Consider the following 72,089-nt stretch of genomic DNA (forward strand, 5'->3'; position numbering starts at 1 on the left):
TAATATGTTGATTATTTTTACACTGCCTTGAAATCACACAAACATGCAGTTTTAATGATTTAAACAAATGTTTCCAGAGTGAACTTTAAAAACATTCATAGCAAAAGTCAATGGAATTGCACAGGCAATTTTGGGCAAAATATGGTAACAGTGTAATCAGTGTTCATTCTAGGACGTAAAAACAAGGGGCCACTTTGGGCCCCTACTCCTGTCCCAAGGAGGCCATTTTAGAAAATCGGGGGCCGTCATGATCACACATGTAAAACCCTTGAATTTTCATCTGAAAATACCATAGTCTATCAAGTCAAGAAAAGGAGAATACTAGAGATCGGGCCACCTGTAACCAACGAAGCCTACAGCAAAGTTGTGCTCCGTATACGCAACAGGCCCAACAATGGCAGGAGCAAACTAACCGTTTGGTTTGATTCAATTGTTTACGTAACTTATGTGATGAATTATTGATGTCGGACTTTAACAACTGCACAAATTACTACGGACTGTGATTTTGACTGGAAACGATCATGATCAAAGCTTAGCGCACCGGTAGGATTTCTCCGAGTGGCCCCCGATTTGCACTGGTCGACAATTATCACACTGATACAACACGAGAGTGTAACCCGTACGACCTACATAAAGTGATCGATACATCAACTTTTAAAGATAACTTGTATGTATTAGCAAATTTACGATCATTGGTTCTGATCTGGCTACTCTGGATAACGAGATATGTCCGACCTAAACTGTGTTGCTCTTCAAAACGATCATATGGCCGGCCAAGAATGAATGCTTTCCTTGCAGTGTTCAACGTTTCGCTGGTATGCACGATAGACGTTGCAAACGCTTCAATTTAAGGGACTGCCCGATCATCCTGGGTCATCAACTATTATATAGTACTGGCGTTAAAAATCTGAGCGGCGACTAGCTTTTCACGATAACGCCGCGGCCGCGGCCGGAGCCGTTGTTTACATTCATCGATCGTACCACATGCGCACGGCTCCAATACACCATTGCCCCTACATCAGTCCTTTTTACCCAGCTTCCTATGCACCACCATATATGCCGTAGTGGGCAAAGGTCGAAGGGTAACTGAATCGTTTAACATGGCACACTATGACTGAGGTAATGACCTTCGGCGAGCTACGTAAATGTACTATGAACTAAGTGAACTCTGCGTGATCGACCGACCCATTCATAAAATGTTGCGCCCTTGGTGGCGCATCAAAGGTAGAAATGAGGGCCATTCGAGATTTTTTTGCGCAAATTGCGCAATGGCGCGTCCTAGAATTAACTCTGTGTAATGTCATTGGGAAGAAACTGCCAAAAAATAGAAATGTGCAAATTTAGCCATCTCTTACTTGATTTGACTTACTTCACCCACGGAGATGTTTACAGCAGTCAAACGGGCTGTTATCGTGGGAAGACGAATTTTTGACCAAAACTGGCAAAGAATGCCCCAAAAAATATGAATTTGCAAATGTCAACAAAATGTGAACAAATCTCACTGAGAGCTAGAAGACTTTCTTTATATTGCCCCATAAATACAAATATGCAAATTTCAACACAATTTGAACAAATTTGATGAAAGTCATTGCTAGGGATCTGCATATTATATTTGAAAGCCATCAGATCAAGCGAAGATGGCTTTTTGATCAAAAACAGCCAAAATTGCCCCAAAAATATTGATATGCAAAATGCAATACAATTTTAATAAATCTGACTGTGGGTATCCCAATAAACTGGCATATCAATTTTCAAAGCAATTGGACCAGCTGGTGCAGAGTGGAAGACCTTTTGATTAAACATAGCGAAAATTGCTCCAAAATTACAAATATGCACATTTCGTGACAATTTCAACAAATGTGACTGTGGTCGCCCCTATGGTCTTTCATATCAAATGTGGAAGCAATGGGATCAGCAGTTTCAGAGAAGAAGGTGGCAATTGTTGACGGACTACGTATGGACAGACACTGACATTAAAAATTCGCGACAGAAAATCTGTGTGAGCATGAACTGAATTCATTCTTATTCTGTTTTGCTCTCTATGTATAAAAAATGGTATTTTCTGTTCTGGTCTGTCTCTGTGACAAGTTTTTTTTTCCAAATTTGAACAAAATCAGTTCCCAGATGTTTGATTTATGGTTCAAAGACATAAAAAAATTGCAAAAAAAATGACCGCCTTGCGGCCATATTCAAACTTCGCAAAATAACTTTACATGCATATGTAGGTCATAGTGCTTTGCCTTTGTGCCCAGTTTGAACAAAATCAGTACATGGATGTTTGAGTTATGGTTTAAAGACATGGAAAATCGCAAAAAAAATGGCCGCCTCGCGGCCATATTGGATCGTATCACTAAATAAATTGACATGCACATGTAGATCATAGTGCTTTCCTTTTGTCATAAGTTTGAACAAAATCAATTCACAGATGTTTGAGTTAATATTCAAAGACATGAAAAATCGTAAAAATATGGCCACCTTGCAGCGCTATTGAATCGTAGCTTGTTTGACATTTTCATGTAAAATTCTGTGTTCATTTACATGCATATAAAATCTGTCTAACCAAAATCTTTGATGTTTTCACTACAGACTGAAGTCCCGGATGATAAATAATCATCTGCTTTTAAAGTTGTTCTCCGGACATTTGAACTGTGCTGACAGGAAGGAAAACGGCCTGTAACAAGGACTTGCCGAGTTACATGAGGCAACTCATTGAGCAATGCGATAAGCAACATGGCAGTAACTTATCAAGCAACACAATATATGGGCACAGTTATACAAGGCAACTCCAGCTGATTATTTTTTTGTGGTCAAAGGTCACCAAACTTTCTGATTGGCTGCAATGTAATTACACAACCAAAATTTGTTTGGCACTTTTTAAATTTTTCTACAGTATATTGTATTTTCTTTTACTCTAACTTTTTGTAAGTGGTTACTCAGGTAAAGATACAATACTAATGTAATTATGATCAATTAGACTGGGTGTGGTTGGCTATGCTACGCCAACTTTGCTATGCCCACCTATGACCAACTTGTGCTGACTGGTCAATGGGGTGGGCTGATATGTGAGCGCCATCGTTGACTATAAATTATAGCCATTCACCCGCATATCCGAATGCCAGATTCCAACCTTGGGCGTCAGACTGCAAGGTGAGTACTTTTATCTCAAAATTACACATCATTTTCAATCGATCGACTTTGTTAAACAATCCACAGTTTTGTAAAGTAATGTTTTTTTTAATGTACAACATTTATTTATCGGCACGATCTTTGTATTTTCAGTTATACAGTACACCTGAAGAACCTACAGTTTTGGAACGAAACATTGTGTCACAAGTTCATTAAAATACGTTCGGACCAAACAACTGGGTGTGGTAGTGTGTATCAATCAAGTTTTATATATATATATATATATATATATATATATATATATATATATATATATATATATATATATATATATATATATATATATATATATATATATATATATATATATATATATATATGTATATATATATATGTATGTATTCGTTTGTAGGATATTTCACATGTACAATCTGCTGGTTCAAATAGTTTATTATATCTGTAATATCCTACAAACAAATATATCATAACCACGCCACCGACAACACTGGGGACAACCTGAAAAACCACAGTCAAACATATATACATATACATATATATATATATATATATATATCATGTGTGTCATTACACAAGATATTCAATAAAAGCAATAGGAAAGTCAGCAACAGCTTTACAAGAAATCAGTATCATCAGAGCCCATAACAACCACCTCCTACACAACGACAACAAACCAATCAAGTCATGTAACTGCCGCAAAAAAGAAGATTGCCCATTGTCTGGAAACTGTCTCACGCCCTCAGTAGTATTGTCAAAGCCACCGTAAATACAAGCAATGATACAAAGCACTATATCGGACTCAACGACTCAGCTTTCAAAACAGGATATACATATCACAAATATACTTTCAAAACATCAAAACACAGGAACAGCACGGAACGCTCAAAATACATATGGACCCTCAAGGACAGCAACACAAAATACAACGTCACATGGTCTATCATTGACAGAGCCCAGCCTTACTCAACCAAGACAAAACGCTGTAACCTCTGCATCACGGAGAAATTTCACATTATCATTCGGACAATTATTAAGTCAACACTGCTAAACAAATGTACAGAATTTCTGTCGAAATGTAGACACAGAAGCAAATTCCTTCTCCTTAACACTTGAATGCGCCAGAACAACCGCCTCGTTTGCATATACACCTGACCCTATATATAGGTAGCAACGAGCCCGCCAACATCACTCCTGACGATTGCCAAGCGCATGAAACAGTCTGTAGAGTAATCACGACAAGTTCCATGTCTAGCAATATATATATATATATATATATATATATATATATATATATATATATATATATATATATATATATATATATATATATATATATATATATATATATATATATATATATATATATATATAATATATATATATATACATAATGCATGTGTGTGTTTGCATCTGTCAGGATATCCATTATTTGAGTTTCATACTTGCAATTTGCTGATGGATCTCTAATCCAATATGGATTCATCAGTTGATCACAAGAGTGCAAAACTCAAGTAATGGATGTCCTAATTTGATGTGCATTCATTTCTTTTGAGGCGTAATATTATGATGTACCCATAGCCACTTTACTGTTGATTAAGCCCACTTGATGCATGCAGTCATAAAGACAAAACAGACCCTGCCAAGGGTTGTAAATGAGGGCTAATGATTGGCACTCTTTGTTAAAAATTGAGACACAAGATACCAATTCTATTCATTAAAGCCTCTACGCAATAAGTTTATTGAAGTGACCCACTTTTATGAGATCACTGCTAGAGCATCATGCAAACTTGTGTGTCCCATGCAGACAGTGTGTCTGGGGAAATTGATATCAACTGCACTGATTGAATTCCATACTAAGTTGTCTGAACAAGACTTGTACACGGACCAGTGCATGCTTTCTCAATCTTGAACACAGGGTGCCAATTGTAAACTCTCATTTACAACCCCAGATAGAGCTGATTATGCCTTTGTACAAACAGAATTTTTGAGGGCATCAAGTGGGCTTAAAGGGGCACTGCACCAAACATGCAGCATTTTTTCTCAAAGTCACTTTTTGCAAATATTAATTCAATTTTAATGAATTTGTTAACCTTTTGGTTCACCTTTTAGCTTGTCAAGCAGTCAAAAGTGACGTGATAAAGTATGCAACTCACCAGATTTCCTGTATTGGCAACGTGCAGCCACTTTAATCAACAGTAAAGTGCCTTGCCTTGGGGTATTATATATATATATATATATATATATATATATATATATATATATATATATATATATATATATATATATATATAGACTGTCACTCTGTTTGTGTTCTTTCTTTACATGTAACTAAGGCCAACCATACCGATATATACCAATATGTTTTCAGAATATCATTTTTGACAATCAGGCAAAATAATTTTCTGAAACATATGAACTAATTTACCAGGCTTTAAAAGAGGATTACCTAAAGGTGGGTTTTTTTATTTACTTGAAATAACATTATAAATAATAAGCCAAAGATATTATTTGGAACATGACATGGATTGCATGACATGTCTTTGAAATACAATTAAATGCAGAATTTCAAAAAACACTAACTCATATAGACTTCTGCGGTAAGTTTGCATAAAAAATAGCAACTGTTTCATATGTGACATAGGTGACTATAATAAAGATGGTAATTTTTCAAAGACCAATTTTTGTGTATGAATGTTTTGATATCAAAATATTACCAACAGTTATAATTTTCCAAAGCTAATAATGAAAGGGAATGAATGTCTGTGATTTGAATCAAACTCCACGCTAAATTTAAGTTTTAATAATCTGCTTACATTCAAGCAACACTTGTGAGACGGGTGTTGGTGAATAACTATACACAGCCATGTAACATAACAGGCAGGTAACACTTATGCTGCATCAGTGTTTCATGTCTGTTATGACATTCGTGCTCCACCTTGGTTGCAGCTTTGTTGTAGCAATGTAACATACTAGAAACACTGCTGTGCCAGTATTGTTGCATTGTTGTTGTGACATGGATGTTACCTGACTTTTCAATCAGTCATGTAACACTGCTTCTGGAACAGTGCTGTTACAGCACTGTTCCAACAGTCATGTTACACTACTGGTGGAACAGTCCTGTTACAGCGCTGCTAGCAGTCATGTTACACTACTGGTGGAACATTGCTGTTACAAAACTGTTCTGACAGTCATGTGACACTGATGCTTGGAAATTGCTGTTACAGCACTGTTCTAACAGTCTTGTCTCACTACTGGAACAGTGCTGCTACAGCACTGTCCCACGAGTCATGTTACACTGTTGGAATAGTGTTGTTGTATGACTGTTCTGCTAGTCATGTTACACTGTTTTTGATACATGACTATTACAGAACTGTTTCACATGCCAAACTGTGCTGCTATTCAATATATTTTACATTTTTTCTCAGGAATATCTACTTACCTGTTGTTTTAGATATAATTGATGATAATTGAATTTTGAAATTCACTTATTTGGTGAATGTGCAATGATCATATCTGTAGACCTCATAAGATGAAATTAATTTTATTTATTCATTTATTATTATTTACAATCAATCTATAAAAATCAGCATAGTTGTTAATGCTTGCTATTTCTGAATTAAACAAAAACTTTCAAAACCAACAATCGGAACACAACAAAATTTGCAATTAAGTTATTCTAAGTTTTCATAATATTCCTCGTCTTCCGCAATGACATCATCAATGTTTAGTTTTTTCCCAGTGTTGTGATACCACTGGACATACATTGTCCAGAAGCCACTTCTCTCTGGTGCCTCATCTCTGTTGTATTTTCTCTACATAAAAGAAAAAAAAATTAAATACCCAATAATACACTAGTTAGCATGTGAATGGTTCAGTTGAAGTAATGTGGTACATTACAAATATGAATAAAGTAATATTATATATTATAGCCCAAACATGGTACTATGTGCCCGAGGGTAGGTGACCATTTGCCCGACGTAAGGAGGGCAAATGGTCTCCTGCCCCGAGGGTACATAGTCCCTTGTTTGGGCTATAATGTTTTTATTACATGCCTCTCTTACTCAATTTGCACCAAAAATATTTACGTTTATTGGCAAATTATAGTCAAATGCTTTATTTTTATTTTAGACGAAAAACGGTTAAAAATAGAACGATTTTCATCATCGAATGGCGCATTGATATATTTAAACTACTGTTATGCGGTTTATCAATATTTTATGCGAAATTTTCCAAAAAACGGATTTTCTGTGCAAAACATGAAATTTCAAGACTTTTACGTCGAAAAGTTTTCAAGTTGAAAATAGTTCCGGTTCACTTTCAGTCCAGTTATGACTATGCGGCCCGCGACGTAATCGGCGAGTTACCATTGAATCCTATGGAGCGCGCGACGTTCGATATACGAGGCATGTAATAAATCTCTGTATAATACAATGGCTTTGTCAAAGATCCTATTGTGTAAATATCACAAAGTCGCCATTTCAATGTATACAAGGGTATATGAATGTTCGTCTGCTTTTACATTAATAATAAACTCCACTTCAAGTCTAAAAAATGTTGCTTTAAGGATGCCATTTTTACATACTATTCAAGACTATGGTACAGTTTTTAATTTTTTTTTCAAGTTCATTTGTTACATTTTTGCTTAATGTTGACTCATGATAATGGCTGTATATGGATATAGTATACTTACAACCAGTGCCAAACAAGACAGAATCTTCTGGGTCACATTTATCATCTTTGATCGACATATTGTTTCTGCCAATGATAGTGTATCCATGAATGCATACTTTTTTTTTTCATCTTCTGTTGATGTGATCTGATAAAATATAAGTTTGAACAATTTCTTTGTCATTATAATATACTCTGAGTAAACATGAATATACCATAAAAATGAAATATGGATGTGAACGTATATAAACCATGGCCCTGTTAAACAATTCATTAATAATTTTGGTATCTTTGATTTTAGTAAAAGTACAATAATAATGATGAAAATTGTTTAGTTTGTAAAATAATTTAATGCATTGAATTATATTGTGGAAAGAATTTGACAGAGTCATATTGTGATAGATATACACATAACATGATATGGTTCTGCAAGTGTATGGTACCGGTATGTGTACAAACATGTATTCATTTGAGTTTCTGTGTGTATCTTTTTACCTTTCGAGCTTCTTCCTGCCTCCATTCACTAAGTTTTCGCTGGCAGAAAGTCATCATTTTCCTTATTGAGTTGGCGTTAAAGTCCGAAAATTCTTCTTTTATTGTGTCCTACAAATAAAATATTGCTTCTAGATTTGTATTAATGATGTTTTTGATTAATGTTTCATTAATTCTCATATTAACAGTTTTTATTTTCTATGAATATGACCACATATATAATATTTCCTTTCAGTTAGTAGTGTGCTATTTTTACTCTATTATTGCATTGCATATTCATTTTTAAAATTTAACAAACAATTCTGGCATATATTTGCCCATGTAATGTAGTTCAACAAATACAATTTATTATTACGACACACAAACACACACACACACACACACACACACACACACATATATATATATATATATATATATATATATATATATATACATGTATATATATATAGTCAGAAGTAGTTAAACAGCTTAAATTCACTCGGATGGAAATAAGTACAGAACGTCATGCAAGTGCAAGCAATAGATCATTATGGGTTCTCTATTATTGTGTCATATGAATGATGAAGCTATGACATCATGAGGATTGGTTTGTAACAATTAATATACAGCAGAGAAATAACATCATCACAATCTCCTATGTGTTCATCAGTTATTTACCAAGGTGACTGTTTCAGGGATTTGAAAACAATACAGTCAACTGCCTTGACTCCCCAAGCAGTACTGATCAGGTACCACCACACCTTAAGTTATTTTGAGTCTGATGTAATATATGATGTCTTTCGGTGTTGCATTGAATTTTTCAAAAAGTTGAGGATGTCTTGACATAGCTTTATGAAACTGTCTGATAATTTTATGTTGTTGTCCTCCTTGAGACAACATCCTGTTGTACAGGCTGGCAACTCTTGGAAGAAAATCTTTAATTAGAAGTGTTGCACGGGCAATGTGGAGATATCAGACAATACAGTGCCAAAAAATGTACGAAGGGATGTTACTTATATATATATACATATATATATATATATATATATATATATATATATATATACTTTTATATATATATCACTTTATAAAGTGAACAAGAATACTTACATAGATTTCCTGCCTGGGTATTTCTCTTGTAGGCCTGTTCATATATATTTTCCCCAGCATTTCAATGAGAGTGTTCTTTCCATACATAAGTAAATAAAGGAAAAGAATTATTTTTATTGTTGCCAGTTATTATTGGGCTAATATTATAATCAAACCATACAGGCCTATTTATTTATTTATGAAAATCAACATTTCACTGTATACAAATGTTAGAGCATTTAAATTTGTAACATTACAATGAACAGTAATGTAGGTGTCAAAAATGACAATCCCCATGAATTTACATACCGGTAATTTGTAAATTTTCAATTTTCCCTTTTTGTTAACTGATAATCTGCTGATGCAGTCAATGTATTTCACATGTGTATTCAAAACTTGGGTTACATACATATTCATATGATCCTTTCCTGACTTCAAACTGCTGATTTTGAAGTTTGGTGGACTTGAAGAGCATGGATTTAATTTTTTTTTGTTCCTCCGCTATCCTTTCTACTTTGGTGTCGAGTTGCTTAACAGCATCTAAAATTCCTCTAAGTAGACTGGCGTTATTACTGGTTCCAGTGGTTGCCGTGCTGTCGCTTGTACTGCCCGTCCTGCTCTTTAAAGTGTTATTTTTGTCAGGTTTTCTTGTGTTCGTGTTGTTGTTTTGTGTCCCTCGATCTATGAAATTATCATGATTAATTTTTATTATCAACATGAAATGATGCGAGAATATTGACTGATTACTTCATCTTTTACCATTGTAGAACGCCAGTGTTATGGGGATTCCCCTTCAACAAACAGCTATTCATATTCAAAATACCTCGAGATGGGGCGGGGTTTTTATAACGAGGAATTCCCATGGTATCACTATGCAGTGTATTGTTTATACTCGAACTTGACTCCGCAGATAGTGCGTTCTTGTTTGTTGTCAAGGCCTTGATATTTTTTCAAAATAATGATTACACTTGATAATCAACATACTCACTTTCTTCGCGTTGGTGGTCTTCTTTATTTTTTTTCTTTGGTCTTTCGACATCGTGGCCTATGCTGTGTTTCTGAACTCGAGTGGCGGACGTTTTCTCGCCTGACTGCCGAAGACTGGAGACGCAGACGCCATTCTGATTGCCAATAGGCGCGCTTTCCGCGTACAGCCTCCCAGCAGCTCAGGTTAATGAGGTGTGACGGATGAACGACAAAACTGTGTAGTTCGCAAGTTTATGACAAAAATTTACGCTGTTTCCGAATATTTTTCAGTCTAAAACTTCTCATTTTTTTGACATTCACTTACGAAGCACAGTGATACTTCTTTATTTAAGTGAATTTATAAAAAAAATTTTCGTGGAATTTTTCATGGATGAGCAGGTGCAAAAGTACAAGACCAATCACCTAAAAGTGGTTGTTTATTTACAGTGCTGGCCGTGAATAAGTGTGTCGTAGTTTCCCATTCGCTGATTAGCTAGTTTGGGGGCGCACTTAACATTTTCAAACCAATGGCGTAAGGGAATACGGTGTTCAAGTTCACTGGATGAGGAGGCCAGCTTTGGAGCTGCAGTAAATTTATCGGCCAGCGATTTTCGACAGCGCATTCGCCTTGACGGATAAAATTTTCGATCTGACGGGCCTATTTTGTAAAGTTGATGTATTGGAGCATGGAGTTCCGCATCGGTGAAGGGTAAGTCTCCAAATATCAGTGTTTATAAACATGTCCTTGTCATTGAGTTGAGTACCACTGTACCAGTTCACTCGCAGCGTTTCTAACCCGTCTACTGGTCCAGAACTCACTCGTCTCAAACCAAATTTTACTTTTCATGAGTACCTTATCGTGACAAATCATCGACTCCAAATTAAGTCTGACCACATTCTCCATGAGGTTTGTCAGACAGTATATTCAGGACGCACGAAACTTGACAATAACAACTTGAATCGGCCAAAATACTCAGATAGGATACCCATCTGTTGATATACGGTACCGCATACGGATCCGAAGCCGTCTTTCACAAATTGCATACAAAATGTTGATTTTTTGACGTATAGGATCTCAATTTGTAATTTTTTACATGGCAGAACAGTGGCTTCTTCATTTCAGTTGAGGAAGAGCTGTTTATTTAGCTAATTTTGTCCACTGACAGACGCCCCGTTTACTTACGATGCTGTATGTGTGTCCCAGGTGTTACTGTTACACAGCCTCCCACTATACATGCTGTTATACTAGGACACCGCGAACACACAGCACTACACGCAGGGCTAGTCACTCCGTAAAAAATTACAACTCAATGATAAGAATATTTAACACCTGATTAAATTTTATTACTATCACAGGAGACCCACAGTTTGCTTACATGTAATGTTTTTTGTTTTTATTTTGATTAGTTATTTATGTTTATATTAGTCTTTCTGTGGTCGTTGTTGTTCGTGTAGATTAATAAGATTCAACGAATATAACAACTGTAAGTGCTGGTGTTGTTTCAAACTTGATGTAGATGTCATAAGGAAACACTACAAGGACACCATCATTATTTGACCTAATGCATTCAAAACTCTCTCCAAACATACACTCTACACAACAACAACAACAACAACAAACAACAACACAACACAACAAACAAATTTATGGGTCCCCTGTGTTACTTCATGTACATTTCAAACAAAGCTTGAGTTTGAATCTAGCGAGTTGGTTCTGGGATGGTTGGAAAAGTTGCAAGTTAACTGTCTTTCATTGAGTCCATGGAACCAAATATAGCCCCATGTTGAATCTCACCCTCTTTATACCATGATTAATCTGGGGATGAGTATTTGTGTTCATACGGTGTTCAATTCAAAGTTCCGCATCAGGCTTTTGTATATATTTTGCATTTGTGTCTGAACCAAATTCTTCTTTAGGTGTATTTTGACTGGTAAACCTTCCTATAGGCCCCTTCATACTGGGAAATTACTGTGATCATAGACTTCCTTGGAAGAAGCACACCAAATATAACCTTTGGTAGGGTTTAGAATTAAGGTCAGGCTTAGTGTAAGGTTTAGCATACTTAAAATTGTAGTTGTATATCCTACCTAATAAAAAATGGATTGTGACCTTCCAGAATTCTTTCCTTTTGTTTGGAAAGAGGTGATGTAATTTCTAGGAATTTGACATTGATATAAAGATGGTCCTTTAAACCACTTCTTTGTTCAATAGTGCATTTGAAGTTTTATTGGAAAGATAATGTATTTTTGTAGTTAGTCAGTGTTACTTTAAGATGAAATCACAGATACTTCTTTTTTGGTTTGATTTTTATGAAAACCTCAGAATCAACAAGACTCAAGTCATGTCACGACAAAGTCATAATTGTACTGTGTGTAGCTTGTCTTTTGCATCAAGAAGATATTTAGAACGACATGGTGCAACCAAAAGACACAGACATCAGGAACATCTACTCAGGGTAAATCCTGCTGATTGTTTAGAAGGAATTCAAGAACAGGTAATTATATCTAGAGCTAGTCCTCTAGCTCTTTTTTTTTTAATTGTTTTTGTGGTTGATATTGAATAGTAACAAAGTAGTAGTGCTTTGTTTCTTTGGATTTCAAACAAAATAAGTTAATCAGTTTTTTTATCACATAAAGCTGATAAGTAACTCGTAGAACAAAAGTAATGTTATCTATCAGAGAGCTACATGTGTATTATCAATGCTGACAAATCTACGCTGTTAAACAAACACTCTGAGTTGCTTTCAAAATTTTGTCACCAAAACAAGTAGTGCTTATCAAATTCTAAAACCACCGAGAAAACAAATATAATTTGACGTCCTAACCATGTGAGTTAGAGTGAGTGTACAACTAAGAATTTTTTCAGTTCTGTCTGTTTAAAAATTGCAGGGTGGATGAAACTTTGAAACCTGGTGAACAGATGTAATTACTTGTATTTTAAGTAATTTCTGTCATAATGTATAACACTCTAGTGTATATATATGGTATATTATAAACATATGATATATTATATATATATATATATATATATATATATATATATATATATATATATATATATATAAACATTTTTTTTCTGTTTTTCAGATCACAAAACGCTTTTGTACAACGACTACAAATTTAACTGTCACACAAAGTTCACCAACAACATCAACAGCTGTTACATCTTCACATGATCCAGTGATTTTTTCCTTGGTATGTCATTATTGCAATGCAGACATTTGTTTTTGAATTGACAACTTCCAATATTTGAGCTTTTCATATCATCATTTTCTCTGTTAAGGAATGTCATAGGTTTAATCTGTAGTAACCAAAGTTACATTTGTATGAAAATTTTGGGGTATCTCTAACACATATAGACTTGTTTTGCACATACAGGTCAACAATTGCTATGAAGAAGAACATGATGATTTCCATGATCATTCAGCTTTGGAAAAGATGAGTCAATGGAATGAATGTGAGTATAATTAATGTGAAAAGTATCCTATGTGTAACCGTACATAGTCAGCTGTTGTTTTGATTTTATTCTTTAATCTTTACAGTTACTGAAAACATAAAATACACAATCTCTAAAAAGCTTTGTCAGAACAAGGAGTACGTTGCATCACATTTTCTGCAAAATTTCTGTTTTTGATTCAATCCTTTCTCTCTTTTCATCAATTCTATTATTTATAGATTATGAAGAGGATGATGTGTCACTGTGTGCAGATGATGAGGATGTCAATGATGAAACATTGAGTCCCAGCAATGACTGGTACCCATTTAAAGATGAACACTATGCAGAACTGGCATGCCTTTTATGTGCTCCTCGTCCATTGGTAAATAAACCGAGTATAGTAATGTGCTCACTTTTTACAGTTTAGCTAATGTTCATTGAAATTGAAAAAATCCATGAAACTGTTCTTAATTAGCCTTTAACTTGAGTCATTTGTAGAGATAAATATTTATGTGTCGTTGTTTGTTTTTTTTCAAACAGGGAGAAACAAATTTGAAGTACATTTGGTATCTATTGCAGAAAAGAGATATGACAACACCTAGTTTGTATCAGGTGAAGCAGCATCTAGCTGATCTACCAGGAAAGCTAGAACCAACTTTGGTATGTTTGCCATTATGGTTCTAGATATGTATGTCTTAAATTGCACATCCTTGTTGGAATGTATGGTTCCCTAACTATAAATGATGTTGTATGAATTGATTACTTCATAAATAGAGTTATGTATCTACAAGAATATTTAATGAAGAAATAATGCAAACGGTCAATTGTGCTTAATGTAGGTGTAGAAGTGTATAAAGGCACGATGAAGTTTATTTTTAGGTATTGAAAAATGAGCATAATGTAGATGATGTAAGTTTTGTAAACAATGCTATTCTTTAAATAATACTGCTTTTATCAATTTTAAATTATTTTTCTTCACAGTTTGTAGACACTAAGGGACAGGAGTATTATTCTTTGTCTGTGATTGACATTATCAGAACCAAAATGGCAACACCAAGTACATCTGGTCTGCTTTCTCATTACCCAAAATTGCCAACTAATAATGTTATAAGGTATGTTGAGAGGTACATTTATTTAGTTCCTTAGAGAATTTGCCTTCATAAATTTGTCGTAATATTTAATCAACACACAGCAGAGTAAGTGATTGTATTCTCTGATAGTGCTGTTCATTAAGTCATGTACATCATTTCTAATGTGTTCTCAAACATGCTAGCTCTGCACACTGGATGCAAGAGCAGATGTTAACATTTGAATTGTTGATATTTTTGACATTCCATTTACCTTCTGTGGAATTGAGTCCAACAAAACTTTATTTTTAGCTCATATTTGGTTTTATATATAAATACCAAAAAGAGCTTATATGATGAGTCTGAGTGGCGTCTGTGTCTGTATATTTGTGGGTATGTGCGGATGTATGTCCGTCACACACAAAGGCTCCCATACCGCCAAAGCTACCGTCTCAGTATTTGGTGTACAGGTAGATGTAGGGGTTGAGATGTGAATTTGTTCAAATGAACACATCAGTGTCAAAAATGTGCAAATGAGGTAAGAAAAAGGGAAATTCTGCAAATGTTCATGAGTGGTCGCATGCCAATGGCTGAAACAGGATACTCCACTGACCTCTAGTCATTTCCTGTCATTGTTTATGAACTGTTACATATTAACAGACCTGCTCAAACTAAGGGACAGACCATTAGATCTTGGGAGGGGGTGGCCTCAATGAAATTGTGAACATTTTTTTTTACAAAACTGTAATTTCTAAAAAAAATTTTTTTCCAATGAGAAAAGCTGTGCTAATATTTTTTACTAAGTAAATTTTCAGATTTACAATTTTTTTTAGTTAGACGCTGTCTGAGATACAATGTACATCCATATCACTAGCGCAAATAAGATTGCGTGCTGTAACTACTTATGGCCCAGTGATTTATATTGCTGATAGATTTCGCGAAATGTTGCAGATCATCTTTTGACAAGCTGAGAAGCTGTTTGCAAAAAATGTGGTGAAATTTCAATATTTGTGTTTTTAGGACAATTTTTGCCCTTTTTTGATCAAAACATCAATTTCTCTGTAGCAGCATGTCAAACTTCTGTCATTCTTGTTGTTTTTCTGGTTGTACTGTGCAGAAATTATTGTCATAACATCAACGTAGAATTTTCCTGCACTGAACAAATAGAAACAACATTTATTGTTGATCTTTGTTACCCATACTGGCAGGGCTCCCGCTACCCGATCACCAATTAGCCAAATGCGAAAGAAAGTTAAAAATGGCTACAAAAATTCCAGTTTGGCGAACATAGTGGCTAATGAATTTTTCCTGCCCTGGTGCCACCTCAACAAAAAACTACAGCTATTACAATAAAAAAAAGTTGTAAGATGTTGAAACAGTTTACCCTCCTTCCTACAAAGTTGCAATGTATTGAAACAGTTTACTCTCCTTTCTACAAAGTTACAAAGTCCCTGGTACGTGAAGCAAACATTGTTGCTGTTCGATCTGCGGTACACAGAGGCTTTGTTTTGCCTCCGTGAGTCCCGTTCGTCCTTCAGTCTATCTAGAAGTTTTACCTACTTTGATAGAATCAAAATTTGGCCTGCAACTACTCAGTTTGATAGTAAAAACCGTAATTTAAAAGGGAAATTTCACAAACGGAGCAATAATACGAAGGAAGAGGAGAAAAACTGAGGTTTTCTGAAAGGTCAAGTCTAGGTCATCTCATCATGTGATGTCACGCATGAAGACCCCTTAAGTGCACAATTATGGTTCAAAAGAGCCACCTAGGGTGGTCCAATAGGTAAAAGGTAATTTTGGTGTCTTCCAATTTAAATGGCATTCAGCTTGACTGTCAGTTTTAAATTAAATTTATCAAGAGTCATTGCAAAGGGAAATTGTCAACAGTAATTGCAGTAAGCATATCCATTGTCAAATCATCACATTTGTGAATTGCAATTTTGCATGTAAACATTAAAGCAACAATTCATTAAAATTGTTAATTCGGTCTATTTCAATCTGCTATAACTTATACAAGAAATTATGTGACTCTGAATTATTTTAATATTATGCAGATACCACCAGTTTAATGATGTAGAAGTCAACATCACCAGACATTTCTTTATCATATCAAAATATCAAATGAAAATATATCTGTGTTAAAATGTTATCATAATCATTAAAACAATGTATACTCTCAAACAGTGAGTAATTTAAATGAACATATATCATTGTGTCTTGTTTTAAAAGAGTTGTATTTGGCCAAACCCTCTGGTCTCAAGAAAAATACTCACACTCAAAATGCTATTCAGCCTGCTTGATCACAACTATGACATACAAGTAACACCGGGGCCAATTGTATCTACACTGCCAGTGTGCAACTAAATGATTTCTCCTGCACCATTTTTTTTATTCTTGTGGCTAAAACATTTTGGTTATGGAAGACTGCATAAATTTGCCGCATGAGAAGCTTGTAGCTTATGACAAGCTATCATACTATGAACACTAAATGAATGCTGCAGAAATGTTCTGTACCTGTGGTAATATACACTTCACTTTGCTACCAGATTTTTAGAATTCAATTGATACCTTATTTTATTTCTGGTGGTAAAAGTTTACCATCTTAAATGAAAAAGTATTTCTATCCTGGAAATGTCATAAAAACACAGATTATTCAATACAAACTGAATAAATATGTCTTTAATGTAAAAACTATCAGGAACATCACACAAAACATCTCGATTTGTAAAATTAGGAACTCCTGAATGCGGAGAAAGCTGTAATTGCCACGCTTAATTGAGATCATAAAGTGGCTAAAAGTTGCTCAAAGTGGCTACAAGATTTTTGATTTGGCTAATCAGTTGGCTAATCATTTTGGTGACTTAGGGGGAGCCCTGACTGGTATGTACCAATTCTGATCAAATGTGAGCGACACCGTATAATTGCGGTATTTTTTAACATCAGTTTTCAACAATGAAGGCAACTTGTGAAAAAATAGTATTGCAAACCAGCCACAGCCAGAGAGAAACAATATAGGAATTAACTGGATTAGACTCACAACGGAAACATTCACAGATAATCCCTTGTGAGTCAAGTGCAGTTAATGCCTTTTTTCCTCATTTCCAAAACTATAGCCTTGATATAATTGGACTTTATATCTCTTAACAAGATGACTTTCTGTGGGTGTTTTCTTGATCTCTCATAAAACCAGGAATATGTCACTATGCTATGTCTTAATATCTATTTTCTCAATGTATATCAAATTAGGGAAATGTATGAAGCAAAGAAATGGCATCTCAGCCGTAGGTTTCATACGCCAATGGTAGAAGTAAACGATGAGGTTTTTTACTCGAAAGACTTTGTATGGATTGACCAAAATGGCACCCTACAACTTGGGTATATCTAATCAATATTTGTCGAGGTATAATGTATTTTATTTGTATTTTTTCTCAAACACTTCAAAACTAGGCCAATAGTGACTCATGTTCAAGAATCAAAAATGACATTTGTAACAGCTTGAACTACTGCTTCTTCCAGTGAAAGAAGCTTGCTTCACCAGAAATGACTTCTAGCTTAAAGTTTGTCATATTGAATAGTAGTGTATAATTTTGATTGATCCTGCTAGCTTCCACAATTCAGTATACGATACTTCATGTTTGGTTGTAACAAATGGTCAGATCATTCATTTTTCTCATAACATTAGTTTTGACCATCAACATTGACTCTAAGTCTTCCTTCTAAGTTTTGTCCTCTCTCAACAGTATATATGTTACTATCGGGATCTTTTTTTCTCTAACTCTACTGCAGATGACACCAGGGGATTGTGAAAGTGGGCAGCCTGATATTTTTGTGAAAGTAATTCTTTGCAACAGATATGACCGAAAAGTATGTCATACAGATAAGATCATAGCTATTCACAGCAATCAATTGAGGAGTCATTATGAAGGTGATGTAAACAGTGAAACAGTGGGTTGGAAGATGACAGAGAATGGATTAAAGAGACTTTCTCATGAGGTATTTACAAGTTCTTGTCAGGGTTAACGACATAGGCTGTAACTTGTGGCAAGATTTTCAGTATTCTGCTTCTGTATATCAACTACCATGTCTGATCCTTATCCGTTTGTCATACTGAAATTTTGAGTATTCTTTTTAAATTACAGATTAGGGATTCAATGCAGAAAGTGTAGGGAAACCAAAAGTCAAAAGTTCTGAAAAAATTAGCCAAAAGATACAGCTTATGGAGCATAATGATTGTGATTCAGGCATTACGGGTCTGGTGAAACACCCATGGTGAAAATTGACAGAAATATACTTGATGGTCTATAGAACAGTTATGTTCATTTCTATTATCATGATTGTTAAACATGGCAAAGCAAAAATGCAATGTGGGTGTGTCCTCTAACTATTTTCTGACAGATGTAGTGCTAGCAGGGCAATCTACTGGTGAGAAACGGAAAGCTAGCATGCGCAGGTTAATGCACTGATCACACACAGGGCTTACTTTGTTGCGTTAGCAGATACGGGCCAGAGATAAGGCGGTGTGAGACCACTATTCGATGTAAATGAACAGCATTCTTACATCAGAGTGCACCAAGCAGGACCCTGCTGAGGGCGTGGCCTAAGTGCAGCAAAATGACCCCGACAGAAACCACACATAGAAATATAAAAAAAATAACACTCGCGTATACTTTTATGTTGCAATTCTGTTCCAAGTGTAACAATATTACCCTTGAAAGCTAGTTAGTCTGTTGAACCGGGTTGATTTCAAAAGACCTTTAATATATTTGAAGGTTTGTCCAGGCTGAGTTTTTCCCTATCCATATCTTATCTAATTTAAGTGCATTTTGCTATCAGGTGTTTTCACTTTAGTAAATACAATACTTTTATTTTCTTTGCAGTTTGTCCAGTCATTGATAGATGGTCATCCAATCAAGAAAACAGCAAAAAGACTTGGTAAGAGTGTAATTACAGTACCGATAGTTCTGTTTTCCGATGATGTTGGTAGCAGTAGCACAAAGAAATGGAGCCCACTCAGTGTTTGGTGTTTGATGCTAGGAGGTCTCCCAAAAGATGAGAATAATAAACTTGAGAACATTTCATTTGTGAATGGGTCCACAGGAGTAGGTGCTATGGAACTTAGCAAGGCAATAGTCGCTGAGTTGAAAGTTTTAGAGAGTGTAGGGTGGTAATGTACAATGCCACCTTAATAAAGAAGTTATAGTGGTATCACCAATTCTACTAGTGAAAGCTGACAACGTTAGACAGTCAGAAGTTGTGAATCATACTGGTGCCACGTCAGTGCAATTTTGCCAACGTTGTACTGTAAGTAAACTTGTTCTAGCAGAGGACAGTATGTATGCTTTGGTATTTGCTAACATGATAACTGTATTAGCCAGTTATAGGAGACTTACCAACACACATATAGTATGATGCACTGTTGTGTCTGATATGAATAACAAGGCATATGAAAGTACCCAAACTACAAAATGTTACTGTGTATTTAAGAAAATGCTGATAATAATATTATTAAAATTAAAAAAATTCAGTATATTAAAAGCAAGGAATAATGGACCTCATGTCTCAGTCCTTGTAAAAGCATTTATGATGGCTATGTAGGAAGTGCTCTTGCAGTCTACGTTCATGGTTCAGTTTTGCATTGAATAACAAAAGATGATCTCCCACAAGTATTTCAATATTATTGTACAACCATTTCTAATTGATTCATCTAGAAATAATATTCATCTATTACAAGTCTCTAGAAATGAGCCATGTGAAATTGCATCCCCTCGAACCAAAGATTCCACCAAAAAAATGATTGCAGAAATAAAATCAGCAGGCAATGACAGGTTAGTTTTTAGCTCCGTCTGACATCAAGTTTATCAAATAGGCTGACTTTTCGTCGTCATTCGTCGTTGATCCGTCATCTGTTAACAATTGCCTTCTATTCTGAAACTGCAAGTCCAATTGCTTTGAAATTTTACATGCAGGTTTCTATTTATAAACTAAATGTGATATATTGAAAGTATGATGAATTTTGGTCAAAAACTGAATTTCTCAAAAAATACTCGTCTGAAAGCTTTGGTATTTGGTATACATACTGTATTCCTACAGATGACCATAATGTGATGTATATTTGCAATGCCAAGTTTACTGTTTATTTGCTGACCAGTTCCCATAGTTATGCCCATTAAAATTACAGTTGTTAAAATTTTATTCATAACCAGATTAAAACAGAAACTGAAAACCAAATACGGTATCAACGTCACTAATAACCCATTAATGGAATTAGAGTCATTTGATAATGGCAGGTAAGTTATATTAACTCATATAATACATCAAACAAGATTATTGCAAACACAAGATTGGACCGGAAATCAATCCCTAAATGTTCCTATCTTCCTAGGAAAACACTGATGAGTTTGATCATTGTCTAACATTGGAGGAAGATAAATCTCTATATGCTTCTATTCACAATGTCGTGGAAGGAAAGTATGATAATTGGCTGTAAACTAAACAGCATCTGACTGTTTTCCTAGAAAGATGGGAACATTGAAAGAGATATAGAGACTTATAAAGTTAGGCATCTGGTCTTTTCATATACCTTGATTCACGTGCCTGTTAAAAGTACGGTGGTTTCAAACGGGTTCGAACTCACAACGTATGGCACCAAGTCACCTAGCGGAGAGGCCACAGACAAAATTGCTCGGCCAAATCCCCAATCTCAAAAAGATTGGTTCAACAACTGAGCTAAGTTTTTCCATTTTTTCTGACTGCGACCCCTCCACACGCTTTATTTACAATTGAGCGCCCTCACATCCGTGCATTTTTTCTACGTATCAACCCCCTGGCCCGGAGCTCATATTTTGATGAGGGTGTTGAATCCCATACTTACTTTGGTATTCAGAAAGTATTACCACAACAACCTTTGAGAGATTCAAAAGAAGTAGTCAGGTTAACTGCATCCAAATATGGACAATCGTATGCATTTCAGAGCTAGCTTCATTCTGGTTACCACACGCATTGCTATCAGCAAACATTTCGCGGCTATTAGTAAACAAAGTCTGTGCCATCTATTGCCAGCAGTCAAGAATTCTGCATGCTTTTCGTTATTACATATATTCATGCACAAAATATACATTCTTTACATTTAATACACCTATTTGTTAAATATCTGCATGAAGTACATTTAACTATGCGGACTTTGCCGGGAGGGACAATAGGACATCCTCTTGAGTTTGGTAGCATAGCCAAGATCTTATAATGTATTTCTTGCAGACTGTTAATGAAAAAAATGTTAAGCTTGTGTCATCTTGAGATTCAAACGTCTCCTCTTTCCGAGGATACAGGCATTATCCATGCTTTACAAGTTCTACGTGTAAACAATGAGGTCATTATGTATACAATACGCAACGGGATGTGGCCATCACTATACCAAAAAATTACAAAATTTGACATAATTGTCTGGTATCGCATATATTCCCACCTCCAAATCTATAAGTGTTTTTAAATAATATCATTCCTTATGGTATATTATTATAAAAAAAAACTTTATGGCCCTGATGTGGAATTTGTGAACCTTGGGTGTAAAAGCACTCACAGGCTCCGACAATTCTGCCACAGTACATCTTTATTCAAAACTCCATACCATGGCAGTAAATTAAATATTATAGTCTTACATTCATTGTAACGGTTTTTAAAGAGTGAATATGACTGATTAAATTAGGATTGATATATTGTAAATGTTCATGATTCTTATTATACATTTCAGATCTCTTGCTTTTGAGAGACTTCATAATATTGAATTGGGAATAGTTAAAATATTCACCCACTTAACATTTGAGATGATTGGAGCTACTGACAAAGTAGAAATAGAACACAAATTAAAGGTACCGGATTTTTCTGAGAGTACGCCCAGGGCCGTTAAACAGAAAATGGCTACATTGTCTGCTTCACACCTGTAGCTAAATAACGGCCCAGGGCCGTAATTCGGTAAAAATTTACCGCCAATTATTATCTAAAAAATCAAGGAGTTATCAAGATTAAGTTCGTTCGGGGTTGTTCTGGTGTTTCGGCCGTCCCTCGGCAGTTGACAGATCTTCAAACATGGCGTCACGTGTCCAAGCGTCGCGTCGGGAAGTTCGAGTCGTTCCACTGACTTTGATGTACACGATGTTAAAGAGGTCGAGGAACAGATAATTGAGGAAGGGAGCTTTTGTATCTGCAAAGGCGCGGAGACTGAGTTGATGATAGCTTGCGATTACAAAAAAAAAATGCCATACATCGTAGAGCAGCATTGTTAACACGCCAACTTTTTCCAAATCCAGTTCTTGGTTCTTGCCGTGTTTTATCATGTTGTACTGGCATTAATGATAAGGTTAAATAAGAAAGCATAGCTTTTAACTGCTACGTCCATGACTTTAATGAATGGTCGCGATATAAAAACAACACGTACGATGCATTGAAACAAAGCGTCGCAGCGTCGCCTATGGCGTCGCTGGCGTCGCGTCGCGTCATTAAACACCCGGGAAACGCTACAAGTTTAACCCACGCTCACGGCAGTGCTGCAGTCCGCTGCACCATACTCAGTACATGATTGAAAAGTTCGTGATCAGAACTTTCATTCTAACAAGGAAGGGTTCCTGCGATCGAATGTAAAGTATATAAAAAACGACGTTAAAATTACCAAGATTTTGAGAATGAAAAACTTAAATTCCTTGTAACTTCACTTTTCGTGGACGGAACGTGTCGGTTCTCACACTAACATGACGCACTTGACCCAAGCTACGCAAATACAGTCTTTGCGCATGCGTTATGACACTGTGGAGAAACTGAGTCGCATGAGCAAACCTTTCACTCGGTTCGGTTGCGAAGGTACCGTCGGCAACGCAGATGGCGGGAAAGGGGTGTTAAACAATGGTGCACAATAGTAATAAACGTAATTATCTCAGTTGTGACTCCTTCTCTACTACCTCCATGGTTTGTCGAACGCATTCAGATTTAAGCGAAGAAAATCATCGATCAGATTTTGACGTGTGCACGTGTTCTGAGGTTGACCTAGTTTGTAAGTGTGACAAGTTAATCAAAGTAGTCGAACGTGTGAAAATAGATACAGTGTTTCACATTCGTTGCACGCGCGCAAAGAGGTCAATAATCGTAAACAATTGTGGATCATACAATTTCTACTAGGGATTACTACTACTGTTATGTTTGTGAATGCAACAAATTTACGCGAAGAAAATCATCAGATTTTTGTATCAAAGCGAAAAAAACCTGAAAAGTAATGATGTACATTAAATAAAAAAATAATGAAACAGAGTTATTTTTTATGATAGTCATTTTATTTATTTCATGATCCCCATCGTGCAGAATGGAAAATTCCTGGCTCCTGCTTCATCTGTCAATCATTGTCGGCATTGTGTGGCAAACTCTAACGTTGACTTTGCGTTCTTCTGGATCATTCCACCTGCATTTTAGTAGCGTAAATAGGGGGATACGGACATATATCGCCGAAGTAATTATCTTAGAAGTGTAACTTATTTTATTTTGTACGCTATATAAAACTTTTTGACCTTTGCGTAGGTAATTTTTTTCAAGGGGAGTCAAGTTGAAATGCCGTAGACAAAGGTTGAGATGAAATTTAAAATTCTTAATAACGGCCCAACCCCCAAATAACCGCCCATGGGCGGTTTTTCGAGTGGGCGTACTCTCAGAAAAATCCGGTAAGAAATTTTTGTATCATATTCAGTTTCAAGATTGGATATCTCTGTAGTTTTCCAAACCATAAATCTATGCTAGTCGATCAGAGACCATGTTAAACAGGAAACTTTACTATAAATGCCTAATTATTGTAAATCTATATAAGTCTAGCTACTTGCTGCTTCTTGAGTCAAAGGGAAGTGAAAATTAATTGTTGAAATTCGGAATGGTTATATACTTCTCCAGTATTCAAAGATTCAGTAAACATGAACAACTCTTTGAGTTCTGCTTTTTGTCACATAATATCTATATTATTTGCACTTCAGTATCATATACAGTTAAAGTTCACCTCGTAACGTACATGTCACCATGGATGTGACATCTGTGATGTCAACTCAATGATGTTACTCTACAGCCAAGATACTGGTCGTCATTTCTCTGGCTGGCCTTGGGTCACCTTGATTGGTGTTCGTATTGACTGCTAGGCAGATATTTTAGGGGATTTAATATGGTTCTCCTGGCCACGGAATGTAATTATGTTCAGTGGAGAATGGAGTTTTTATACTCAGAAAAAATAATTTGTAGCAGATAGTGTTTACTTTCTGATAAACTATCTTGTACATGAAAAACTCATGCCAAGTTATCATCAGTAATCCTACATGTACTCACAGTCCTGTATGATCTGTTTAAGATACTTCACCACATAAGAAAGTGATATCTCATTGGTAGATCAATAACTATAGTAGACATTTTAGAATACATACACTCAGAATATGTATTTACTAACGTTGTCTTACCATTTTTTACAATAGGCTTTTGATTGGACAGCATTCAAAAGAACATTATCTCCATCTTTTGTATACAAACACCAGTCATATGTAGGAAGAGATTTCAAGCTATGGGCTCAAGTGGCACCATTCATACTTGCTTCAAACGTACCACCTGGGCATCTACAATTGTGGCACCTCATTAGCGAGGTAGATTATAAGATTGATCCCATTAACTCATTATTGGAGAGATTAGATGGGTTGTGATGTGTAAGATGGCTATGTGTCATCTGTAAGAGATAATAATTATATTATTTGATATTTGGACACCGTGGTGCAAATCACCAAAGGTTTCCAATGTCACCACAATATCTGTGTATAATTGTGTCCGTAATTAGGCATTTCTCAAATTTACTCAAGCAAACATGATTATTTTATGCGGATGTTTAATTGGATTGAATTTTCTTTGCCACTTCACCGTCTCCCTAATACATACCAATTGGTCATGGTGTCCACTCAAGTCTCACTTTGATTCTAAGTGTTATTTATTGAACGCTAAAAAGTATGTAGGCTATATTTTTATATTCGTAGCTATAGTTCCTTTCTATTCTATATTCTATTGTGCCTTTTGACAATGCCAGGTTACATTTCTTATAAAGTTACCCATGTATTAGGTGATGGCTAGCTGTGAAAATCATCAGAAAAACTATTTACTAGATAATCCTGGACTGATCCGATGGCCAATATACTGCAAGCTGTCTTAATTCATAGCTTTTCAAAAGCTAAGAATTAAGAAAGTGTATTTGATAATTTACATCTTCAGACAAAAAGGAAGCAATAAACAAAGTTTTAAAATCATCTACATAGGTCTTCACTCTCCTTTCACTTTTCAGGTTTTTGTATTTGTGCACCAGTCAAACATAGAGTCAGATGAACTGCGTACTCTACAAATGAAAGGATTGATTAATACCTGATAAGTAATTAAGAAGATTTTTCCATCATCTCTGAAGAAGCCAAAGATACACATGCTGCTTCACTTGATAGATGACATTACAGATTATGGTCCATGTGACTGCACTGACACTGAAAGGTACATAATGTTCATCAGAAACACACATTATTCACAAAATCTTGTTGTCAGTATCCTACTAGATAAAGCAATGGTGCAATATTTTTTTCTAAATATTGCATTTGAATTGTGTTATCTTTTACATGATTAAATTGTGCAATTCAGCGTACACAATGACGCTGCTCAGTTACCTTAAAAAGGCCCAGGGATCACCTTTGTTCTACTTTGTAATAGGATTATTTAGGTGTGATATAACCTCTTGTTTTCAAGTGAAGTTGTAATATCATGTGGGTAAATTTTCTGATGAGACAATCTGGTGCCAATACAGGCCTTTAAGAGCTGTATTATCAAAGTCATTTTGTAATATCTGGTTTGCTACATGATTTGTTAGAGCAAAATACTTTTTTTAGTGCATTGCATATATATAGTGCTTATTGTGAAAATACTATAATTGAAGATTCTGAATTTATCAGTACACTGATAAAAGAGAGAAAATACATAATGAAAACTGATGAGAACAAGTGTTTCTGATATTGGTTATATAACTTTGTTCCTTCTCAGATGTGAATCATTAATGGGCCTGGTCAGGGTCCAGTATTTGTTTACCAACCACCACAATCCGTCTAGAGATCTGGCTATAAATTTTGGTAGACTCCAGCAGATTCGGTTTATACTCCAGGGTGGATTTTGGAAGACTGATGATGATTACAGGTATAAGTCACTAAGTTATAAATAATACATACAAACATTATTCATCATCATATACCTAAACTCAATACAAATTGATATTGACCTGAACAAAAAATGCAAGACTTTATGAGCACCTTGTAGATACAAAACACCCATTAAAGGTTTGTATTTAGTAAATTGGATGACTCTCCTATATATTGGAGATGGGGTTGATGGTTTGATGAAATAGCTCATGTCATGTATTTTCTGCAGTGAAAACATTTTATGTTATTTGATATCAATTCAAAATAAAGATAATATCTAACAAATTTTGACGAGGGATATTTTTGGAATAAAATTTATCTGCAGATAATCAGCTTGGTAAAATCATATAATCCTCTATTAAATTGCAAAATTTTGTCTGAGCTACAGACTGCTGCTTACTACCTATTTTAACACATGGTCATGCCATCAAACTTTCTGCTGTCATACATCAACATTATCATCTGAGGACTCAGATGCAAAGCCATTATGTGTACATGAAAATGAAAGATATATTCACTAATGTTATTATGAAAATACCAGAAAGTGTGCACTTGAACATTAGCGCAAAGCATTACTTACATGATATATTGCCCCAGTGACTCAATGCATTCATGAATTTTGGCAATGACCCCATATTCTTCATAAAGAGAAACATTGGGAACTATTTATAGATAATATTATTCAATTTTGCTATCTTTTCACATTCATAACTCAGATGCTGTGGAAATTCTGTCAGAAAAATGAATAGAAGACTAGAAGTCCAGAAATTCATGTATGGGAATCAAAGAACTAGATGTCATGTAAAAGGTGAACTAAGAAAGGGTAATTCTTATCTTTATTTTAATCACTATAGAAGACTACTTTATAGTAAACAAATAATAGACACTATCTACACAGTGATACATAGCACTTGGATGACAAACAATACAATACCAACATGGAGTCCAGTGACATGAAGTGTCTATGTTAAAGGTAGAAATGTTTCTGATCAAGGAAAGTGAGATTTCTCATTCATAAAAACAGTTTCAGCAAGAAAAATCTGTGTTGCGAGATGATTGATTAAATAATATCTAGGCAGTGCTTCAAAGCTGAAATATCTTACCCTGTAGAAGGAATGTTGACAAAGTATCTACAGTAAGACCAGCCAAGGTACAAATAGTGACGTAAAACAAGAATGCATTTCCTATCATTTGTTATACACCTTGTTTTAGTGATTACTTTTTGGTAATAGTGTTATATTTTGATAGTTTGAAGGTGTCAGACGTGATGAGTCCATGGAAGAGGAAACTATCATTGATAGGTAAAGCGTTTAAGCCTTCTTTAAACAGTACACTGCTCTAAGACTGTAAACTGAAATGTTCTCCATATCACCAATATTCAATATCTTTAAATGATGTTTGTTATGGAACACTTACTCATCAAAAAACAATGTGATTCAAGCAAGTACATGTTGTTAGGCAAAGGCTGTTTTGTTAAGTTAAAGACTGAATGCGTACTGCACCAAAAAATGGGTCTTTAAAGGCAGAGGTGTTATATAAGAGAGGAAATACATGCAGTATATTTACCCTCAAAATATATTATTAGATTAGATACCATGGCATAGAAAGACTAGTATAATGATATGTCCAGAACTTTTTCTCAATTTGCTGTATAGTAGCATACTGTTAAAGTATATGGTTTCCTGATTAAACAGTTTTGATGTTGCTTTGCTAACTGTAGATTGATAGCAGAAGTAGACGTCAGACCTAGAGAGTTTGCAGAAATAGATGTCAGTCCCAGAGAGTTTAAAGCTGTCCAAGCAGAAAATGGAATTGTGAACATAGGAGCATTTCTAAGCTATACAACACCCATTGGAGAGGTAAAATAACTTCAATGAACAATGATTAATCACATCACATCCATGTACACAGTACATGTACCAAAAGTTTCCACCATGTATGATACACAAGTTGAATATAATTTTGGAGATTAATAATCACTAGTATCACAATTGAGAAGCACCCTTTGGCTGGCTAATTGTATTTTGCTTTTATTGACTTGTTAGAAATAGCAGTAAAATTTACAGAAATCAGTTACTACAGATGAATTTCAAGTTACCTTTTGGAAAAGTTGATACAGTGAACCAACTAAAAACAGACACAAAAAGGACTGAGAAATGATCAGTAAGGCTGTGTCAAGCTTTAGTGATATTTGTGGTATCAAGATTACACAGAGTATAATTTAAGGCAGATCTCACACCTTTAAAAATTAAATCACAATATGTTGCTTGACGACAAGATTATTCCATATTACGAATGAGTAAATATGGAGTCACCATAAAGTTTTTGATTATAGAGCCAAATTATCTTAAAAGTGAAATTCCTGTGAACTTGAAAGCTTTGAAAGACTAATATTCAACTCTCTCTCTCTCTCTCTCTCTCTCTCTCTCTCTCGTATCTCTCTCTCTCTCTCTCTCTCTCGTAGTCATATGGGAAGCTTGTCAAATGCATCAAAACATTTACACAGGACATCTGTATCGTGCAGAAATTGCAGCCGTGTCAACCCAGAAGATTTGACAAGTTCAACTGTGAAGTTTTCAAGCTCACAGAGCATCTTGAATCATTTGAATCCTGCAATATCAACTGTCTTCATTCCTTTATTCATTGTTGTGAATACACTACATTAAGGATGAAGAAGATCAATGGGCAGGAGAAATACGTACATGAGGAACAATACCATTACTACAGGATAAATAGATTTTTCATTTATAGTTCAAAAATTTGAAAGATTAACATACCGGTACTTAAAATGTACTGATTGAAACTCCCATTCCAACTCTGTTGTGTTTTAGTGCACTTTTGATTAGAGCAAAAGACACACGACTACAGTGTAGCCATTAACTACAATTCTACTTTATTAACATAATCTCATAAGTAAACTACACGTCATTGGTTGCTATTGGATACTTGAGATAGTGTCTCATCCTGGTGGCTTCCATCATTCAACACTTGTTAATAGAGTGAATATACTACATTCCTCCCCGCTAATTTTATATGTCCGGTCAGAGTTCAGAGTTCATGATGTAGAGTTCATATGAGTTCAGTTAATTCCTAACTATATGCTAACTAAAATAAAATGCAATCTACTATGCCGAAATATGAGGCTTTGAGGTAGACTACTCGCTGCCTCTGTGATTGTGAGGGATTATTCTGCCCTTGTCACAGTACACTCACCTTTGTTTTGGAAACTACAAATCTAATCTATCTGGAGCTTTTCTATTCCATACAGGATATCTTCTTCCATTGTTTTAGGTGGTGGTGACACAATTGGTTGCTGGATCCTTATTCACGGTAGCACTTCCTGATGATATGTTGGCTGGTGCTGTATTCAATACTGGCACCGAAGTTATAGGTGTTTCAGATGCATCTGTTATTAGACATCCATTGAATACAGTTAACTCGCTTATAGAACGGAGTTAGATTCTGATCCTTGTGAGACCATTCATAGTAGCTTTGTATACGCTGACTAGAACAGGATCTCGGCACGTCTCTTTTCGAACACGAGCGCTTGTAACAGGGAGACTCTCAAATTGCGAGGTGTGTAGCACTTCGATCACGTCTTCCTTCTCTTCAAAATTGGTGTCTAAGGGTAATCTCGATAAACCGTCTGCGTTGCAGTGTTTCTTGGTATTCTTGTATTGAATATCATAATCAAAACCGGCAAGATATATTGCGTATCGTTGCAATCTTGCTGCAGTTGTTACTGGAATTCCTTTTTCTGGGTGGAATATCGATACCAGTGGTTGATGGTCTGTCAGTAGTGTGAATTTTCGCCATACAGGTAGGTGTGAAATTTCTCCACTCCCCATACTATTGCGAGCGCTTCTTTCTCTATCTGCGAATAATTCTTCTCTGCCTTTGTAAGCGATCTTGATGCATAGGATATTGGTCTTTCTTGCCCATCTTCCATTGTGTGGGAGACCACTGCTCCTAATCCATATGGTGAAGCATCACACGCAATTTTGATCGGCAGGTTAGGATCATAATGCGCTAGCACTTTCTCTGATGTGATGAGTTTCTTGGCTTTCTTAAAAGCTTTATCACATTCCACTTGAACCTTCTACTTTTCTCCAACAGTCAGTTCAATGGATGCAATACCATTGCTAGGTTTGGTAGAAATCGATGATGATAATTTATCAATCCAAGGAACGAGCGAACTTGACTGACTTCCTTCGGTTCGGGTGCATCGGTCATGGCTTTGACCTTCTCTTTCGTCTCGTGGAGCCCATGTTGGTCGATGACATGTGAGCAGGAAGTGGTTTCATCTTTGAAGAATTCACATTTCTCCAAATTGACTTAATAATAATAATAATAATAATAATAATAATAATAATGGGTTGTTATATAGCGCACGTATCCACAAGTACATGTGCTCAAGGTGCTTTACAATTATTATTACCCCTGGTCACTGGACCTAATATGATACCACTCAACTCCCTGGGGAGCAAACAACAGCTCACATGTGCAGCCAATAAGCGCAGCAGAGCTAAACGCACAACATTACAACCACTGTCCTATCAGGTACCAATCACTCCTGGGTGGGGAGAAGCAATGAGGAATAAAGTGCCTTGCTCAAGGACACAACACTTGAACCTGTAGGTTATGCCCTTGAAGACGTTTCAATACTTCTTCAATATTGGCTAAATGCTCGTCGTCATTTTCACCTGTTATGATCATGTCATCAATGATGCATTTCGTGCGAGTAGCTCCTTGCACCACTTGATCCATGGATCGCTGCCATATTGCAGGTGCTGAGGCGATACCAAACACTAATCTGTTGTATAGGTATAGCTCTTTGAGTGTATTGATGGTGAGATACTTCATAGAGTCTTCATCCATCTCCATCTGATGATAGGCTTGACGCAAATCGATGCATGTGAATTTCTTTCCACCTGCTAGGTCTGCAAAGATATCTTCAATACGTGGTAGTGGGTACTGATCTACCTTCAATACTGGGTTGACTGTTGTCTCAAAATCTCCACATATACGTACTGCACCTGATTTCTTGGGGACTGGTACAATCGGCGTTGCCCAATCACTGTGTCTTACTTTTGACAAAATACCTTCACTTTCAAGTCAGTCCCACTCTTTTTCCACTTTCGGACGTAGAGAGTATGGAACTTGGCTGGCTTTCTGGAATTTGGGCACTGCATCCTTCTCTATCAGTAGCTTTGCCTTGATTCCTGTCATAGCTCCGTCTTTGAAAACTTTTGGGTATTCGTCTAATATTGTTTTCAGCTTTTCACCAGTTGTTGTCTTTGTTGTCTTCTTTTCAACGTTAACTGCTTTCACTGCTTGGCGGTTGATTTCTTTAATTTTCTTCCAAATTATCTGTATTTTGCATAACCAGTTTCTTCCCATCAGAGGCTTGCTTTTTGTCTTGCAGACATACAGCTCTAATTTAGACTTCTGGTCTTCATATTCAACCGTGACATCCAAGATACCCATAATGCCTAGCTTGTGCCCTGTAATGGCTCTCATGTTTACCTCGGCATCTTTCAGCTTTGCTCCCTCGAAATACTTGTCATAGTCATCTTTTGACACGAGAGAGATTGGGGATCCGGTGTCTATTTCCATGTTAATGAGTTTTCCATTTTCTCGTGGTGTTACTCTTGCAGGTTGACTGCCTTGTTTGTTTAAATTCTTAACACTTGTGAGGCTTGAAACAAAGTCGCTGTCACTACTGTCTTCTTCTAAAGCATGCAATTCACAACTTCTTGCTTTTGCTTTTTTGGAACTTCTTTTTGCTTTCTCCCTTCCCTTGTTTAGAACGGCAAGCACTTTGAATGTGTCCAGTTTTCTTACAGTTGTGACACTCAGCATCTTTGAATCTGCAGTCAGCTGGCTTATGGCCTTTCTTATCGCACCGATAGCAAGGCTTTGTCTTCCCTTGGCGATTACTGACCTTATTGACTTTGAGGTCTTGCATGCAGCTCTTCAACTCAGGCTGCTTCTTATCAGCTGACTCCATGGAGATGGCAATTTGCATAGCCTTCTCGAAAGATGTGTCATCTTCCTGCAGTAATCTCTTCTGAATACAGAATGTACGTAGACCGCAAACCAACTTATCACGGAGGGCTTGGTCCAAAAATGTACCAAACTTGCAGGTTTTTGATAGTCTCCGCAGTTCACATGCGTATGCCTTTAATGGATTCGCTTTCTTTTTGATTTCTATACCAAAATGTGAATCTTTCATGCACCAGCAATGGCTTCTGTTCATAGTGATTTTCAAGAATCTCAACAATTTCCTCGAATTGCTTGGATGTTGGCAATGCTGGAAATATCAAATTTTCTAACGTACCATACACTGTTGGTCCCAATAAAGATAATAGGCATGTAACTTTCCTGTCTTCTGGTACCTGATTGGCATTGAAATAGTGGGTGAGCCTCCTTGCATAAGCTGACCATGTTTCTAAACTGTCATCAAATGCATCTATGCGTCCCCAGCGTTCTGAAGATGGTCTTTCCATTTGGGCTGGTGGGGGAGCAGGAGAAATACTTCGACCTGGTGTCGATGGCTGATTGATGACTACGGCGTTTTGTTCCGTATCACCCATATAGGCTACCAAGTAACTTTACTGACTTTTGTTCAACAGGGTGTGGCTCAAGTTCGACTCAAGGCAACTTTTTCCGTCTTCCAGTTGAAACTTTACAGGACTTGGTTACTCGGAGTTCAACTTCACTCAGGCTGTGCGGGGTGTCTTCTTTCACACACTTGTGGATCATAAGAGCATCCTCGTCGTGTTGTGTTTTAGTGCACTTTTGATTAGAGCAAAAGACACACGACTAACACAGTGTAGCCATTAACTACAATTTCACTTTATTAACATAATCTCATAAGTAAACTACACGTCATTGGTTGCTATTGGATACTTGAGATAGTGTCTCATCCTGGTGGCTTCCATCATTCAACACTTGTTAATGTATATAGGGTGAATATACTACAAAAACTGTTTACAAGTTGTCAATTAATATTAGTTTGTCAACCAAGTCTGCACATAATGAAATCCAATACTAGTGCCAATGCAAGAGTCATTGTGTTCACCATCTTATTTTCAAAAAAGGCAATTTTTCTCTTTATAGTTTACATACGTCAAAATGCAGGTTGTTCTTCAAGATTTCTACTGTCACATGTTGAGAAAAATTATCTTATATTTGTAGAATGTCAACATTCTAGTTAGAATCACTGTTCTAAAATCAATGCATGATATGTATGATGACTAAAAATACGCTAACTTTTTAATAAGGGTTTTGAGACAATGGTCCGAAACCCCCTGGTAATCGTTCTGTTTTTTATTATTATTCTTCTTCAGCCTTATAAATGCAACTGCCTCACAAACACCATTGTCCCTAGAAAATTTCAAATTTGGCACAAAGGTAAACCTCCACCCAAGTAATCCTTTGATCACATGACCAGAACAATGGGTCACGTGACCTGGTGCCCATTTTGAAAATTAACTTCAGTTGCATTAAAATTAATCAATCAAATTCTGTTCTACGTTTTTGTATAGCATAGGACTAGGTTTCTTCATGCCAAAGATCAAGGCAGATTTTGAGAAGATGATTTTTAAAGTAATTTTTCAATGACCTTTGACCTGCCCTATACCTATTCAGCTAAGGTATGGTAATAGCTTATTCTGGCCTATGTAAGAGTTCAAGAGGACTAGTGTCTAGTGAACAAAGACCAGTGGAGGACCAAAATGGACTCCTGAATTTGGGGATGGCCTTGACCTTTGATCTTGGCATCTTCCCGCACATTTAAATATACACATGTCTAATTCAGGACTTGTCAATCGAGCTAGAGGTCTCTTTTTCGGTATACAGACGTAGATATGGGAACAAAGTTTTGTGACAAAATATCACATGACCAGTAAATTCCTGTACCTAATTAGTTATGCACATATCTAATTATTGGTTAGCTGACGACGCAGAGGTCTGATGTTCGGTAAACAGGTATAACTATGGGTTCAAGTTTTTTTGACAAAGTGTCATGTGACCTCAATGACCTTTGACCTAAAGTACCATATATGTCAATAACTCTGTTAAAGCACAAGTACTACACCCTTCATATTTGTGTGACGGAAGACTTTATGAGGCCACTTCCTGTACCTAATTAATTATGCAAATATCTAATTCTGAACTATCCAAAAGAGTTACAGGTCTGACTTTTGATAAAGATGGATAAGTATGGGAGAAGTATTTTTGACAAAATGTCAGGAGACAAGGATGACTATTGACCTTGATTTCACAAATATATTCGTAACTCATTATCTATGTGCATGTCTATTTCTCGTATTACCCCTGTGCACCAAGATGTCTTGAAACCTCAGTCATTGCTGCTTTGCAGCTATATTTTATTTCTGTATTTAGTGCATGCCATTTATTAATGAAGACAATTTTTTCCCATACCATATGAAAATCGTCCGTCTGTTTACCTTGCCTGATTATCATTCAACAACTGGGACACCAAGAATATATTGACTTTATAGTTTGTACGTTATGCAGATTTAACATATACAGCTTAATTACTGAGGTATAGATGATTGTTATTGTTGGTAATAAAAAGATGAAAAAAGGGGAATGGTGTGTGAATGTGTTTTCTTTTATTTAGTTCGTTATCAAAACTGACACTACACACATGTACATTGACATACCGAGAATAAACATAGTTGATTAGTGATTTTCACAAATCGTAAAACACAAATCACGGTAAGTTAAGTTTAACAGTTCAAGCATCAAAATGAAAAACTGAACTGTCAGTATCAAGTGACATGCCTAATATGGTCATACACCAGCAGTTTTACAGTGTTGCAACAGGGCTGTAGCAGAACTGGTTTAGCAGTAATGTAGCACCCATGTTCTAACAGTGCTGTAGCAGCACTGTTAGAACATGGGTGCTACAATCCAGTTCCAACAGCGCTGTAACAGCACTGTTGAACATAGGTGCTGCAGACCTATTCCAACAGCGCTGTTACAGCAGTGTTGGAATAGGCATGCTACAGCCAAGCTATAACACTGGTGTTACATGTCAGAATAAACATTCATGTTACATTGATGCGGTTACTTCACTGCTACATTACTGTCCACCATCGCTGTAACAGTGATGAAATAGCAATGTAGCATACCTGTCCTACTTTAGTGGTGTAGCTATTTAATTGTGGTCCAAGGTTAGTGGATGTGAATACATACCAATATGCTGACCAGTTTGAGGATATACAGATCCAGGCTGTCCTGCTGGACATACTATATGTTGTACTCAGAACCCCACCACTCATTTGCATGAGTATCTCAGTTATTTTGACTGCTTCTATCATTGCATAAACTCAATTTCTGGGCGACATATTGTCCAAATGAATGGTCAGCCAGTGAAGTTTGAGATGTTCTGTTGGTAATCTTCTGACACCCTGTCACCATGTCTTTCAGCACCATCACACCTTCATCTTTCTTAGTACTTCTTCTTCTTTTACTGGAAACTGGCGTTACATCAACAGTATCACTACTTGTATTCTCCGCCAGCACCTCCTTGTATTCTGCTTCTGATTCTGCATCAGAATCATGTACCTGTAATGACAAAATTAAGTAACTTTATTGCATACATTACCTCTAGATAGAATATAAAACTCATGTTTCCCAGCCAAAATTCAGTCTCTTTCACTCAACAGATGATGAAACACACCACAAATTTCACTGAAAGGGATTCATAAACATAATGTTATATGAATTATGCATGGCTAAGCCATGTGATATAGTAAGGACTGTTTCAGCAAAGGTACAAGAACGAAGTGGTGACAGGTAAAAATGTCATTTTCTGGCTGTGTGACCCCACAAGAAAGAAATAAGACACAATCAGCTTTGGTATATTTTACTGTTAAAGAATCAGTTTCTTGCGTGCCTTAACTGTCATGTTTTACAGACTTCAAATTCTGATGAAGATCGGTTGAAAGTTGCCAAAGAGTTTGAACAACGATGGAACTTTCCACCCTGCGTTGGTGCCCTGGATGGAAAGCATGTAAGTACCAGACAACCATCAAACAGTGGCAGTACTGATTGTAAATATAAGCACACCTTCAGCATAGTTTTAATGGTTCTTGTCAATGCAAATTAGTTACATGTACATAGTTGTGGGATGTCAGGATTGCATTAGTGATGGAAGCTCAGATAGGGCATACACACTATCATCTGCTTTGGAGACAATTGCTTTAAATTTACCAGAGCCAGCAAATCTTTCAGGTACAAGTGTAAAGTTGCCTTACACAATTATGGCAGACGATGCCTAAATTCCAGTAAATGAGTACCTCATGAATCCATACCCTCATTGAAATATTGCCTTAGATAGATGTGTGTTTAACTACAGGCTATTCCAGGACAAGGAGAGTTGTAGAGAATGATTTTGGTATCCTTGCAAGAAGATTCAGAGTTTTTCATGCTCCAATAAACCTACCCCTAGAAACTGTGGAGGTGGTAGTGTTAGCGTGTTGTGCTTTGCACAACTATCTTATGTCCCATTCAACTGCTGACTCTGTGTACACACCGCCAGGGTCAACAGATATAGTTGATCCTGTCACTCAATATATACTTGATGGAAGTTGGCATGATGAAATCAGCGGTCTGGTGAGTCTACAAAGGCATCCACCATCAAGGGGAACAGAGATAGTAAATCATGTAAGAAATACTCTGTGTGAATATTTCAATAATGAAGGTGCTGTAGAGTAGCAAAACTATCTCTCAGTAATAAATACATGGCATTATTGCACATGTATTGGTGTATTTCATGATCCAAGTGAAAAAACAAAACCGGTATTTTTAAATATTGATATGAAAGTCAGGAAAAAACAAAAGTAATCCTGATTCCATATTTACATACAGGTAATCTATTACATTTATTTCCCCATGACACACAAATAACGTTAAAGGAACACAATTCATTGCAATATTTGCTCCCATTTGTTAAATTAAGGAACACATGTAATAATAATAGAGCCCCATGGTCTGCTGTTCTGCTGTACTTTTCACTTGCCTTGCTCATGAAAATTATTGCTGTAAGATATGCTGCATCACTGGTTAAAATAACTCCAGTATCCCTTACAATACTGCGGAAGGCCATGGGGTTCTAATATAGTACATGGCTACATTGAAAAAAAAATAGTTCTTGCCTGAACTGCATTAAATGTTGTCCATATACTTTTAGGAATGATGAATTTATACAGAAACCTAGTTTGTCAAGGATCCATTGACGTTTCTCTAACTATACAGCACTGCTCCCACTCTTTGGACATCGGCGATGTCTGGCATACACTCGGGTCAGTCACAATCAGGGTGCGCTAGAGTGTGTCACTTAGGTCAAAATTTCAAGTTCATGATAACTGTCCAGTTAAATAATATGTTGAAAGGTTATGGTATGGGGCATATCTTCCTAAAATTTGGTGAAGCAAACGTCTTTATAGTTTTACCACAGTGCACATTGTTTTATATGGTCGACGCAGTGTCACGGACGCTACAGAAATGTTGTACATGAAACACAAATGTCATAATAAAATTTTAAACAATGATTTGTTAAGGCTTTCTTATGTTATTACAATATAAAAGATGCATATTGGCATTAAAATAAGCTATACTTGGTATGATTTACTTAATTTTTCCATGAATAAACACTACCTCAAGTTTAGTGAGAAATACAACAATATTGATCATATTTCTTAATAGGACTTTCAACTTCTCTATGTCCTTCCGCTGGTATGCTGTACCTAAAAGTTTTATTGTCATGAATTAACCATGCTATAGCAACAATATTAATACCATTCAGTGTAATCAAAATGAACTTCTTTCTGAAATATTTTCTGTTTAGTATGACATGTAATTTTGTCACGGACGCTACCAAAATCAAACTTGAAAGTTAGGTCAATTTGAAATATAAAAAGCAATTAACAATCTGGTTTTTTCTTTCTCTTTTCTCCAAACCTTTCTCTATCAAACATTTAAATTGTGAAAATTGTGTCAAAATATTGACAATTTCTTTAAATTGAACAAGAAAGCTATAGCAACTACTGCAAAAATCAGTTGGAGTATATGAAAAATGTCTATACCAGTAACAAACTTTCAATGCGTCAAAAAACACAGAAGTTAACATTGCTTGTGCCTTACTTAAAGTGTAAAACCAAGATAAAACTAGACACCTAGATCAGGCTAGAGCAAGAGGTTGTTAAACTTTTACCTATGGTCCCACAATAAAATTTGCTACAATGTACCTGACACACCACCCAAGAAATCCAAATGGCGTGCAGCTGTTCTAACACCTGTCAGGATGGGACGCACACACACCTAGGTGAGGCTGGAGATCAGAGACGTAGTCTGCCAACCTTTGACCTCTGTTCTATAATATATCTGTACTCTCTGACGAGCGTAAAGTTGGCGTCATACTCATCCTCATCCTCAGCCTCAGAGGTCACGCGAAAATGAGGATAAGGATGACGCTACAGCGTCAGCTCCACCGGCGTCAGATCTGATTATTCCCGAATGCGTCTGATGGAATGATAAGTGTAAAAACGACTTTAAAAATGTGCTCCCATTTTCATATCACTGTAAATGTTAATTAACACAGTGGGATTTGCATTTCATAATATTTAGTTACCTCTCCTCTCAATATCCGTTTCTCATGTTGTAGTTATAACGCAACATTCTTAACCCTTAATTTCCTTAAAGTTCAAAGGTTTTATGTTTAATACATTGACTTTTCAGGCCTCAAGTCATAGTTATACAAGTTAATTGTTTTATATGTCCTTTGAATAATTAGGGCTTTCATATCACCTCACATGGTGGTGATTTTTACAAATTTCGGACCACGTATACCTTTTTTGCACCAATTTTTGGAAAATCTTAACAAGAGTTAAGAGGATACCAACAAACACATCCGCGGATCCATGGACTGAAAATTACGAACATTTCCAAAAAACTAGTCCATATGAAATATTCTAACGATAAAATATTACCTGCGAACCAGTTTTAGGATTCAAAAGAAATTTGAGAAAGAATGGAGTTGTTATTTTCTTAAGTTATGGGCGAATTTTATCATTTATCCATCATCGGGTAGCGTAACCTCGGCAATCTTTGGATACGACGCTGAAGCTGATGCTGAGTAGCGTCATTTTAGCGTCTGCTAGAAAGGTCACCTGAGGATGAGGATGAGGATGAGGATGACGCCAACTTTACGTTCGTATTCTCTGCCTTCATAATATGTGAAAGTGGTGGAGACAAACACAAATGTCATTTCTTACCCCCTTGATTTTTTAAAATTCAAAATGTGATAACAAAACAATAAAATGTGATGTTTATTTCACATTTAGATTGGCTTATAATCTGAAAAACAATGTTTGCATTTTATTGTAGCATCCGTGACATAATGAATTGAAATGGAATACACAATAATAAATGCATATACAGCACAGAATTCATTGTTCTTTTCACTAGAATTCTAATAACATATTCAATATGATTACTACATTCTTAAAAAACACCAATCTAAGTGTTACAGTTGAGGCTCAACATAACTTTTTGAGTGTTTTTACTTTTTAAAAAATCAATTTTGTGCAAATTTACAATTTTATGCCTTGAAAACATTTTGTAACCCAACTCCATGTATGTACACACAGTACACACTAGTATTTATATGTTTCAGTGGATTAACTGCTTTAAAATGTTTTAAATAGTTATTAATTATGACTATGTAGTAAACACCGTCACGGATGCTACACCGTCACGGATGCTACATTTCCATATTTTAGGAATATTAATAGTGAATGCAAGGGACAGTAATTATATAAGTTGTTTATTTAAGGTAGGCACCTATTGACACTTAGGCCTGTGACATCAGATCTTTTATAACTCCTATTGTCCTTAAGATATGAGTGTGTCAAGGACGCTACAAGAAATTCCGACCACAACGATCTCCATTTTCATTTATTCACAAAACAATTCAATATGCAATTTTATTTTAATTTGGGTGTATAAAATGCTTGCCATGGATGTTGAGGTTGGAATTAAATTCAATATTACAATATTTTACCCATTTTTCTACATATAAACTAAAGGTATATGTACTTATGGTCATAAAACACAAAAAACATAACGATGTTACAGTTTTGGTAAAAATACCACAGTTTCTGTTCCGATGCACATAATCACATGAAATAACTTGTGAAAGAAAGATTAGGTATTCTGCAATAACACATGTAAGCTAAAAATTCCACAATTTTAACACTGTGTTCCAAAAAACAAATTTGAAATTAAGTACATTTTGAAGTGAAACAGCATAACGCTACTTTTTACAGTTTTTAAAGGCATTTTTGTGGATGTACAACCAAACCTGCACAATATATGCAATATTTCTTTATATGACCAAGTTAGATACAACTATTTATTAGAAACAAATAAGCAATATAATATCAGTCTGAATAGCAGATATATGTCCATAACAAATGAAAATCATCTAGCGCACCCTGATTGTGACTGACCCGACTGTCTTCAGGTTTTTTATTTTATTAGTAACTTCAATGAAAAACAGTCACAAAATATTTAGACAGGCAAGGAAATTTAACTTTGGGTCTGCAAGATCTAGTTAATAGGTATACTCCTTAACCCTTTGAGTGCTGTAATTGTTCCCACCAAATTATCCCTTTTCCTGCCAAGTCCATATTTCACCACCAGGTCAAGATGATTAAAATTAATGAAATATAACATATTCCATATGGTGTGTTTTAACATAATACTGTACATTTGAAGGCTATTGAAAACATAAATACTGTAAACTTGATTTTTTTGGACCAAAGATACTATAACAGACCAAGCCAAGTGGGTGAAAATACATTATGTTTTGGCTCAATACTGCTTTTTACTGACTTGGCTGATGGGGAAGTGATACTGTCTGGCAGGAAAAGGGTTATAGTGCAATATTTTCACCAATTTTTATTAATTTTTCTGTAATTTTTGGATAATTTTGGAGCAAATGCACATTACATTTCAATGGCTACAATTTGTTGTCAACATTTTAACAAAAATCTGAAAAAATTGACTGGAGTATATTTTGTAGAGGAGACAAAAATTGCCTTCGGCACTCAGAGGGTTAAAATATGTTTTCTACGTTTTAATCAACCAAATTTGACATATTAAAAGTAGCATAGGATGTGACAAAGTCCATATCACTGATCTCTTTCATAAGAGCAAGTAAGGCTGTGACTTGCAATGACTCTTTTAGATAACACACATGAAATAAAACAACTTGGTTTCAAAGGGCCTTCCTCTTGACAATTAAGCTGTGATTGGTTTCGATGAGAGGAAATTTTCTATCCAATGCCAAGCACTCTGACAATTTTCAAATTAAACATTACTGTCCACATGATATGATGTTTCATAGTGACCTTACACCAAGTGTTTGTTGGTCAGCAGTATATTTATTACTTGTCTACTAAAGAATGTGAAGCAGGGGTCATACCTGACTTTACCAAGTATTATATTGTATTATATTATCTGTGATCACTTTGTCCTTGCACTGTTTCACTGACATATCCCATAGTTTGTTGTTCTCTGTATTCTAAAATCAACTGATCTATACTTGGTTGTCTAAAAGTTAAAAAAAAACCATGATTACTTTAATGCTTTGTAGCAGTTGAATAGCTGCCTGTTTCTTGTTATTCCAAAAGCCCCAATAACTGATTTCTCCACAAAGTAAATAAATTCTATTTCATTGCTTTCTTCACTGAAATAGAATTCAATACAATTTCCATAAAATCTGTGATGCTGTATTTTCAATCAACGTGTCAACTGTTTCCCAACTCCGATCATCAGAACGAGCTCCATCTTGATTGATGCTGCAGTCTGCTTGAAAATAAATTATTGGTGAAAGCCTAAACTATGTGATTTTGCGACGATGCACAAGTTAACAATAACACGTGTACAAGAGCGTACAAAGATTTGTGTATTTATGTGGTAGCAAACTGTTTACTCATGAAAATTTAGGGGGATTTTAGTATTTTTACAAGTTCATGTGTTCTACTTATGTCTCTTGGGGGTGTGACTGGCACCATTTCATGGGGGACTGGCCCCCCTGACAAACTACTATGGGTGCCAACTTGTCACTAGAGGGGATCCCCATCCTCCTGTCAAGATGAAACACTGGGCAGGATTGAACTTACCTTCACCTTCAAAAGTGCTCTGTCAAATACAACAATGTTGTCAGATAAAGGCTATTTTTAACTTTGGAGTGGGATTATATCAAATATGGATTGATTTGCAAAAATTTATCCCATTTTGAGCGGCAATGGACAGAATGAATGACACAAGGTCAAAGGCAGCATAAAATTTGCATAATCTTACAGTACAGGCTCAGCGTATATGTAAACATAGCTTACCTGGACATTGAGTACTGGGCTGGTGCTGTCGCAAAAGTTCCATGGCGAAGCAGCCATGGACGGTATCATCATGGTGCATGCTGACAGAATCACTGTTGTGCGCATAAGTAGAGGTCAAAGGTTTCCTCAGGCAACGCGATGCAGTGTGTAGACAATTAAGGCAACTCATCCAAGCCACTCGCGTCACATTCCCTTAAAAAGAGACATGTCAGTTTTCAAGGCCACATCCCTTGACCTCCTCGGGCAATGCGACGATATCATGTAAATAAGGCAAACGCAGCAGGCAACTCAACTTGCCTATTGTGTGGCTTGTTGCCTTGCTCAGAGAGTTGCCTAGTGTAACTCTGATATATACTGTGATATTATTATGTATGATCCAGATTTCTAACATTAAATAAGGAAAAGTTAAGACATACAGTACGCTGGTACATCAGTGTAGGGTCAAATAATTATTCTCTCATTACCAATCAAATTCTATCTGCTTGTGGAACATTTTTTCAATATGCTATAATACTGGTTTATTGATCATCAATAATGGTACAGTCCGGGGCAGCTCCTTTGCACAACAACTGCCTTACCATCATCCACTCACAAGAGTCCCGTTACTTGGCATTAACTACCTGATTTCAGGGATCATCCAGCTGCCTGGACAAGAGACCTTGGCAAGCGAAGATGCTGCCTTACCAGATCCCAACCAGTTTTAAGTAAGTTTTTCAAATAAAATGAGATAAACAAAATTCTTTAAAATCTACATATGCAAATTTATGTAAATTTAACAAAATTTGGCAGATGACATTACGCACCATATTATCACAATATTTAAACCTCAGTAAATATCGTATATTGCACATTTCATACCTGAAACCTGGACTAAAAATATCAATTTCTGTCAGTGACTTCAACATGAATACGAACAAGAATATGAAAACGATTACGAAAACGAATATGAAAATAACTTCAGCATCATGAATTCAGCATGGTGACCTTCTAAATTTTAAATCTTGCTTGCTACAGACGATCAGAAAGTTATATGAGACTCCTAGAGAAATCTACTGCAAAACACTACTCTGAAAGACAGAGATATAATATTTTCAACAAAATTTTAGGGTTGCTGATATTTTTGAGTGAGGTTCTGTTTAATATAGTATGAGCACGACTATGAGAGGGCCAAAAACCATTCTGCTGATGGAAATAACATTATTATAATTATTACATTAATTATTTTGAGGTTTTATGTCATTTTGATTTAATATCAGGGATGTAGAAAATAGCTGGCAGCCGTCAAAAACAACTGGCTTTTAGCTAAAGTTGCCGGCTGTAAAAATTTAGTTTTAGTAAAAAATTTAGACATTTTGCATAAAGTTTATGCACTCACACACCTTTTGTAACTGCCTATACTTTTATTTTTGCGATGTGTAACCAAAATTATCTACATCCCTGGATATACCATTGAAACTGCCTACTTGAACATATAAAATTGATGTAAAAGTCCTTGAAAAGGCGTAAAATATTAAATAATTAATAGTTTCTTTATGGTAATTGTTAAAAAAGGCCTTTTTTCTACATCAAAGGATAATATCATAACAAATTTACACACGTCCTTTTCTGTCATTATATCATGTCACTGTGAGAGCGAAGTGTTGAACATACTATTGTTCAATGTGTGCAAGGGGAACCATAAAACAGTTCAAAGGTTCCATTCAAAGCCAAAAAAGCCTTGGCAATTCACATTACATGTCTTATAGCTATATAGACAGACTTACTGTGGACGGTGTGACCTATGATGACCCATCCTTGCCAGCCATGATCATTCTAAGTTGTCTGTGCGTAACATGGTGAACAGTCTGTATAGGGACTGCACTCCCGGTACAGGTAGCAGTACATTATTATCCCAGGTAGCAAACCTCAGTTGATTCTGAAACCAAGAATAGTATACAATCTCTATCCAAGATTCAGACCAGGTGAATTAAGCCAGTTGATCTACACTGAAGGCTAGCTTACAATTTATAGCTACAGTCACTGGCCTCTAACAACAAGCGTTGCCGATGACAACAAGATACAGCTCTGAATGTACAAAGCCAGGGCAGGTTTTTGATACACTTCCCATTACGACGACAGGTCAATGGTGGCCGGACAAGCTGCCGAGCAAGTTATTTGCCCTGTAGTGTCTCCTGTGTCAGACCACATCATCAGCCGACCATGAACGGCCTGAGAGCAGGTTTGTGTTTTAGAATCATCAATGTATTACATGTAACTGTATCAGATAACACACAGCTAGCATAACTTTAAGACTGTATTACTGAATTGCATTGCTAGTATAGTTTTTCATTGGCAACAAATGCTGTAATGGAGAAAAAATGGTTGATTGTTCACACCCTCACTCTTATCTGTACTGTCTTGAAAAAATTTATTTCTTGGTTTTTTTGTCATTTTACTGAATAGATTTCCTAACCAAGAGCTCATGACAAGCATGTGTGTTCTTGGTATGCGTCCAGTGTCCCTGCTGACTGACCAGGATCTGGCAGACTGGGGTAATGATTCTATAGAGGTTTTGATCAACCATTTTGGAGTTGAACAGGTTCATACCTACAAGGATGACCAACAGGTTGTGCAGAAAGTCAAAGCTGGCTCTGTTATTAACCCACAGCAGACACGGAATGAATGGATGAGCCTTAAGAAGGTGGTGAAAGCACATGGCTATCCTAGGAGAAGCACAGCAGAGTTTTGGGGTATAGTCAAGCAGTATCATGAAGAGGATTATCCCAACCTATTGCATCTAGCTGCCCTGCCATGGCCTTAACTCATCCTGTACACACCAGTGATTGTGAGCGTGCCTTTTCAGCCCAGAATATGGTCACTACACCACTGAGGAACAGGTTGTCATCTGAACACTGTGACCAGCTCATGAGAATCATGATTCAAGGCTCACATTTGATTCAAGGCTCAGATTTAAAGAACTTTAATTTTCTGCTAGTGTTGAAGGACTGGAAAGAAAGTCAATGTAGGTCTTTATTTACAGGCCATAAGTAACTGTAAACCAAGGTGTAGCATGTAAAACACAGTGACACTTAGTGTGACACAGCAGTCACTGCAGAACTTTGTATTTTCACTATTTTTTGGTGTTCTATCTGTAAGAAAATACTGACTTTTTGGAAAATAAATGTTTCATGAAGTTTAATTTGTTGGTGTTTAATTTGTAACATATTACACAGAGCCATACAGTGTTCTCCCTGCCACTGTACGGTAATTAGTCTGGGTAGAACACTCTATGGCTGTGTGTGTATGTGTGTAATTTCTGGTAAACATTAAAACTCAATACCGTCAATGACGCTGTACCTTCTCTAATGTGTGGCCAGGTCAGGTAATTGGTTGTTCGCATGGAGTTGTTGGTAAATAGTTGATGATGTAGGGGCATGAGGTGGGATATGGACCCAAAGAACCCAAAAGATGATTAAATACATCAATCAAAAAAATTCTAAGCTACAGTATAAACTGCCTAAAGATAGTTCAATGTGGAAAAAAGTTAAACAATTCAGAAATAAGAATTAACAGTCCAAAATAGTAATGACGCACTTCCCTACTGACCTGAGTGCATGTGAAATACACAACCTGGCATCTGTAAATTAAATGTATACCAAGTGATCATTTCCAGTCACTTTTAACTGTTTTTAATGGATTTTCCAAAGAGTCCTGTGGAAATGATGAAAAACGCTTATCTGGTCTTGTGTTTGTATAACCTCATGGCTGATAATTGTCATAGTATTGAAAAAAATTGAAAGTGAAGAAATTACTGTTTTTAATAGGCATATTTTCCTTGAAATACATGACCGTGTAAAGAATATATGCTAAAAGTGTTTAAGAGTAAATTTCTTTTCAAAAAATAATTTAATTTGTGACCAAAGGATTTTTATTCTTTGAGTTTACAAATTCAAACATTGCAATTTGTTCAATCATCTTGTGCAGTGCAAAATTTATAAAATGACTGAAAAACAAAAAAATTGGCAGAATTACAGTCTTTGTGATGTAAAATTATGGGTTGACATCACGATAACTGTTAATCTGTTTGAAGTACTAATATACTATAATTTAAAAAGAAAATTCATGCAGAAACGGTAAAATATATTGTCAGCAATGTAGTGTTAATTTTGACTTTACATCAAAATATGCCTTTGCTGGATACCAAATATATAGGGCGAAATATCAGCCATGTTCAGCAAAATCCACACAACAGCATTGATCCTTTTCTAATTTGATTTGATTTGCTTATGTTATCCTTGTATGACAGTCAGTACAATATGGAACTTGAACACAACACAGTGAATAAGTACCGGTATGCTGTAAATGAAATGGTGTGGCTGCATCCACATGCAGCAATAGGAGTGCCTTTGTCTCTCACCCCTCATTTCCAACCTGTCCCATCCCTGAAAAAATAGTTTGGTCTTATATTTATAATGTTAATAATTTCTGTATTTGTTAAAATGTGCGCATCTCAAAAACTTTTGATCATAAACATTTTCATTGTTTTTTATAGCTGACCAATCAGTTAACCTGTTTATTTTGAATATTTGCGCATTTTTCCTCAGTAATTGACATTTTCTGAATACCTTCTTATTCAGTTTGTCATTTTCTAAAAGTTTAAATGCTCCATTGTGTGGTCAAGCTTTCCACAAGCATCAAATGTGGTACTTCATATAGGAGGGTCTACCTCTAGAGGGCGGGCATCATGAACACTCCTGTGTTTGTTGGTTAATTCCTCCACGTAAACTTCTGATTGTACTGTAAACATTGAACATGGCCGACGTCCGATTTTCCTGTCTAAAACTTTCACTCATTTTCGTTCATATGACTCTGAAACTCCAGGAAACGATTGGGAAGAAAGGGTTATCTTGAAATATTGAGGTACTCGCCGATATTTTGCAAAATTAAATGAGAAAAAATGCAAGGAAATGCCGACAGGCTTACACAATGACAGTTTTCAGACTCGGAGGCATATGATCTCTCTGCAGATTATGCAACAGGCCCAGATCACGTGAGGCCATGAGGGGATATCCAGGCAACTCAGTACCAAACACTAGCGCTCACAGAGTGAGCAAACACAAGTGAGTACCCCTAACGTAAGCTCAGTAGTCTGTAATAGATTGTAGTCAACTAAGAAACCTTGGAGAAGGCTTAACACTGTGGCTATGCCGCTAAGTCCCTTTTGATTTTTGTCACAGCTCAAAATCGTTCTCCCACACCTCAACCTGAGCCACGAACACCCCCACCAGTTTATGATATGACCCATCACAATGGCATGACGTCAACGGATCTTGACAGACGGAAGTCTTGACAGACGGAAGTTCTTGACAGCAGCATATTGGTTTTCAACTCTAATACCTTCTCTGTCTATAAATAGACACGAGAAGGTAAAAACTCATTACCATAACAATTAAACTATTGTAATGCAAATTAACCAATATGCAGAAAATCACGAAATTTAAGTTGGGTTCCCACAGACTTTGAAATTCTCCCACTGCTTTTTTTTCATGTGGGATTTTATCTCATGCAGTTCTTGAGCCAGGGTAATCCCTGAACGGGTCTCCAAGAAACTGTACTGAAAATATTGTAAGAACTTGTTATCATCATGAGAAACCCAGGCTCGCTGAATGTTCTTGTTAGACGCTTAGGGACGATTCAGAATTTACTTCCAGGGGGGGGTGGAGGATTTTCAGGGGGGGCCACCCATTTTTCCCAAGAAAATTTAGGGGGGCCAGACAAAAATACCACAATCTTTTAGGGGGGGCCAAGGAAAAAAACATCAATTCAACATTTGCCCAGAATTTCTGATCTCTACAAAAGAGCACCGTAGACGCTACCAGGGTGACAGATAAACTCAACATGTTTAGTTAAACTCCTTTAGCTGCCAAATTCGGTAATATTCACAGTGGTTTGTTTTATGCATCTACTGCAGTATCTTGTTCTCCTCCCTGAAGCGTTATAAAATGTCCAGTATTTAGCGTGTCAATACAAACCATACAGTGAACAGTCAGGGTTGTTTTTGTTGAAAAGAGATCTCGGATCAAGTCCAGACTAGAATTCATTTATCAACAATAACAATGGTCATTTATGTTCACACTGGTATGTTGCTAAATACAGCATTGGGTGTTCTATGTAGTGATAGAATACAAACAAATGCTGATACACAGAGATGAACATTGAACAAATGCTAAAAATTACAGCAAAAGGTTTGGTTTACCTTGTAGCTTGTAAAGCAGTTGAAAGTTGCATGATAAAGAAGTGTTAATTTATGCAAATGTATGCAAATCACCTGATTTCTTGGCTTCTTTTGCCTCCCAATTTCAAAATTTCCAACGAATTTAACTCCACTCCGGCTGGGTCAAATTTTCTGAAATTTCACATTATGTTTTTTAAATGCTATATAACACAACAACTATCAATTGGTTTTGTTTGGCAATAAAGCTCTTACATTTTTAATAAGAGGCATTTTGAATAAGAGGCATTTTAATTTTGCTGATCATGATTTTAATCAATTATTAGAGTGTCAGTCTTTAAACCCCTACAATTTTAAAATGAAGATGGATAATGCCAAGTAAAATAGTTGTTTTTTTCTACATGAATACTATCCTTTCAAGTGAAATATTACATTTCAGAAAATACTGTCTAGTTTTCGACTTAAATTAATTTTTATCATTAATACAAAAATTGAGGTTTTTTACCCCAAATATACACCCACTTCATCCTTTGAGTAAACTACTGCTACTGCTACTCTTCTTTTCTGCTCCTTTTTTCTATGTTTCATTCTCATCAATTTTACCCTTTCTAAATTTTTTAAATGTTCTACATAACTTTTTACAGTGCTTACATCTACTATTAACTTTTTTGAAAATAAATTTATGGCCATCTCATCTTCAAGGTGCTTTTCAACGAATAGTTTTAATGTTGAAAATAAAAATATTATGTATTACTGTCAAAATATATGGTGCAAAATTTACAAAAGGTTGATTTTCCAATAATCCTGTATGTGCATCCAGAAGATCATGTGGCACTGCACAAATGCTATGGTGTCGGATTGTTGAAATATTGTGTACACAAGAATTTGCTGTAGTCCAAGAAGTGATCTCAGTGTGTATGAGGCTAGGAGAAATGTGGATAGGCTTACACATTGTGTATTGATGCTAATACTTTTGTGTCCCATTCATTCTAATATGTATAATCAAAGATTTCACAGTGGCGGCTGGCAGAAAAGGCAAAAAAACAAATTAACATGTATTGTTTCGTGTCATCTGAAAACATGCGCATCATGACTATTTTAAAATTAAAGTTTGCTGAAAAAATTTGAAATATGAATGCTCTGTCAATTTTGAAAAATACTGCTGACAAAATGTGAATTTTGACTTACACAGGGTTATCTGCATTTTAATATGAACATTGGATTGTGAATGGAATGAGCAGAATAACATGTGAATTCATGTTTTGGATAAGGTGTTTTGTTCAAGAAATGTTCTAAAACATTCCTCAGCATTGTTGCTTTCAGTGGCAGCAACTTGGTTTTATGACAACCAAATTAGAAAAAAGAGAAAATTAAAAACAAGTTGGCTTTCACCAATTTTAATTCCTAATGTTTAAAACTTTCACCGTGAGTCTGCAAATATTCAGCATCATCAAATGAAATTGTATGCTGAACGTGTGCATGTATATGTACATCTCACTTTCCAGAAATATCTGGATATCTGCAAATGAGATGTACCATTAAACTTCAAGATATATATCACTTTGCCAATTATCTGCTCCTCTGATTTACTGTTCACCATTTCTAACTGACATCTTTGCTTGTCTTTGTGTGCATCATATGTATCAGTGAGACATAACGAAAAAAGTATTCATATTTAGTAATTAACTTTTCTTCAGAAATTTACAACCAGATATGTTTATTGCTACCCTTTCCAAAAGTGTGCCACTTGCAGTCCCTGCAAATCATTCTTTTTATAGTCATATAACCCTGAAATGATTTGTTATATCATCGATTGCAAATGCAGTAAAAGACAGTGAACTTAAAAGCTGCAGCTATTTTCATTCATGCAAACGATGATGCAAACTCGTAGGGTGTAGGAACGGTGCTTTTGATAGGTAAACCACAGTCACTTGTGATCGGTCTATTCCGCTCGGCGTCTATGCCCCATAGACGTGTGTACATATGCCTGAGAAAAACCGACGCCGAGCGGAATAGACCGATCACAAGTGACTGTGAGGTAAACGAACTGGTTGAGTTACCTTGCAGCACGTACAGTGGCCATAAAATACCGTATCTTCCCCGGGCGTAGCTTCCTCCACATTCCGTTCGTTGATGACTTTTTCTTCGATGAGACCCAGGTTCATTAATTTCCTTGTAGACGAGTTGCTGGATTGGATTTAAACGTGCGGCTCAAATGTACGATCTTTTACTATAACAGCCCCTCAAGACTTACTCATCTCAGATGACCGACTACAGCTTCCGAATCCAAGTCACGCTCCGAAGTACACAGGAATAGAATGAGTTTTGGGTGACCAAAGTTCTACATGATTCGAAAGGTCGGCAGTAACATTGTGAATTCATTAAAGAGTCCAACAACGCCTTCTAAAGTCTTGGAACGGAGTTGCTTTCTTCTCTGTAACACAGTGTGAGACACGATAAATAATGATTCGCACCTCTTTCCTGCAAACGAGTCATGTTATGAGCCGATCGTAACGTGCGCTTGCGCGTTCAGCGTACGCCCGCTTATCTCCCCTAAAATTATCATTCCCCCCCCCCCCCCCCCCCCCCTTTCCGCACATTATTAGACCTCAGACAATTAAACCAGCATACATGTAGAGCAACACAAGGCACGGCTCGCCCGGCTCGTTTGACTTTGAAAACGATTGGGTGCTCTCAGGTGCAAATGGGTACGGGTTGCTACGCGTCTTGGACGAATGAAGCATGTTTCTCGGGATGTTTATCGTTTGCGCCTCGACGACATCGAAATTAAGGGAGCCTTCAGTTATTATGACGGGATGGGCCATAAGAAATTGACGGTGGTCTATCTTGTAAAATGTGACCCTCTCCCTGATGCCCGTTTCTGAAATATGACCTTCCCTCTGATACCCTTTCAAAAGTGTGCCCCCCCCACCCCAGCAAAAATAAAAAAGCTTCAAATTTGTTTAGGCCTAGGCCTATAGGCCCTAAACCTTGATAGAAGGTTATACACACTTGATAATAGAACTTGATAGTAACTATGGTGTCAAATCCATGCCGAAAAATCAGTAGGTAACCATGGAGGTACAGTCAAGTGAGGAATTTTTTGACCAAACTTCATACACAAAGTGTTTAAAGTAAGACTCTCTCTCTCTCTCTCTCTCTCTCTCTCTCTCTCTCTCTCTCTCTCTCTCTCTCTCTCTCTCTCTCTCTCTCTCACACACACACACACACACACACACAACACAAAACACTTGCTATGGTGAAATATACATCGTCTTGTCGTCTTGTTTCTGTAAAACATGTTGCATACATGGGACGTTCTATATGAAACACGTACAATTCTGCGACCTCGCAGTCTATGTAGCCTAATATCTGTCAAGCAGGAGATTACATTAATGTCAAGATCAGATATTAAGCTATCTGTATGTTTCATATTGAAAATGTACGTTTTAAGTGGAAAGTAAAACGTCCATGGGTGACACGTTTTAAGTGGAAAGTAAAACGTCCATGGGTGTATAAGAAATTTGATTTTGGAATTTCATCGAAATGTTCATTCCCTATACATGGTCATCTATGAGAGAACTATGAACATTTTTTTCCGATATGAAACTAACAATATCTGTGCATTTATAGACGTTTGATAATTAATATACACTTCGTTACCAGTTCCATAGGTTTTTGTCTCTTGTCTTTCATCAGTTTTAACTGTTTAAGGTGATTAATGTAGGATATCACTGCATCTTCTTTGCTTGTGAAGCTTGTGAAGCTTGTGGCTAATCTAAATGTGTATGTATCGGTGTATTTCATCGGTGATTTCCTATTCAGGAAATATCACATGGCCAATCGAAGATTTGGCTGTAAACTTAGCTTCTGTTCAAAGTGACGCTCCCCAAGATAGGTTTTTAAAAAGTGACTCTCCCTCGCTTTGGACAGTTTTCTAAAGAGTTACTCTCCCCATTCCCCCAGCCCACCCCTGTAATTACTGAAGGCTCCCTTATTTCTGTCGCTGGTGTACATTCTACGGAATATACATATACCAAATAACGTGATGACTCTAGTGTAACTGAAAACCTACCAAAATAATAAAAAAATATAACAATGACTTACGGCTGTTCCAATGTACGTAGCCTAGACCGAGGCTAAAACACTCCGTGTAGAGTCTAGGCTACAACGTACGCAATATCTGTTTATCACGGTGACAAAGACGCTACACACGTCCTGATTGAACGTAATTACCTGTAATTTTAAAACCTCTCTATTTATCCACTCTAATTTACCTTTCGCTTCTATCAGAATCAAATCCGTCCAGTCATGTCTGAGAAACGACTCCGGACGGACCCACACATGCACGCACGCACGCACGCACGGGCAGACAGAACGGTGGGGACTAAACTATCTATTTACAACATGATTTAGCGATTAACGTCCATTTACTGTAGCATATTTTTGACTTCTGAAGTATTTATATTGCTCCCGTACCAGAAATGTTAGGGTCGCAATTGAGTTTTCAGTGCCATGGACAGTCAACGTCGTTTCAAGTAATTGTAAGCTTATAGCTTGTTTTAATAATTTTTTTGTTAAATTACATTACTGCAATACTAGAAATTAGTTGTATGTAAACATCGTCTCCTACGTTATTCGATTCCCTCTCAATCACAGTACATGTACTTGTATTTCAGGTACACTATTCACGATTATCAGATTTGATTTTACACTTTTTAAGGCCTTTTCACCAAGCTTTATGGGTCTTTTTGGGTAGTGCAATAAATGCATTATTATAACATCACTTCTGCTTATGGAATTTCGAGTCTCACCGGCTTTGTCACCGGCTCAGGTCTTCGAAATTCGAAAATTTTATTTCTCTCCTTAGAGTTAACACAGGGATGCCAGCCATTTTGAATTTTAAATATCGGTAAATCTTGAGTTATTTGTTTCCCTAGTACCAAAATTTGCACGGTGACCCCCGATTTTAAATCTTGATTTTGAAAGAGAATGGTTGAAGGATTCCTCAAGCAAAGTTTAAGCAAAAGTTTAAGTCTTTCACTTTCGAGGCGCGAACTACCTTAATAGACCAGCACATGTCGCTTGCCGACAAATCTTGAGCAATCTGACGAACAATGGCTTTAAGCTTCAAGCCTGTAGTATAACTGTAGGTTCCCATATCTCGTACGGTATGATGATAAACCATGTGGATTTCTGTATAAGGCCTTTGAAAGATTTCAGACGATCTGATAGAGTATCTGCGCCGATGCAGTCACGGTCCAACTCTCTCGCATTTTACATCGGTGTACATTTGCCAGTACATGGAGATACAAGGATGAAAATCCATAACATGAAGTAATCATTCTGTTGTCAAATAAAGTCATAGGCGTACATGTGTCACGGCCGGGGTTTCCTCTATGTCTAGAAAGCTGAGAAGAACTATGGGTAATCGTAATACTGTCAGTAACTGGAGCGTACACCAAGTTGTCAGTCGTACTGATTACCACTTCAGATCTTTATTACAAATGAAGAGCGGCTCCAAGTCCGTACTCATGTTACAATTACGGTTTGTACAGGATAATGGAGAAAGTTTCGTCTAGGTCCAGTTCTCTATCATTGATGGATGGATGGATTGATAGATCCATTGATTAATAATTTTTGTCGCTAAATCTTTGTCTTTTGTACATACATTTCCGTGCTAAAATTATAACACGTTCATAAACTTTCAAAGTTTACATTTTCTTTACACACATAATCTGGCTATCTAGGATGTTTTCGTTTCACGTGAGATACGTTCATTCCATGAGAGTTTTCTCGTGTACTTTCAACGTGCAAGAAGTTATGAAATGTCGGTCAAAGGTCAAAATATCTTAAATCAATCTACTAAAGCAAACAACTATTTGTGAACACACTTGATGATGTTATACGGTGTTGGGACTGCAGTCACACAATAACCATCCGATTAACAAGAGACACAAAACTACTAGTAAGTGAATTTCAATGGATAATCGTTCACAGTTTACTGATGACTTCCTTTACAAAATGACGTCACCAAGAGTATCGTAACGTTTATACAGTGTCTGTCATGACGACTAAGAGTCACTTGTTCATCTTGTCTTCGAATTGAATCATGTAATGCGATATGGCAATACATTCTCCAAGGCTTATAGAGAGGTAAACCAGTTTCACTAGCACGGAAAAGTTTGCGAGAAATTTGCGAGAAATGGACACATTCTCGCTTGTTTGCGAGAAGTACGCAAGAATACATATTATCTCGCACTTAATTTACGAGAATTTTCTTTTCTCGCAATCAGCTGGCGAGAACTGTGTTTTCTCGCTCTGCAAAAGCGAGATATTAAATTCACGCGATCAACCAGAAAGAAATCAGTTAGCCGATTGATTGTGAGAATTCAATTTCTCGCAGATGCAGAGCGAGAAAACATAGTTCTCGCTGGCTGATTGCGAGAAACAAACTTCTTGCAAATTAAGTGCGAGATAGTATGTATTCTCGCATGCTTCTCGCAAACAAGCGAGAAAGTGTCCATTTCTCGTAAATTTCTCACAAATTTCTGTACTAGTGTTTCTCAGGCCATCTATAGACCCGTAAAGAAAACACATAATACTGGGCGAGTCAGATTTCCCCATATCAGGAATTTCATCGCAGCTGTAGCGAAACAGTTTATTAATGGTGCGACTTGTAACGGACACATTTCTATGTTCTCTAACTTCAGTGAATTTATGCAAAATGTATAAAAACCCGAATTTTACATTTGTAATGTAAAAAAAAAAAATGTGGATCCCAATTTACATAATGGGGTTGATATCTGCACGTTATAGGCCCGTAAAACGCGATGGAAACGTTTCATCTGTGCAGACTGAAACACGTATTTTTAAACATTTTCCTTATCCAGACTCTCAACTATTATAAGTGATGATTGTGCTGACCAACTTTTTAATCCATCTCCTGAACTTTTTCTACATCCCAAAGATATAAATGTTGTTTTTTTTTCTTTTTGTTCAATAGAAAGTGCAAAATTTGAAATCACAAGTAATCATGGCAAAGTTCAAATCGAGAAATGTATAACGGTATCTGCAGGTACGTGTATTTATCGGCAAACAAGGACTCTTCAAACTGTCCGAAATTATTAGTAATCGGTGAGTGACAGCAACACAGTCACATTATGCGACATAATTTAAGACGATTGGCTGAAAGTTCGATGACGTACGCAGGCATGAAGCCCTAGCGTCCAATGGAATGGTAGATGGAACAATGGACTACATCACAATCACACCTTCATGCCTTCATTCTGAGGTTGTTCGTCGGATAGAGAACTGGTTTATTTAATGTCAAGCACTGAGTCAACGTTTTTACGATTTGGACATCGAGAATGACATCCGTAAGTGTTGTGTATAACCATCACCTGTTCTAAGATCATGGATACAGGTGATGCCTTCATCAAATGTGATTTGTTCACATGGATTGCCATTACTGTATTTGAAGATGTGTACTTCTATATTACTTGCTAGTCAATGGTTTATATTCCTCTGTGATGCTGAAACTCATTTGAAGGAAGATTATTTATTACAATTAGTACTACTCATTTGATGTGAGAATGATTTTAGGTAAAACGTGTACACATAACCTGTTCACATTTATTCCCTGTGAACACATCCAAATTCACAACTGACAACAACTGATTTTGGTACAACTATACATGATGAAAGGTATAGAATGCCAAAGTTGCGGTTCTTGTGACGTCATGGCCATGTGACCGAAACAGAACCGCTGATTCGTTGAAAGTTCTGCGACAGACCGATCAAATGTAGTCTGGTTCCCTGCCCCCTTTCTACCGTTGGCTGCGCTACACTCACGAAAGGGGGCAGGGAACCAGACCGATCAAATGCACAATGATATACGCATGCGCAATCAGGATTCCACAGGACAATGGACAGTGGAGAACAAGGAATATGTGTATGTGAATATCATCACGGAGAAAGACTGTTTTTCGTTCGTCAGAGAAATCGGAAATCCTTTTTATTCTATTTACGTTTCAAAATACAGGAAATACAAGTGAATATGTTGAATACTGAAGCCAGGAATAAAGAAAGCATCAGTGGAAATTGTAAAATACCAACACCAATAGATAACCAAGGAGGTGAAATTACAGTGACCGAAAATCACGCTGGTTCAAGGTAAAACTCTGACTACTCTTCATGTTTTTATTCACAGAGTAGCTTTGTAGTGAACGAAAATGAAAGGAAAGGGCAAACACTCATACGTGAGAAAGACTCAACAAACTTAGACACTAACACATTTTCCCGTGGAATGTCGCTGTACTTTTGGCAAGTTTGCACTTTCCATTTATAGTATCAGATCATTTATGAGTATCATAGTCTGATTGTCAAATTTCTTAATTCACTCATGGTGTAACAAACAAATCCGTTGAAATCATCAGGATAAGAAGATTTGGCCGGCGTGTCGGGAGATTCTTCCTCCGTCTGTTTAGAAGACGGCAAAGACCATGCAATAGAAGTGATGGCGCTGATAATGTTACAGTAAGCTACATTAATCATACTATTAAATTTCACCTTTTAATATTTATTTCCTTCCAGACGAAAATCCTAAAAAATTATCAATGTTTTCTCTGCACGTTCATTGTAAGGAGCACTTTTAGGGGGAAGACTTGACATTTAAGGGAGCATGTTGATTTTTGTTTTCCTTGGAAGCGCTTCCCCAATATCATTACGATCGTCACCCAGTTCGGTTGCGTCTTGTAGACCTACTGTCGCATGCACAGGCGAAATGGACGTGAATAGTCTAAAAATATAATATTAGGCTAAAAAAAAATAAATAGTTTGTTTCTCATCCCCGCGCGCGTCAATGTAGGCCCGCCGCGCCAACCTTTTTTTTTGCATCTCAAGAGGGAAGGAAAAAAAAATGAAAAAAAAGAACAAATTAAACCGTTCAGATCATACCAAAGCAACACAAATATTTTATGATATACAAAACTGAACTAGACAGAACATTGAACATCACACAGTGCTGTAACACTCCATTCAGAACTGTACACTATGTCATTGAAAGCTATCAAAACTGCATTCTGCACTAATAGTCAAAAGCAGCACTGTTGATATGCTAAAAATTTGCTGTGCATTTATCTCTGCATGCATTCCTATGTTCTCATGTTGTAAGCGCGTTGTTGTTGATGGTTGAATAAAAAAAAAAGTAGCAGCAAAAAAAAAACCGCGTCACCGCATCATTTTTGCAAGATGCCTAGGATGAGAAACAAACTATTTTTTTTTGGCCTTATCTTCGTAATTATTTATATTAATATCAAATCGTATTTATGAAATATTGATATCATATATCATATATATATATATATATATATACACACACACACATATATATATATATATATATATATATATATATATATATATATATATATATATATATATATATATATATATATATATATATATATATATATATATAAGTGACGAGTTGGATGGACTCATGTAATATTCTAGTCAGCCTTACTTCCAATCCCGAGGACGATCGACCAAAATCTCGTGTATACCCTCCTGCGGCGGAGGTTATTGCTTAAATAACTTCAAGTACTAAGTAATTATATCTGTTACTTAAGTTTCAAGCATCCGGCAATCATCAAAATCGTCAGATTACTTTTACCCTTAGGATGTGTGCCTTTTATATTTTTGTCAATGTAGTCTGGTGTTTGCTAGATACATGAAATTTAAGTAACAGATATAATGACTTTGAACTGGAAGAACTTTGTGTGATTATTTAAAATGTTCGAGGACATCCGTATGACTTATATTTATAGTGCGCCTAATCTCAAAAGGGAGCTCTAGGCGCAGGACAAAACTACTCTCTAAAAATGTGTCTTGAGGGTATGGCGGAATGAAATGATTGATAATACTTTTGGATAAAAATTATGTGTAGCCTTTCGAAACTAGTAACTTAAAGATGCAAATACGAAAAGTCTTCTTTTAGGTATCAGTTTACTTTGACTAACCTTTGGAAGATTAAACAATAAAACATTTTCATCGACAATTCATTTCACTTTACCAACATAAAGTGAAAAGAGCGATTCATTAGAATCACAGGGTATTGCAGGCAATATTCGTTTGGGAGTTATGATCAATAAATGTATAAAACTTTTTTGTTATACAAACCACGGTCCCTCTTTCACGTTGTAGAGGGACCGTGTATAAGCCTTACCTGTGTCGTGTGTGTGCCTATTACTTTACCCTCGCTATCTTTGTATAGTATTTCAAAGAAAACAGTATGTATCTGTTAATAACCCTCCCCAATCCCCTTCATTAATTTGTTCTACCGATCACCAACGCGCGGGGGGAGGGGGGCTTATCCCCTTGACCAAAAAGCTTGTTAGCTGCCCATGAGGTAAAAGACCGACTGCTAGCACGGTATTTGGTCAAGGGGATAAGCCCCCCCCCCCCCCCCCCCGCCTGTTAGTGATCCATAGAACAAATTAATGAAGGGGATTGGGGAGGGTAATTAACAGGTACATACTGTTTTCTTTGAAATACTATACAAAGATAGCGAGGGTAAAGTAATCGGCACGCTCACGACACAGGTAAGGCTTTTATTTTAAATAGTTTAATATACGGCATTTATTAATCACAACTCCTAGACGAAGATTACGTGCAATACCCTGTTGAAATACACAGCACCATTACTTTCCGTGATGTTGCAAAAAGACCATTGACAACGGTAGGCTATACGGAATGGTTGATAAGTTTCTTTCTTCTCTCTTCACACGATTTATCTTGTAACTAGAGAGTTCTGATTCTTTGTTCTGATAAATCAGTCAAATCACGCGAAATGTCAGCTTTAAAAATGATTGTCAGAGTTTAAAATCACACTCACATTTTAGGCGACGGAAGACGTTGAAAACACTAGTGTCAACGATAGCAAAGTCAACACTGAAGGCGCAATCAACACCGTGGCCAGCGAACAAGGCATCAGTGAACTCAGCATTGTAAGTATCGTGATTCACATGTTTACCATGGACACTAGAGTCTTTAATGATTGTATTCAATTGAAATGGGCAAACTGCACTATCTTGGTGTTTGAGTATCATAAATATATATGTCTGTAAGACACGCTATTCAAATTACATGCAATATTATTGACCTTATACTTAGGGAAATCTGAGCCCGCTATGATGAAGTTAGTGATGATGACAAATGATAATATCACACAATAGAACATGACAACACAAAATTTAAATTAAGTCGAAAACAAAAAGTGTAGGAAAGATTTCAATGAAAGACAGTTATACATCGCAATGCAGAGTAGCTATTTATCGAAACATTTTCATTTCCATTGCATTTGTCTGAAAATATTCACTATCCAACTAAACAAAACAACCTGGTTAAAAATGTTGATCGTACAAGCAGTCTTCAAGTTTCACAATGTTTTCACAGGTTCCAGAAGACACTGAGAGCAAGGATGCAAACGAAGATGCACTCAGCAATGAAGACTTTGCCCTCGCAGAGAATATCAACAAGGACAACGATGACACGAGCAAAGTAAGTGTGATATAGTAAGATAAAGAGACACTGATGTTCACAGAGTTGCCTCACATTTGTCATTTGAATTGAGAAATCTTTGTGTTACATTGCTAATTTTCAGCCGTAGGAATGCACATTGACCGAGACAACTATGGACCGAGTCCAAGGATAGCAGGCCTGTGGAATTTGTGTTGTTGAGGGTTTAGTATCGTGAGCACTATTTTTGTTTCAAAAATGATAAAAATTCTCTAAAATTCTACTCATGTCGAATTAAAGGCGGAGCCTCCCTTTAAAAGGACGCCAAGCTATGGCGGCGTTCATTTTATAAGTGGACATCAAACAGGCTACATGCGGGCACACGCTCCAGAAAATGCCACTTTTTAGTTTTCCCCGGCCGCAAAAATGCAGACAGACTGCCAAGCGGTCAGCGCGAAGTTGCTGCCGATCGAACTCCGTGGTTATATTCAAAGTCTAACGCGACTGGAAGACATTTTTTAGGAAATTCGAGCGTTTGTGGTGGGGAATCAATGACCGTTGGCGATTTGAACCGACCGTCAATCAAACGCTTGTATAAACTCTGTTTGCAGGATTAGCAAAAGGTGACAAAAGGTTGAGATCAGTTTGTGTAATTAATGTTATAGAAATCAAACATCGTACTGGCCAAGTGTTTGACTGGGAGGAGAACTCCACTAATGCGAGAACCTGGGATTGAAAAGTGCGGCTTTAATGACGTCATTGTCGTCATTATCATAATCATCAAAGTCATTGTAGAGTAACGTGCCATTATCTCTTAATATCTTGCTACAAGTCGACCAGTGGAAAATAAAACCCATGTAACAAGGGGTTGGATATAAACCTTGTGAGGTATTTTATATTTAATATCGTAAGTGTTTCAACACAGCAAAGCTTTAACACGGAGAAACAACCATGTACGAACTAATGAAAAAGATCATCTTCAAAATTTGCCGCAGATTAGAGTCTCTTCACATCCAACGATTGATAGCTGTTTGGACCACAGGCGCTCGGGGTGTCAAGTGTACAGTCACGTCGACCATATGTGACTCCAAGCGCTTGTGGTTCAGACCTCTCACTTCCGCGGAGTTGCTCCTCTCATGCATAAGGGAGCATTCAGTTATTATGGCCGGGTGAGTAGGCAAATTATTTCTGTGCAAAAGGTAAAATAAGTTCGCCCCTACCCATTGATGACCCCCTTTTCAGATGACAAAAATTCCATGACCCCCATTGCTTGGGTCAGTATTGCCATCACAAGTACATATATACAATGTAAAAATCAGCGGAAAAGAGATATTTCCAAGACCCTGCTCTTCTTCCAGAACTTGTATACACTGTATACTGTGTCTCGGAAGATTTCAAAAAGTTCTTCATCACTTGTGCTGATGCCAATTTCATGGATTACAACATCATCACCCTCTTCCTCGGCAAAAAGCTCTGAGTCTGATTTGTCACTGTCACGTCACGGTATTGGTTGAACAGTATCCAAATAATTTTTCTTTCTCTGAGTTTGAGTTTTCTTCTTTTTTTCTGTTCTCTCCTGAGTACATGCTTTGATTTTGTCTCCTTTGGTTCCTCTGGCTAAGCGATATGAAAACGTCATTGAAACTTTTCATTTATATTCCAGCGTTTGCGTTTATTTATCCAGATGAGTTGTGTACATCACTTTCACTAAAACTGGTCAGATATCAACAATAGTGTTATGCAACAGCACAGGGGAACCTTTAAATGTATGCAAGGTTTCAGTTTAACACAGAGCTTGAATCTATAGTCATTGCCTTATCTCAGCCAAAGGCTGATGGGAATTGTTCATTGCCCTCAGAGAGTGCCCCCGCCCCCTTCCTGGATTTTGCTTGCCCATCCCCGGCCGTAATAAGTGAACACTCCTTATAGTCATGAGTGGTGCTTCGCTTGCGGTATTGGCAGTGAAAGACCTTGCGGCGGGGAGAGAAGCGACAAGGAGCGAATGTCCATACCTACCGTCAGCGCTAGTGGTGCACTTTGCATCGATTGTTGTGCGTGAGCGAAGTGACGACATGTGCTTGCAAGGCAAGACTTGTTATGTCAAGCACAAAACCATAACAAATTCTTGTTCCTCTCACGAAGTAGATGTTCGTATAACACTTGCTTATTACCATTTTCTCGTTATTCCTTTCAGTCAAAAATGATTTGAAGTTTTATCGTGTCTGTTTTTTTTAATTTTATGAATAGAGCAAATGAATAAATCTCTCGCGTGTGTTTACCTCCCACTAGGCTAATGAAGACCCAGATGAGCATATTGTCCGATTCTTGCTCAGAATGAACGTTAGCAGTAACTTCAGTGGTGTAAGTGTGATCCAGTAACCATTGAAATCATTTTTGACTTGTTACAAATTTAAAGTGTATAGCTTGGAGGGATCAGTTTTTACTCTAAATCGTCATAGATTATGCATTGATGATTCAAGGATGGCGGTACAAATATTTTGAACTTTACAGGAAGGTCAAATCAATTGTTAAGTACAGAAATCTTGATTTACGTCAAACATTAACATTTGGATCTTAGCTATGAACTGAGCATAGGTACGACATCGATTTTTGTCACAATGACTGAAAGGTACAAAATATCTTTTTTGTATTTTATAGAGTTATAACTTAATTTGAAGTCTTATAACATCTGTCTGAAATAAAAGCAAAACATTTTGAACTGTAGTGTATATATCTTCATTTTAACTCAACATAACTGTATGTACAACTGCTTTCCTTAATTTGGTAAAGTCATGTTTCATTCAATTTTATTTGATAGATTCCTCTACGTAATCAGGGACACGTAGATCCACAAAGATGGGATCTCGAGAGGCTTGTTGCCGATATGAGAATTATACGCGGGGCTGTCGATGACGCCACTATGGATAGTGTTTTGTTGGCGCTGATGCGAAGGCTACAGGTTTGTTCAAGAACGATATTTATGTTTTCGCGCGAGAGAACTTCAGAATTTATTTATTGATTTATTTATTCGGAAATCATACGGGATCAAGTCCCATTTACAGGTTCCTTAAAAACTCTCAAACGGTTAAAAAGAAACACTGAAAAAAGTAAGAAAAAGTATTTACAAAACTAGAATCGAGTGTAGGATACACACAGAAAATAAAATAAAGCAGTTGCTCTTTAGACGTTTGATGAAAATATGAAATTTTCTGAGAATTTTTTTGCTTCATGCCCTGGATATCCAAGAGTGGAAGAAAAGTGGCACATAGACAATTAAGTCACAAAATCTCATCTCTTTCGTTCCAGGGTCTATGATTAATCCAATGTATTTTCTGATATACAACAGGCAATTTGATCGGCACGTCCTTTACAGTCGACAAATCGCTTGTTTTATCATGTTAACAAATAATTCACCATGAGATGTAAATTATATCAACATTTCATTAAATCGCACTCGTTGTATATTGAGGAAACAACGAGGCGATGAAATTTAAAACCCTTGATGTGCTATCTCATATAAGACACGCTTCGTTGACTTCTCTCTCCGATTATTACTGCATCATAGACGTATGGTACTTCAGTTTTTACAGAATCAAACGAAAATATTATGTTTACTCTGATCATCTTCCTTGCTTCGTTTGTAACAACTTAATCACCGAAAACCGGTTTTGTGGATTTAAGGCAAACCCATTGGACAAGTTTCGTTTGTATAAACCTCTTTTCATTGTTTTATATTTTATATTTCAGCGTGGTACAAGACTCGGACGATAAACTGATCTAGCATAGAGAGTTTCAAGTAGTCGAATACTGTAAAAAATGGCATTCAGTTTATTTCAGTACTTACTGCCTCCGGCCAATATGTACAAATTGTCAGTACTAACAATGTAATGTTGAGTACAGATAATACAGATGTAATAATTACATTTATAAAAAAAACTTGTCTACAAATAAATAAGCGATAGCAAAAACAACACGGTAACATGGTAAGCTCTCTCCTGTGTTCTCCGTTTCGTTGCTAAAAAAATATATTTAGTCAGTTTCCTCAATGTGGCAGTGCTTTGTGATCAAAGAAGTATCTTGAAATATCCAGTACATTACAAGAATGCGAAAAATAGGAAGAAATGTATTCAGCTAGCTCTCAATCCATTATACTTTGGACATATGAGTAGAAAATGGTACTCATCTTCTACTGCCTGCAAACTACACAACTCACATAGTCTATCTGATCTTTGAATACTGTTTCAACGACCTGCCTCAATCTTCAGAGAGTATGCTGATGTTCTAAAACAACAAAGACGATATTTGAAAACGGTACAGGTTTATCTTTACAGATCAAGTATGATTCTAATGCCGGCTCTTTTTGAGATCGAATAAGGATAAAGTTTTTACTATTGTTAATATCATTCACCGAGCACTGTGAATCAATATCACTACACCTTTGTTTGAACAGCCGTAAAAACACAATTTCTTTACCAACCCCTTGTTGTTCTAACACTTCACCCAATCCATAACTCTGCAACAAGCCTTTAACTCCTGTGGCCCATGAGTAATACTGAATACATCAACCTTGATTTTCAAATCAATAACATCGATATACAATTCTACTTTTTATCAATTTTCTGAATTCTTAACCAATAATTGAAAATTTCACAATAAATATTTACTGTTGGTCTACCCAACTCCCGTCTCATAGCAGTAATTGATATGTTGTATAATTGAAGTAGATAGCGCAGGATCGTTTTATGGATATTTTCAATGTCTGGAGCATGGTAAAAGCGCCCAAGGTTTCAGCACTTTAAAATAAAATAGGGACCATTTCGCAATCAAATATTTTCAGAGCCATAGTAACAGTCTGTGGGCCAAATTTATATTCAGGCTATAAATGATCTGTTAGCTTGATCACTTAGAGATTTTAGCGCTTGAAACCAACTACAAGTCCAGGTGAAGTACAATGGTCAATGCATCAGGTTAGGTATTGCACGACCATTTCTCATACTTTGGTTTAACTTGTATTTACTTTTTGAGTTTCCACTTTGAACATAACGGTATAATAATTTATTGATCAAACGAGCGCTGCAACCCTATTTTTAAATTAAAGGCCCGATAGCTGTATCTTTTAGCATTATTTTTGTGATTTTACTTCCAAACTAAAACAAGTTCATGGGAATGTACTCATTGAGGGGTGTTTATACAGGTAGAATGAACTGTCCGCTGTGACTACATGTGCAATTTTGAGCAAGATAAATAATATTTTGCCTAAACATAAAATGGCGCCCTCATGCAAATAAAGCAAAACACTGTACACTGCATATATGCATTGGAATCTTCACAGAAAACAACAGAGTAGTCCAATATAGTGAATGTTTTCCACTGGGACATCATAGGCTATGTTTTCTTTGTAATATTACCAGTTTTTAAAACGGCGGGAAATCAAAATAACAATTAAAATTTAAATTTATTTGTCCAATTTTTCAGGATTATAATACTATATCCTTTAAATTTGTATAATTTAAAGAAAACCAGAGAAGATAGAAATCTTTTTTCAGGTCAAGTTTCAAGTGTTACAGCTACAGGGGCTTTAATGAGAGTAAGGCCGTCTGTAAAAAGCAAATACAACGTTATGTTTTAAAAGACAAATCTCGATACAAGAATACTGGTGAGTATCTGATAAAGTACCGACACAATTTTCAAAACATGTGAATAAAAGAGTTGAAAATACTGATCCCTATTGTACATCAAAGCTGCAATCAAAGAAATCAGTAATACCTGACGGAGTTCTGACACATTTTTTTACATTGCTATACATAGATAGAACAACTCTATAAAATTTACGAGAAACCCCATACTGAAAGAGTTAATAAAACATGCAGTAATGATCAATTCTGCAAAACGCTTTCTAAAAGTAAATGAATGCTATGTATAATCTACTTCTCCCTATGTGCCAAGTACTCTGAAATAATAGTGTTTCTGTGCTTTGTTTCAATTTAAGCACTGGGAACCAGTTTTTTGGATTAGACCTGAGGGAAAAAAACCAGTCCGATAAGTTTCGTTTGCATAGAAACTTATAGATAAACATCTTTTCTCAGATGTCAGTGGTAAATTTCATCAATTTGACAAAATCATCAAAAAATATGTTTCGAGCGCTAATATACTTATATCACATATTTTTGACCTTGACCTTAAAATTTGGATGGGAAAGTAGAGCTGTACTGCTCTCCCGCTGGCATATGCGGAAAATATGCCCTCCCACTGAATTATGACGCCCACTGCCCTCCAGCTATGGTCTGCCCTCTCCTCAACACAGTGTAAGCTACCCACTACCTTCTCCCTGTTACAAGAAGGCATTATATTACTATGCCCTGTCCATCGCATTTTGATTGGTCGAGCTGAACCACGTGACTGCCCACAAAAAACCCCACAGTAATGGTGTGTTTACATGCCCGAGAATATGAATAATATCGTAAACATAGTAACTTTACAGCTAAAACGAAAATTGTGATTTGTACAAAGATCATAATCAACCACAAAATAAAATGGAGCATTTGTGGGCCAAGTTTAGACGCTTTTTCAAAAAAACTTCGGATTTGCAAAATTTTCGCAGCGGGCGCACTACTCACTGACAGGTTCTGGGGCCCCGTTGTCGTTCGCACGGTAAATTTTCGTAAATTTTGACGTATTTTCAGGGTTCGTTGATAATATAATGGAAATAACAGACTCCGCGCTGACCATTAACGTTTATTTATGGGCGCGGGCGAGCGGAAAGCCAAATTAACGGGCTCGGCAAGCCTCGCCCGTTAATTTTTGGCTTTCCTCTCGCCCTTGCCCATAAATAAACGTTAATGGTCAGCGCGTCGTCCGTTATTTCTATAATAATTAGGTATTCTTTATATTCATATTTATTTACTCTTATGTATCGAATATTTACGGACTCTTATTAGTTATAGTTCAATCACCTTGAACCTGAACGGAGCTAAACGGACTTCAGTATGAGCAGAGTTCAAGGAGTATCAGTGATTCAGCAAACTTTAATCTTACAGGAGATATCTTGCTTTAAATAGAAAGTTTATCTTAAGGAACAATCAAGGACTGTTACTAAACAGGCTTTAATTAAGTACGAACCAATCACTCGATGTAATTTTGAGACCTCAACATTGTATGGAAATGTATTTCAATCTGTGCCCAATGGACGACAATTTTAGTATCAGCAAGATTAGATTCTAATTTCCCTCTTTAAAGGGAGAATTTTAAGAGAAAGAGCAGAACACGATCCTGCTGGGCACGTTACTGTATGGTTAAATCAAGCCAATAAACCCTCCTCATACCAGTCTAACTCCTTGTGAGTCTCTGCTTTGTTGATCGTCCAGTACCTCATCGCACGAGTTCCCCAAGTAGACGATACGTCAGTATCATCTCCAGCACTGAAATTTCCCATTACCCGCAAGATGTACATATTCCCCACACGAACATTTCATTTATTCAACAATTTATCTATCACCTAGACGGTGTGTGGTAACCAAGAACAAGGAAAATCTGTGAAAGCAAAAAACTTATCATTTCAACCTTTGGACATTGCTTCCCTCTTAGTATGGTGTTTAATCTTCCTTGGAGTTCTATCAACCACAGCATTCTCCTCCTCAACCTATTGTCCGGTAGCCACTGCCAGACAATTTCTCCCCGCCTACTGTAAAAAACTGAAATTTCCTCCCCGCCCACTGAAAATATTGACTTTTTCTCCCCGCTTGGTGATTAGTTTTTAGATTTGGCCGACCGCTAACTACGCACAATATCTTTTTGCACGAACAGTTTTGTTGGCGGCACCTTTTTTTTTCTTTGTTTTATATTGTATTTCAGCAAGGTACAAGACAAAGCCGAGAAACTGATCTTTTACAAAAGAATTTCAACTCGAATACTAAAAAATACCGCAATTATACGGTGTCGCTCACATTTTATCGGAATTGGTACATATTACCAGTATGGGTACCAAAGATCAACCAGAAAAACAAGAATGACAAAAGCAATAAGGTCTGCAACTTAGGTACTGGAGGTCATCTTTAGGAACATGCATATCAACTTCTATAGCAATGGGACAAGCAGATCCTACATACATAAGCAAATGTCAACAAAAAATTCGCCAGAGAAGGCTTGACAAAAAGAAAAGGTGGGAGAGAGGGGAAAAAAGAGTACATGTAGGAAAAAATACAAGCGACCTAGCGGCCGATATAGCTCCGCTGTGTTTATGTAGAGAATACTATTTTTGACACATGTTGATGAAGAAGGTGGAAATATTTGATAGCTCAATGCAGTGGCCAGAAAAAAATGGCTAAAATAAGCTGCAAAAATACACAATCAAAGATTTAATCATACTTTGAATGTATCACATAGGATCATCCCTAAGAACATGTCAACCAAAGCTATCTGATGAGTAATTTTTGAGAATAAATTTTTTGACCAAAAATGGCAACAATTTGCCCCCAAAAATAAAAATTGCAGATTTCATCATAATTTCAAAAGATCAAATTTAGTTCATCTATAGAAACCTGTATACCAAATTTCAAAGCTGTTAGACAAGTACTTTTTGAGAAACGCATTTTTTGACCAAAAATGGGAAAAATTGCCCCAAAAATTCAAAATTGCAGATTTCATCATTATTTCAATAAATATCATTTAGTTCATCAGAAATTCAATATATATTACTTAGCTCATCTGTAGAAACCTGTACACAAAATTTCAAAGCTATCAGATGAGTAGTTTTGGAAATACACATTTTTTGACCAAAAATGGCAAAAGTTGCCCTAAAAATACAAAATTGTAGATTTCATCAGAAATTCAATATATATTACTTAGCTCATCTGTAGAAACCTGTATACCAAATTTCAAAGCTATCAGACCAGTACTTTTTGAGAAACACATGTTTTGACCAAAAATGGTAAAAATTGCCCCAAACTTACAAAATTGTAGATTTTATCATAATTTCAATAAATATCATTTAGTTCATCTGTAGGAACCTGTATACCAAATTTCAAAGCTATCAGATTAGTAGTTTTGGAAATACACATATTTTGACCAAAAATGGCAAAAATTGCCCCAAAAATATAAAATTACAGATTTCATCAGAAATTCAATACATATTACTTAGTTCATCAATAGAAACCTGTATACTAAATTTCAAAACTATCAGACCAGTACTTTTTGAGAAATACATTTTTTGACCAAAAATGGCAAAAATTGCCTTAAAAATGCAAATTTGCATATTTCTGCACAATTTGAACAAATCTGAAATAGATCATCCCTAGGGACCTATGTACCAAATATCAAAGCTATCTGACCGGTAGTTTTGAAGAAGAAGATTTTTAAAGATTTTTTTACCAAAAATGACAAAAATTGCCTTAAAAATACAAATATGCAAATTTCACCACAATTTGAAAAAATCTGACTGAAGTCACCCTAAGCAAACTGCATATCAAATTTCAAAGCAATCGGACAAGCGATTTCATAGTAGAAGATTTTTTTACCAAAAACATCAAAAAATGCCCCAAAAATACAAATATGCAAATTTCACCACAATTTGAACAAACTGAAGTGAGGTCACCTAAAGTGAACTGCATATAAAATTTCACAGCAATTGGACTTGCGGTTTCAGAGGAGAAGGCAATTGTTGACGGACGACGACGGACGACGGACGACGACAACGGACGACGGACGACGACGGAAAATCAACCTATTTGATAAGCTCCGCGTCGCTGACAGCGGAGCTAATAAAAGGGATCTTTTAAAAAGGAATGCTACCTCATCAATCTTCTATCCCCTACCCCCTCCTGAATATCAAATGTTCCACCCTTGATCATGTTTACATAAGACCAGCTGGCAGTATATTTACAACTTTGCGGATGTTTTAATTAATACTATGAGTGCTATCATTCAAATGTAAACAGCACTTAAATCAGTTACAGATAGTGAAATTCCTTCCACTGTGGGGGGAATTATGACATCTGGAATTATCCTGGATCCAAATTTCTCATCAGTTCTTGTGTGTCTTACATGCGAAAGTTGCAAAAATTGATTCGCAATGAAAAAATTTACCTCAGCTCTGTTTTCAGGATCAAATTTTACTACAAAATTGATATTAAACAAGACAAAATTATGTTCACAGCCTTCGAAACTGTCTCGGAGATCTCACAACAAATCCTTGGTTGGTGTAGGTCACAAAAGAAAATTACCTAAAATATAAATATTTGGGGGTTTCACAACACTTTGAGCAGAAAATTTATCTAATAACATCCCTCGGGACTTTTGTACCAAATTACAAAGCTATCAGACAAGTAATTTTGAGAACAAGTTTTCTTGACCATATGACAAAATTGTCTTACGAATACAAATTTGTATATTTCACGACAATTTCCACATATCTAACTATTGTCATCCCTGGACATCTGTACACCAGATGTAAAAGCCGTCTGTCCAGGGGCTTTAAAATGAAAATATTTTTTACGATTTTTTGACCAAAAATAACAAAATTGCCCCAAAACAGTTATATTTCCAATTTTGTCGTAATTTCAACAATTAGAAGGGTAACACCCTTGCAAACATCCAATCCAAATTTGAGAGCAATTGGGCTAGCGGTTTCAGAGAAGAAGAAATTTTACTTAAAATGAGAAAAATAACCAAAAAATTCAGCAAAAATATAAAATTCAAGATATCTTCACGATATTCATCAAACTGATTTGAATCAAGCTTAGTAAGCTGTATACCAAATATCAAAGCTATCAGATTAGTTATTCTTGAATAAAAAAATTTTGACCAAAATTCGGAAAACTGCCCCAAAATTACAAATATAAAAATTTCAATTCAATT

General features: G+C 36.3%; 2 protein-coding genes and 2 long non-coding RNA genes across 4 annotated transcripts; 3 read left to right on the forward strand and 1 right to left on the reverse strand.

Annotated features, from left to right (window-relative positions):
* Positions 1-6,648: 6,648 nt before the first annotated feature.
* Positions 6,649-8,412, reverse strand: LOC139146363 (uncharacterized). Its single transcript, XR_011555126.1, has 3 exons — positions 8,308-8,412; positions 7,835-7,960; positions 6,649-6,956 (listed from the first exon to the last, which is right to left on the reverse strand). It is a non-coding gene; the product is annotated as an uncharacterized lncRNA (long non-coding RNA).
* Positions 8,413-10,779: 2,367 nt separating this feature from the next.
* On the forward strand, positions 10,780-31,778 carry LOC139145853 (uncharacterized). The gene is made up of 11 exons (XM_070717268.1): positions 10,780-11,050; positions 12,665-12,836; positions 13,429-13,536; positions 13,720-13,798; positions 14,017-14,159; positions 14,318-14,437; positions 14,759-14,889; positions 18,091-18,244; positions 18,631-18,837; positions 28,789-28,927; positions 29,533-31,778. The coding sequence occupies exons 1-8, from the start codon at positions 11,016-11,018 to the stop codon at positions 18,227-18,229; spliced, it is 927 nt and encodes a 308-aa protein (XP_070573369.1). The 5' UTR covers positions 10,780-11,015; the 3' UTR covers positions 18,230-18,244; positions 18,631-18,837; positions 28,789-28,927; positions 29,533-31,778.
* LOC139146308 (uncharacterized) lies at positions 20,559-26,260 on the forward strand. Its single transcript, XM_070717716.1, has 5 exons — positions 20,559-20,669; positions 21,048-21,131; positions 22,592-22,709; positions 25,332-25,496; positions 26,180-26,260. The coding sequence occupies exons 1-5, from the start codon at positions 20,635-20,637 to the stop codon at positions 26,258-26,260; spliced, it is 483 nt and encodes a 160-aa protein (XP_070573817.1). The 5' UTR covers positions 20,559-20,634.
* LOC139146364 (uncharacterized) lies at positions 26,266-27,886 on the forward strand. The gene is made up of 3 exons (XR_011555127.1): positions 26,266-26,376; positions 26,917-27,066; positions 27,785-27,886. It is a non-coding gene; the product is annotated as an uncharacterized lncRNA (long non-coding RNA).
* Positions 31,779-72,089: the final 40,311 nt, after the last annotated feature.

This window comes from Ptychodera flava, chromosome 12, assembly GCF_041260155.1.
Source record: "Ptychodera flava strain L36383 chromosome 12, AS_Pfla_20210202, whole genome shotgun sequence".
Lineage (NCBI taxonomy): Eukaryota > Metazoa > Hemichordata > Enteropneusta > Ptychoderidae > Ptychodera > Ptychodera flava.

Coding starts and splice junctions, on each gene's coding strand:
- LOC139146308 (XM_070717716.1), top strand. CDS start 20,635: ATGATTGCAGAAATAAAATCAGCAGGCAATGACAG. Junction 21,132..22,591: donor GAGTCATTTGATAATGGCAG/GTAAGTTATATT, acceptor TATACATTTCAG/ATCTCTTGCTTTTGAGAGAC. Junction 22,710..25,331: donor AAATAGAACACAAATTAAAG/GTACCGGATTTT, acceptor TTTTTACAATAG/GCTTTTGATTGGACAGCATT.
- LOC139145853 (XM_070717268.1), top strand. CDS start 11,016: ATGTATTGGAGCATGGAGTTCCGCATCGGTGAAGG. Junction 13,537..13,719: donor ATCCAGTGATTTTTTCCTTG/GTATGTCATTAT, acceptor TTGCACATACAG/GTCAACAATTGCTATGAAGA. Junction 14,438..14,758: donor GAAAGCTAGAACCAACTTTG/GTATGTTTGCCA, acceptor TTTTCTTCACAG/TTTGTAGACACTAAGGGACA.